Genomic DNA, 71,469 nt, shown 5'->3' on the forward strand with positions numbered 1-71,469 from the left:
ATTCCAGTTGGCAAAGGAAAAGCTGCAAGAGCAAGATAGAACTTCTTCACCTTTTTCTCCTGGAAAAATAATTGCACAAGTACTCCTCAATAACATGAAAAATGCAATACCAGATACAATTAATTTTTATTTTCACTTGGTGAAGAAGGCACTCTTTCATACAGCAGAACACCATCTAATGACGAAGGTCAAATAGCTCATTTCTCATAGGAGTGTGACTTTTCAAGTAGTAGGTTATTCTGGCATAAGATATGAAATGGCATCATAGACATACCCTGATTTTGCCATGAAAGACGGAGCAATACTCTTTAGTCCTAGCCAATACCACACTGCATGTAATAACATTCTGTCACAATCTATAACAGTCAGAATGACAAGGAGCAACAATTATTTTTAACTATGTAATACCAGCCTTCAGTGCAATTATCAATTTGATGGGTAGTCATCAAAGGGGTTGTCATTCCCAAGGCACGAGTTGCAAAGGTTGCACAACTTTCTTCAATGTTGTCAGTAGTCCCACCTACCTAAAAAAGATTTTCAAAAAATTGCAGAGAAACCCTAAGCAATTAATTAATTAATCGTGTAAACATATCAACAAGTTTAAAGACACATCAAAAAGAAACTAGAGTTATTTAATTGAGTCTCTATATTAGTAATGTAAGGTATAACCCATTCAAGGCCAGCATAGAACCTAACTTAAATAAACATACTCCACCCTAAAGCAGACCCTGAATAGTGAATACATAACAATAACCAATTAGCCTTGTCTAAGTAACAATTTTCACTCGCTAGATGTAGAACAGATGACCATTGCCAATAAAATTTACAGCACTCTGCACTATCTAGCATAAAAATTGCAGAAACAATCCTATTGGGCACATATACGAGCATTAATAAATTTTTGATTTCGTACTGTGGGATTGATTACATACTGATGTACCAGCAGGTTTATCCAAAACTACGTAGGATTCCGCCACAGTTATGATCCTTGATCTCCAATCAATCTCATAGCACCTAAAAAGGGCTTTAAAAAGTCAAAAATATCTTGCCTCCATAACCTAAAAGTTAAAAATTCAAATTCAAACAAACATTTTGACTGTACCTAGGAGAGCGTTTCGGGTGCACATGCACTCGCAAATAAGTCCCTGGCTCAACAAATTGATCCACGTGAGTTACGCGGAAAGTTTTCTGTGCCTCTCGCACAGTTTTGCCTTTGATGGAAGCTCTTTTACGCAACACCGAAGGTTCCGTTACTTCTTTGAATACCCTAATTTGCTCTTCGGTGGCATTCGGAGGAGGCTGGGGACAAACAAGAGCGTAGTACACAGCTCCAAATTGAATCAGATCTGAAACGTACCTTCACAAAATGAAACCTAGCATTTAATCCAACGCAGACAAAACGAGAAATTAATCAATAACATGATACGCAGAGGCATAGACAAACACGCTTACAAAGGAGGAAGATCCAGAGCCTTGCAAATATGTTCCAACACAGGTCCTCCTTCTGATACAACTAAGTGTTCAATTCTCGGTGGAGTTTTGTGCGATGGACATGGAAGCAACCGGTCATACTTCCGGAAACTTAAATAGAAACAAGTTCAGTATCAAGCAACATGCGAAGGTAGTAGAAAGGAAGAAAGTAACTATTTGAGAATCAACGCGAAGGTACCTATCGGAAGAAGAGGTGGCGTTTAAGATACCGGCGTCGGTTGTTAAGAATTCAGCTTCACCGGCGAGTGCAGTGTTACTGTTGTGTGAACTCCGACAGCACCAACTTGGAGGGTGCTTGTTACGGTTATTGACGAGCGCTGCTCGCGAGATGCGAACTGCGCGCGCCGCCGCGGGCATGGCGAGGCTCCGGCAGCTACCAGAGAACAACATTGACGCCACCGTCATCGCCACCGAGGTCATGCTTACTTACACTCCTGTGACGTGTCTTCGACTCCGAGCTTCCTCTTCTTCTTCACAATTATCAGGTTGGGGCGGGTTTTGATTTGAAAAAATGTCGGCCCGTTATTAGAGGGCTCAATCTTGGTGCCACATGAAGTTAGTAATAAATGTATCTTGAAACGCATTTCCAGATGAAAAAAAACACAAAATATTGTATAATAATGATGAAAACATAGTATTATATAATGAATATGTAATGATGATAGTTTAAAATTAGGATTTAAAGAATAATAAAGATAAAATAAAAATAAGATTTTAGATAGGATTTAAAGAATATTAATGATAGGATGAAAATAAAACTAACAAATATGTATATAAGATAAACATTTATCATCTTTTTTTTTATTTCTTATTAGTCATCTTAATTCTTAAGTGATATTTTTTAAAATTAGTGTTTAAATACTAATAAAGATAATATGAAAATAAGATTTTAGATATGATTTAAAGAACATTAATGATAAGATGAAAATAAGACTAATAAACATAAGTATAAGATAAATGTTTATCATCTTTTTTTTTTATTTCTAATCAACCATCTTAATTCTTAAATGATATTTTTATTAAAAAATATATACCTATTTCGGAAGTATATCTCCAAAATTATAAATCATAGTTCCGAAGATACATTTTATAAATACGTATATGTAGTTCCATAAAGACATTTTTGGAAAGCAAAAAAGGATGCACTTCTTTAAGAAAAAAATGTATAATGGGTAAATGAGAGGTAGAGAGGAGAATATAGGGATGTAATTAGTAAAAATGAGGATGTAAATAACAAGAGCCTATTTATTTTAGATTTAAAATGAATATAAGGATATTTCAATTAACGACAAGTTTTTTAAATAAAATTATTGATATTTAATTTAAAAAATAAAGATGAAAGATAGTAGATTGAAATAAATAAATAGTTTTTGGAAGATCTTCACTTGATTTGTAGGCAAAAATATTATTGTTACGTGAACTCAGCTCAATATATTTCTTCATTATCCTAGAAATGATTCTACTCAGCATACCCATCACCAATTAATCATGTATGTAAATATAATTAATTTTGTGTCCTAAATGAATAATGAATAAATGTAATAACTCTTGTGTTTTTTATTATTATCATATGTAAAAAAAAAATTGGTCTAACAATAATTACAAATTAGGAATGGAATTAATTCGTGACTGAGTGATTTGAACACCTATTGTATCTAAATCACGACAAAAAATATACAATAATCACTAATGGTTAAAATTATCTGACAGTAATTTATTTTGTCACACAAGTGTCTAAAAATAAATAAATGTGTATATATACAATTATCAGTCTACACTTATGACGCAAAAAATTAAATATGTCTCACTCACAGATAATTAACAGTGTCATGAGATTCTTAAAAGTAATTACTGTATATATCAGACTGGATGTAGTTTTCGGCTATACATTCTTCGTTTTCCTTTGGTTTATAGCAAATGATAAGACCAGTGATAAGAGCATGCACGATATATATTACAGTGGTCTTCCTGCGTGTAATCATGTTTTTTCAATCCAAAGTGTAAGTTGCGTATATCATACTAAATGGACCACAAACAACGTAAACAAAGAGGTCAGCTCAAGAACTTTAATGCCAAATATATTGTGGTTGCCAATCTAGCAGAAAAATGCTGATTAATGTGCATTGCATTGTTGTCAGCTATAGCCTTGCCATGTTAATGCAGTAGCAAAAAGTGATAACTGACGCTTCATATAAATTATGCTCCCTATTCGAATGCACTATTGTTCATGTACAACATTAAAATGTTGACTAATTATAGTTGTTTTGGGCCATAAATTCCATGTTGCCATTTTGTTCACAAAATATACATGTGCGGTACACCTTGGATGATGTCTTCTGCTATGTTTACCTGTGAAGCTCAACATTGAATTTTGGACCTGGGTACAAGAATTCAATGGCAGCAGCAAGGGAAACTTTGAGTTATATAAATATCCTTCAACTAAAATTTAAGTGCTGGAGTTAGGTTTTTGGCGACTTAAAAATATAAAAAATTAACGATATAAGGATTCAATTAAAATATATTTTAATTTAAAAGATCTAATATTTAATTTTATACTTCAATTACTTTTTTATTAGTTAAACATTGTGCTGAATTTTTCTAAAATTTATTTATTTAGTTGTACCGATTGGGAAGGGAGAGTGTTGAGTGAATAACCAATTAACAAGCCTCCATTTTAAGAGGTATTTAATTAAGTGAAAGCTGGTATTGAAACACTCCTTTTCCGAAGTGAGTATCAGCTAAAAAAAAACTAGCAAGATTTCTATGTTCCTAATTTAAGTCTGTTTTGGTGCTTATCTCTTTTGGTGACATTTGGAACTTCACCCTCCTCCAACATCATCCTCATCATCGCATTATGTGCACTCCATTACTTATTGAACTACTCAAACCAGCATCCAACCAAATTTGTCCCCCGCAACTTGAATCTCTAATCTGTCACTGCTCAAGAATCGTTGCTTTTGAAAGTATATGTAGTGGGGATAAATAGCCAGCTAATGTCAAACAAATTAAAAGAAGAAAAAATAAAGTGTTATATGATCTAATGGGTTGAGGAACACCTTGATCTCTGATTCAGAAAAAAAAAATACTTTAAGAAAATAAATAAAATAAAAACAGGGAGTATGATGAATAAGAAGGGAGTGAAAAAAAAATAGCACCCCCGTTTATTGTGTGTCTTTATCAATTTTGGTCTAGGTTTCGTATTTGTGTTGGGCTACCGTGTCATGGATTTAGATTGGTCTGCAATTCTGTAGAGCGCAAATTCATTTGAAAAGAAGTAATATACCGAAAATGTAAAATAATTAGAATACTTGAAACACATGTTGCTAATCCTTTTCATCAAGAGTCTAGATCGACTTAGCTGTTACACACTTCTCGATCTGCTGCGAAATGGTCCCATCTCTCTCTACTCTCAGTTCTTTGTAGGGTAAGCTATTTACTAGGTACGCAAGAGTGAGTAAAAAGCTTATTCAAATGGAATATCGAAATACGATGCTGAACAAATTATAAAACTACTAGTATAAAACAGAAAATAAATAAAAGAAAACAGAAGATGCTTCTAATTCATCACATGCATTATCTTAATTTCAGTTTGTCAATCGTGATAAACTTGTGAGATCGTTATTTGACTCTGAATTCCGAACATATAACCTATACATGAATATAATTTTATGTCAAATTTTGCACATATATAAATATTTATTTTCATAACTCAAATGATTTATAGCACGATCGAATATTAAAAATATAACCATTCACTCTATAATTTAAATATTTAGACGATTTCATGTAGACTTTTTATTTACAACATAACATGTTAAATTCAGATTTTAAACTTGTTTGAAAATAAGAAATTTAAGCCTAACTCGTTTAATTCATTTATGGTTTAATTATTTTTAAATTTAACATATACCTTCATATTATAAAGTTAATAGTAATAACATATAACTTTATACTCATAAATATTATAAAATAAAAGGTAAAATCTTTGATGAAAAAAATAATTACTTATTTCAATAAATTTATGATCAACAATTTAAAACTAATCCTAAAAATTAAAATTAATTAAATGATGTATATAAGATAATAATAAAAATTACATTTTCAAATAAATATAATACATAAATTTACAACAATCTAAGTCACACACAACATGTACATATATGACCTATTTGCAAGTTATTGTTTTTTTTTAAGTTTGCAAGTTGTTATTGGTTTTAATCTTATAAAATTTGAGTTTGGCTCATTTAAACAATCAAATTTATATTTAAGTTTGTACCTATTTATTTAACTAAATTAAATAAGCTTAATTAATTATTTAATAATTTCAGTAAATTTACAAAATAGCTCAATTCGTTATAGCTTCACTTATTTTCATACAATTCTTAAATATTTTACAATTTGTTTTTATCCTGTTTTAAAGACTATGAATGGTCCTCAATCAAATAGGTCAAAGACTAATTATACTTGTGATGTGTGATTGTTATTAGTTCAAGAAAAATTTTACACGCGCTAGAAATCGAAGGTAAATTCTCCCATTAAATAAATCATTTGTAAATCCAACAAAGTTTTGTATCACTGCACCAACCTATGCAAAATATTTTACAGCCATCATAAACAAAATAAAAATGATAATAAAAATTATGTGAAGAAGTTAAAATTATTTAATGTAAAAATGATATTAATTTCATTTAGCAATGTATTATAATTTAAAATGAACAAATAAAAAGAACTAAGTAAGATAGTAAATTCTTTTTTTTTTACAAAATCTTTTTATTTATAAATTTCAATCCTTTCATTTGCATATGTAATATGTGTTTTTGGTTTAATTTATGTTTAAAAATAAGAATTAATCATTTTAGTCATTTTTTAATAAAATTATTTATTTTATAATATACTTTTTATTTTACATTTTAAAAACAATAATGGATCATAAATACAGTAGGATAAGATGTATTTCTTTTTAAATTATTATGTTATTAGTGTAAAATATCAATTATTTTTTATCCATAACTAATTTATTTTAAAAGAATATGATTAACCATTTTCAGTAAAAAAAATTATCTAAATCATAATTTTTTCATAAAAACTTTTACATTATTACTATAAATAAAATTACATTATTTAAGAGATGTGAACTCAATTTCTCTTGATACTACGATGTTAGATAAAAAAAATAAAAAAAAATAGAATTTCTTCTACTACCATGGCTTCCAAGATTTTACGTCTTGTCGTTTCCGTCCAGAATTAATAATTTAGATCCCCTGATGATGCAAGAGACCAAGGAATCTTCTTAGATTTTTTTTATACGTTTATTAGCATTTCAAAAATAGAGAGAGAAACAGAAATGTTGAAGACAATGATATTGTTTTTTTTTTTTTTCATTTTTTAACACTTCTGAACACATGTTGCAAGTCTTAACTATCGAAAATGCATCTTCCTTCCATATGCACGAACGATAAAGCATTTATCTTTTGTATTTTGAGTCAATTGCAATCTGAGAAGCCACTTGAAATTATGAGATTAATTTTTCTTTTATTTTCTTAAATTTTTATTCTTTTTCGTGTTCTTTTTGTTATCGAATACTTGTCTTTAAATTATACTATTTTCTTTGGGCTCATTTATAATTGAGATGTAGTCTTTCATATCAATGTATGTCTTTTTTTTCTTTTATTTCTGCGCCAACCACTATTTTTTTTTTCAATTTTTTCATGTTTTATTTTTCCAAATTTTAACCTTTGAACTTTTCTGATTTTGTTTTAATGAAAAAAAATGTTATCTAAAATACTTGAAGGACAAAAAATAAAATAAAAAAACATAATTTGTAATAATTAAAAATAAAAAAAAATATACTAAAAAATACTAAATTAGCAAGATTAAAAAAATATTTAAATTTTTTTAAATGGTTTGAATCATCCTGTCTTTAATTTTTGTGAAATGTAATCAACTGGTGAGAACCTGGTTTGTCTCAATCGAAGCCGAATCCAAGGCAAGATCTTGAGCATTCATGTCTTACGCGTACGAAGTTTGACAGAACATACTGCGCTATCCATCTCTATGAAGCATCCAACTTAATGTCTTGTGTTTTCACTCCATCGATCGTCAAAACTTCATCTTTCTAGATGCCCTCTTCTCTTGGGTAAGTTCATCTAGATGCCCTAATACAATAACATTATTCATTTTTACACTAAAAAAACTAAATTATATAGTAAATCCTGATTCTAGATATTAAGATTGTGAAGGATTGTCGGTAATCCCTAAAATTAAAAGAATAATAAATAAATTTATAAAATTAAATTCTGTCAATCAAGTTTATGTTTAGTACACCAAAAAAAAAAAAAAACTTCATCTTATAATTAGTTATAACATCCAACATATGAATCAACTAAGAGATGTTTAACCAAAGATTTTATATTCAAGTCTTAAATATTCATTCATGTTAAATATTTAAAGGAAAAATTTTATTATTTATTATGATCATACTCAAAAGTTAATATGAGATTGTTTTAGTTTAATAAAAAAATTTAAATTCATATTAAATATTTAGAGAAAGAATTTTGTTATCCATATTGATCATATTCAACTCAAGTTACATTACTTTTAGTAAAAAAATACTTGTGATATAAAGAAAAAAAGTTACAACTAATCATCTAATAATTATATTAAAAAATAAAAAAATGTAAACATTATCTAACGACTATTTTGTCACGAATAGTCAATAAATACAATAACTAATGCTAATAATCATAGCTTCTATATTTTTTTTACCGGAATCATAACATTTTACAATAATTTTTAATAACCGAAATATTTTATTTTCAAAAATCAAAATCACTAATTCAATGTTTAATTCAAGAACTAAAATAACATTAATTATCTAGCAATAGTGATTTACTCTCTATTTTTTTCCTATTGCACTTCCTCCCTTCCTCTCTCTGCCCATGAGATGGAGAAAAAAATAAAAAGTGTATAGATGATGGATACCAAAAATAATTTTTCTCATGTGAATTTTTCATACAAAACAATTTTTTATGTTTATCTCCTTTTTATTAAATATACACAAATTAATTTTAACATTAAAATGAGAATTTTGTTGCCTATATGTTGGACTTGAGCAAAATTACTTTTAGTAAAAAGTATTTATAGTCTCTAAAAAAATGTATAGAAATTTTAATATGATCTCACTTATTTTATTTAAATTTCCACGTGATATGGTTATGTGAAAATTTGTCAGGAAAGCATCATTCCCAAAAATACTCATCACTCTTATAAACTAAATAGAATAGATTTTTTAATAAAAAAAGAAAAATTTTCCTTCATTTTATTAGATAAAACCTTTATATAAACTTCACGTTATTTTATAGATGGAATCGTGAGCAAATTATCTTTACACAATATCATTGATTTGGTGCTAAGTTCAAATTTAGACTATTATAATTTGAGAAGATATTTGGAAACTAAATAACTATAAGGGGAATTGGCCCTTATGAGTGCACTTCTTTGGTTGGGGGATGAAAGAAACTTGTGAAGAAAGAATAAAGATATGTGGCCCTACCCAAAATAATTTGTTCCCACAAGAGACAAGATTTTGGTGAGAAGTGAGAAAATATGCTCTCTGTTTTCACTTCCCATCCAATACTCCTCTTGGCTTATCTTTCGTCTGCCTCCTTTTCGGCTTTTCTCTTTCGCGGCCCACGTAGATCCAATATAATAAATGGTAGAACCAAAACCAGAAGAAACATTAATGCACAAATTCTGAGTGATAATCGGAATAAATAAAGGTCATTTTAAGAAAATTAGGACAACATAGTAGTTCAGGACAAATAAATATAAGTGATAATAGTATTACTTAATATTTATTTTATTTTATTTATAAGAATTAATTTCACACGTTGTCAAATATACTATAGATATTAAAACAAACATTTAATTATGAATGCCATTCAAAATAACTATTTTTTCCCCAACCTTTTTGTAAGGACATAAATATCTTTATATAATTTTCTTTTTTCCTAATCAAATAAATATCAATACAAAATACTGAAAAAATTATCTATTTTTTCCTTTTTTTTCTTTTTTATCCTAACACAACTCCAAACCATTTAAATAATTTGGATCTATAATATATTTTACTCAATTTAACACGAGGCTCAAACTTAATATCATTGTTTAAGTTAATATAATCTTATATCAATTTATTCATATTAAAGAGAACTCAATTTTGGTACAAAAGACACGGAAATAATATTCAAACTTTCTTTGCAAAATAAGTTTAGGAAAACCTAACGACGAAGAAGGAACACATTGGTGGAAGGAGTGGACATTGACTGTAGGAAACAAACAAACATGAATCGATTGAATTGAAAGGCTTGGAAAATCTCCAAACTAGCGTAGCATGATAAAAGTGGCAATCAATAATGAAGCAATTGAATTGAAAAATTGAGAGAAAAAGACTAAAGCTTGAGCAACTTACAATTCACTGCAAAATGAAAAGTGAAAGGTTAAAAAAAAGTCTAAATGTTTGAATTGAAAAACAACGATTTTGGAATATATACAATACAAGTAGTTGAAGAGTAATTAGCAATGGATGTAAAATCATGGATTAAAAATAGAAAAAATAAATTAGTTATTGTTAAAGAGTAATTATCAACCATCAATAACTGTAAACTATGACAAAAAATAAAAATAAATAAATTTAAATGGAGATAAATATCTCTGAAATAATCTTAAACACACAGAGAGAATATACATGCAACATATGCGAGAGCACAACTTTTATATATGATCGAGAGTGAAAAAAAGTAAATTTGGGTCATGTAATGGTCAAGTTTAACATCATATAAAAAGTTATGTGATTTTATTAAATATTGTCTTTAACATTTTTGATATTGATTATTTATAATGATATCTAATTTTTAATATTTATTCTTTCCACTCTCACGTAATTTTCATTATTTCAGTACCTAATTTTCTCGTGTGAAACGTGGAGAGAGAAGAAGATTTTACTTTTATATGTGATAATTGTTTTAGTTTCCAGACACGCTTAACAACGGTACCGAGGAGAAGATCTTTTACTAATTAAATCTTCTGAAAAATCCTAATAATTAATGAGAAAGATATGTCTGAAATAATGAGAAGAATATTTTAACTTTTTAGTGGAAAAAAGTATCTCTAAAATTATCATCTGATGAAATAATGAGAATTTTAAGTGGAGAAAAATATCTAAAAAATACTCCTAATTCTTACATTAATATAAAAAGATTTTTTTTACTATTGAGTGTCAATTGAAAGTAACATAAGAGCTATTTTTTAAAGTCCATTTTCTGTTGGCCATGCCCATGGGGGTATTTATTCAAGAGCAACATAAAGTAAAATTATTTTTATTAGTATTATCCTGATAAATTTTATTTTATCGACATATTTTTTAACAGAAAATATTAAAACATAAATCATAGTATAGATTTCTTTTATTATTAAACTTGAGTTTCTGATATATTTTTTTTTCCAATTAACTTAGCTTTGTAAATTTTAAATTTAACATACATTTACTCTGCTCAATAACTGTTTTTATATATTAAGTTTAAATGGTCAATCATTAAATTAAAATTTTTTATTGAATAAAATAAGTCTAAATTTTTTCATATGATTTTAAATTTATTTATATTTATTAAATAAATATAATATATTTAACGGTTGAATCATTGAAATTTAATATATATATATATATATATATATATATATATATATATATAGTATAACATGACGAATCATTCTCTTTATTAATTTTAACTAATATAATTTAATTACTGCATTTTTTTCTTGTATTTTGGATGATTTAAATTCCATGAGAAATAATTTATGACTTCGCGTCAACGCCATCACATAAAGCATTAGGGGCACATTGATTCAATTAACATATATACATTATTAGAGATATAACTTGTGTTAGAAGGTTAAAGGAAAAGAAAATGGAGAAAAGATTCTAGGTTTAATTTTTTCTACTAACAAAACTAACATTTTAACAATTAATATATGGGTAAAAAAATAAATATATACAAAATTCTTTTATTTGACCATCACACTTGCTATTTTTATGCAATCACACTTTGCATCCAGACCTTTTTTAATTTTGATCTAAAAATAAGAGTTTAATACTTATACATTTGATTACAATGTTATTTAATTATAAATCATCATTTGAATTATTTTAATATAATTATTTTAAAAATAAACATACATTATCAATTATAATTAAATGATTATATAAAAAATTTTACACTATCATTAAATAACATTTTTTCTCTAAAAAAATTCAGATCTTTAAAAATGTGATGAATTATTCTCTTAATTAATCATGACATTTTTTTGGTGACCCTTAATTAATCATGACTATTATCATTTAATTCATGCTTAGAACATTTATTATGTGTGATTATTTAAATAAATTATTTATGTTAAATTTGTGAATCATATAATGTCATATAAATTTAAAAACTTTACAAAAAAAATATTTAAAAATTAAAGTTAGAGTAAATTCTTAACTTAAAGTCACATTAAATTTTATAATTAAAAAATAATTATTTAATTAATAAGAATGAATTAAGAAACAATCACTTAAGCAACACGTTGTCAAGTATTTTTCATGATAAGAACTTGTTAAGTAATATTTCTTAATTTTAAACAACTCATAAAACATCCACATCCACCTTAAAGATACTCTCATATTTCATACTTTGGTGATTTAAATTTGATGTGAAATAATTTACTACTACGTGTTAGGACCATCACATAAAAGCGTTAGTATGGAAGAAAAAAAAAAGAAAAAATATTTAAATTAAAGTAGAGAAAAATAAGTGTGAGGTCCACACTATTTTTTTAAAATTTTGTCCTTAAATAGTAACCTCTTCCCCACAATCAAACCAACACTACTTAAAGGACACGTTGATTCTATTCACATATCGTTTTCTTCTACCTTTACAATTGGCAAGTTATTTTTTTCTTTCACTCTTATTTTTTACTTTTGTTTTAAATATAATTTTAGTCTAAGAAAATTTTTAATTGTTTAGTAAAATTATATGGTTTTAGTCTTTAGAAAGTAAACCAAATGAAAGAACTAAAATTAAATATTTTTTTAAGAAAAAATAAATAAATAATTTTTGTATGGAAATCAAAATAAAATATTGTGATTGTTTTAGAGATTAGATTGTTATCGAATTGTTTTCTTTCTATTTTACTTTTCTCTATTTTTTTTTTCTTCTATTAATATTAATACTAGAAAACATAAGATTAATTTTTGGAAATATGTGGACGAGATGTAATGGAGAAAAGGTGAGGTGCATGAAATATTCTCGGTGTACATATTATCCAATAAAGAAATGGAAAGTAGTGGTTTTTTTTTATCTTGATATTTTTTATTTTAATTTTTTCATTAGTATTTTTAAAATACTCATTTGTGTTCATATTTAAATTAGTTCATAGTTTTAAAATTTCCGATAAAAATATATTTGTTTTTTTTGTCAGTTGTCACTTTTTTTCTTTTTTCAAATGTCAAACGTTTTTATGAATAGACATAAACTAAATACAAATAGCATACTTAATTTAGACGAAATAAAAGTGGGTGGATCTGTCGAGTTCTTTTTCATCACAAAGGAAGTTGTACATATAAAATATGTTGATAAAAAAATATAAAAATAATAGTCCCATAACTAACGGTCGCGTAAAAGGTAAATAAATGAAATATTTGGTAAAATTTAATTAATACTCAATTATTTATGATAAAAATTATAAAAATTAATTGAGCAAATTATAATAACACTTTATAAAAGATTTTTTGAATTACACTCAATACTTGTTGTTTGATGTCTTTGTAGGAAGTGTAATATATAGAAGGTATTAATATAATATTTTTATACAAAAGAGGGTCAGTATAATATTTTTAAATGTTAAAGGGATTATTATAGGAATAAAAAAGTAACATTATATGTAATTTCAAAAAAGCTAAGAAAGTGTGGTTGTAATTTCTTCTTATTAATTTATTTAAGTATTTTTCTTGTTGTAAATAATTTATAACTGCTAAATAAAACTAAACATTGGCAATAAGAAAACGAAATAAAACTACCAAAACAGAGAGAGAGGATACGTGGAATAATTTGCAAAGAGTACAACACATGCTGGGGTCAAATCCATTTATGGACAGACCACATGCACCCATAAGAAAACATAAAGAAGATTCAATGTATACAAAATGAAAAATGGTGTTGTAAAATCACTTTAGTGCACTTCAACCTGTAATATTGACATTTGACAATATCTTTAATTCTCTATCGAGAGAAGCTATGTCACATCCACAAGTCATTCCTAGAAAGCTAGAGAAAATTGGTTCCACATTTTGATTCGTTAGACAAATGTTTGATACGACTTATTTTTGGTAAATTGCTAAATACTAATAAATTATATAGAATGATACGTATGGTTTATAATATTTTTCAGATAAACAGATACATTTTTATTTTGTGAACTTTTTATTGAAAATATTATTAGCGCAAAGTTTCTTTTCTGGCTTCGTTTTACAGAAATCTAATACACCTACAAGTAATTAGTGCAAAATCATATATTTAAAAAATTAATGGGTCTTCAAAAAAAAATTAATGGATTGAATTAACATGCAAAGGTTATAATTTTGTAAAAATCTCTTATAGTTAACTTAATTGGGCTTATAACACACTTCAAAATCATCATATCACTGTTTGTACATCTAATTGCATGTCCGTGATTAATTTTTTATAATGATAATTAGAAACAACATCCAATTGAAAAAAATGAAAGTTAAGAATTCAATTAAAAATAAAATTCAGAGATCTAATTAAAAATTTAGAGACCTGCTTATTAATTTAACATAGTGTAGATACACGGTTGTCAAGTTTCAGTTGACAACTCCTTAAAAATAAATCAGTTCAAAATTGACTCAAAAATACACTTAGGGTGAGAAGAGAAATAGATAGAAAATAGAATGAATATGATTGAAGAGAAATAAGAAGAATATAAGAGGACTATTTAAATTAAAGTTAATTGGTAAGTAAGAAAAAAAGAAAATTTAATATTAGATTAAAATATTATCATATTATAAAAAAGTAGAAAATATTAGGAAAAAAAGAAGGCTTAAATATATTGAAAATTCTTGAAATATACTCGAATTTCACAATTGATCCCTGAAAAAAATATTGTTTCTCATTGGGTCCCTAAAACTTTCAAAGTTTTGTGGAAGATTCCTAGCATTAGTCTTCATCCAAAACGTGATGACATGTTTGTTAGTTGGACACATCAACAATAGATGTATGAAGCCACGTAAGAGGGTGGTATACATTATCTGATGATGTCATCCAAACGTGCATGTCGAAGGTGTCGTAGAGGTCGGCGACAACCTCCTTGCAGCGTTGGGCGCCAGTCTCCTCAGGTTTTTCCTCCAAGACATCTTTCTTGCGGATTTGGTTGTGCATGTCCTACTTGTTCTTGGCAGCGAGCTTCTTCTACTCGTGACGGTCCATGCCGGTGTGGAACCCGTGGCCAAAGAGAAGCTGGGCCTTGTGGGGGTTATAGTAAAGGGAGTTTCGCCAATCGGGCACGTTCGCGGGTCGGAGGAAATCCTCCCTCTCCAACTCATCCAATCCCTCTTGATGTAACTAATTGTGTTCTCCGGTTGTGACTTCACAATATTCTCTTGAGTGTTAACCATATGATTTGTGGTCTTGATGACCTCATATAGAGTCAGAAATGATGTTTGTAGGGACACGAGTTCGATAAGCACCTCGATTCATGGTCATTTTTCGTGGCATCGACGTCGGCGGTGTAGTCAAATTTCGGGAGCTTCATGTCGGCAACATTATCCTAACATGAACAAATGTGGAGGGAGTCCTTTTTCACATTCTTGAGGACGACATACTTGGCCTTGGTGAGTGTGAATGACGACGCTTTCATGATGTCTCCCATGGATTCTTATGTAGAGACGATCTTTTCTAGGATTTGGTGGAACTCCATCTTGAGCGTGTTGCTCTTCTTCTTCAGGAGTGTGTGGCAAGTCACTTTAATTTTTTTTAATAAAATAGTTTATTAAATTAAATATAAAAAATCTAGGTGATACGTCATGTCATTGATACCTCTGGCGTGGCTCCGCACGTATATCACTAACATGTCCAACTAACGGACACGTCATCCTATTTTGAACGGAGATTGACGACAAGGATCTTTCACAAAAGTTTCGAAGTTTCAAGGACCCAACGAGAAATAAAATTTTTCTAGGGATCATTTGCGAAATTTAAGTATATTTTAGAAATCTCCAGCATAATTAAGCCAAAAAAGAAAGACACTAAGCCTTTACCTATGTGGTCTCAACAATAAAAGATTGTTCGTATCTCAATATCCTTTCAATTTTGTGCTATTCCACCCTTCCCTCCCCTTCGCTCCAACCAAACAAATGCTTAAAAATCAAGTCAAAGCATACAATAATTGAAGAAGTTAATGTATATTTTCTTAGTTTCAAATAAATTATGATAGATAAAAGATAGTAAAATAATTTTTCTTTATTTTAGAGTTAGTTAAATTATATTATTTTCATTTAAAAATATATTTTCTTTGGAGTGTTTAATATATGCTATAAATTAATTTATTTTAGGAAAAATATTCATTTTGGTCCTTAAGTATCAAAAACGAACTGTTTGGACCCTCAAAGATGAAAATTTTGAATTTAATCCCTGGATATGCAAAAAGTACAACAAATTAATCTTATTATTAACTCTTCTCCGTTAACTTTAGTGTTTTTGCCTATATGGTAGCTCACGTGTACATATAGGATACTATGTCATTAATGAGTGTACTAGCCTAATATGTCATGTTTATCATAGACTAAATTGTCGGTATTAAAAGTTTTATTTTTCTTTCTTTTATAATATCAAAGTGCTAACAAATTAGTTCCTGAATATTACAATTTACTATCAATTTAGTCCTTCAAAGATATAATTTATTAACTAATTAATTCACAAAAGATAAAACACCTAATTAAATAAAGTGAGACACAACACACTTGCATGCATACAAATTGAAATTACTACTATAAAATGGAAAGCTCGACTCTAGTTGTCATCAACCTAGCCTATTTCAAAATCTTAAACATATTCTTTTTATTTATGTGTAGACCATAGTCTTCGTTTTTATGTTCATGTGTCTGAACATGAGTTAAATTTGAATGATCTCTTAACTTATCGTCAACTTTTATGCAACCCATTCCATAATAGCTTGCTTGTTTTTTAAGACCTTACCACAACCATGTTCCACCACAAAGGTTTTAATTTGAAATCTTTTTGTAACTTTGGTTCATGCACAATAACTCTTCAAAGGGAGTTCATAGTTCGGTTTGGTTTTATTTTTAGATGAAAAATTATTCAAAACAAACATAAAATAAATATGCAATTTGATTTAAATATAACATTATTTTTAATCTATTATTATGATGTAAAATCTAATGACTAAACTTACACAATTATTATGCTATATTATTTTAAAAATAAATTTTATTTTTCATTAAAATTTGTTTAACATATTTTTGTTGGAAATTATTACTTTTTACTTCTATTTGGCACTATTAAAAAATAGCATAACCAACACTTTTTGTAACATGATAATAAATTGTGCATCACTTGATATTTAATATTATTTTTAAGAATATTGCTACATTCTTTTTTAACAAATGAAAGTATAATATGTACCTTGATTATAAAGTAAATGAATGTAATAAATTATCTAATACTTATTATTAATTATCAAAACAAAAATAAATATTAAAAAAAACTTATTATAGATAGAAGTACACTTAAATCACATACTTTAATCATTAAAAATTTAAAACAATATTAGCTACATAATGCAAAACATACATTACTAAAATTAATATAATTATAATATGTGATTTGATTCGATTTTATGATAATAACCAAACATTAAATCAAACCACAAAAAAGTATATGATTTCTTAAGTTTTTTATTTTTGCAAGTTTTTATTTAATTAATTTTTTGGGATCAATTTGACGATTTGCAGACAATTTGATTTAGTTTAATTTGAACACCTAAAAAAATCTCATGGACACCCTTTTATTTGCAAATTGCTGTACCTTTAATGTGATTTTTTTTCCACTTAATATCTCATCCATGAAATATGGTGTAGTCTCTTATAACATCAATAAACATTCTAACAATGGCAAATTCCATCCCTACCTCCAAGTGCACATGTCTAAAATAGTTTTTTGCATTGTATTATATTTCTTGTTTGATAGTTGTCATTTCAGTTTACATTCATGCAAGTATGTTGTGCATGAGATTATCTAATTAGGTATTTTATTTTTCATAGATTAATTTGTCAACAAATTATATCTTTGAAGGACTAAAATGACAATAAATTATAATATTTATGAACTAATTTGTCAACAGTTTTTTTTTTTAATGGAGGGAGGGTGTTGTAATTGAAACAAAACATTCAATACTAAGCATTTAGTCCATGATAAACATATTAACATAGTCTAATACAATCATCAATTGTGTGACATCCTATATATACAGGTGGTCTTCCATGTAGGGAGGTCACATGTTACAAATATTAACGTCAGCGGATAAGAGTTAATAGTAAAACTAATTTGTCACACTTTTTGTGTATTCATGAGCTAAATTCAATTTTTTTATCTTCTAAGGACCAAATTGTTAACACTTGACATTTATAGGAATCAAAATGGGTATTTATCCTTTATTTTAATATGAATAAGTTTTACAAAGGCTTCTTTTTCTCTCTTTTTGGTTCCCCTACTTTTCCAAATTTATAATTTTGGTCCTCCTAATTTTTAATTGTAACATTTAGTCACCTAATTTTATAAATTAATGATTTTAATTCATTAGATTATTAACTAATGATTGCAATTAGTAAAGTTAATGGATTGATTATAAACTTTTTTTTTTACCAAAGTTAATTATAAATAATTTTTTTCTGAATGTATTATAAATGAATTAAAAACCATTAATTATAAAAAAATGAAATTTATTATTACTTAATAACTCTACTAATTATAAATATTTGCTAATAATTTAATAGATGAACCAAAATCGATAATTTATAAAATCAGAGGAACCAAATATTAGAATTAAAAATTAGGGTATCCAAAATCATAGATTTTCAAAATTAAAAAGATCAAAAAATACATTTAGCCAATTATTTTTTTTATCTATATAGTGAATATTTTATATGAAATTCCAAAACTGATAATATGAATAATTTTAAAGTGTTATTTAATCAAATAAAATTTAAAAATTGATGATGTAATATTTAGAATTAGTTACAGATAACCTTATTATATTTTGTTTGATTTATGAAAGAAAGTAAAAGAAAAGAAAGGGAAGAAATGGAGTGGAAAGAGAGATTATTTAGTAAAAAATAATGAAAATAATGAAACTTAATTTTTTTATTGTGAAAAAAGGAAAAAGTATGTACATAAAATAGTATAAATATTTTTTATAAAAAAATTAAATATAGTATAAAACAAGACTATTTTAGGCTTTCAATACCCCAAAACTTTTTTTTTAATTGGAGAGAAAACAAAATGTATAGACCCCGTATATATTTTATTGTTTCCTTTCATATTATAAAGAAACCAAAGTTGAGAAGGTTATCTTTCCCACTCCTCTTTATTTCTTCCTCCTTTTTCATTTCTTCTAAGAAACCATAAACGTCCAAAGAAAAAGAAAGTATTTTTTAGAAGTTGGTTCACATGTTCACCGCAAAAAGTATATATATACTTATTTATGTTAAAATAGATAAAAGTGTAACATATATTAATCTTTTAAATACAAATCTAATTTTCAAAATAATAAGAATCAACAATACATACTATAAAAAATGAATAGTTAAAAGCAACGATATAGCTTTTTTTTGGATCAGCTCCAAGAATTTGTTAGTTGAAAACTAAAAATTAATCTCACAAAGTATTAAATTCTATTTAAAAATTAATTTCTTTTATGAAATGATTTTTTGTACATACAAATTTGAAGATCAAAACTCTGATCACAACTTAATTAAAATGTATAGTTATTTATCAATCATATTACATTATATTGGTATATAATTTTAATAATATTTTAACATCAAGATTATTAAAGATATCAACCGAAGAATTATAAATAAATTATTTTACTGAAAATTATGATAAAATATACTATTAATATTAAATATTAAAATTAATTTTATTCCTTAATTAATATCTTTAAAATATTTGTTATCTTCCTTCTTTTTATTTTAAAAGTAATAAATAAGTAACACCTAATTAAATTTTTATTAAAATTTATCATTAATCATCCGGATAAATTTACACGTAAGAATTGTCTTATCTAATGGTTTTGATTTTAAATTCTAGGCGCATAATTACGTTAAATATTCTTACGAGAAAATATATTTGTAAAATAAATAATACATGCATCGTGCATGCCTTTTATAATAATTGTAATTGCAATTACTGCATGCATGGCTTTTATAGAAGGAGTAAAACATGCATGCCTTCTATAGAATAAATAATACATGCACGTTTTTCAGTTTTCATAATACAATCAATTATAAATGACACGTAAGTTAAGTTTCATTAACTTTTATAATAATTCTTTTAAAAGTTACATTTAAAATAATGTTTTATTGGTTAATTACACATAATCGTGCAGCCTATATATTAAACTCATGTCTCTGAGGCTTTCAAAAGCAGTGCTCAGTTTGGTGTGGTTTTGGATCTCACGACTCTCCCTTCTGCTTGCAAATCTGCTTCTTCTGCCACCAACTGCGGATGTGAGTAAATTCTGCTTATTATCTCATTTGGGGTCTTTAATGTCTCCTTTGTTAATTTTTAGAAAAATATTTCATGGATACCTATTATGTTATAAGACACTTAGTGTGAAAAAAATATAAATATAAAATTTATAATATGATAGGAAGAAAAATATAAAAATAAATGAGAGGTATAGATGAATTGTTTAAAATAAATGAGTGTTTGTGTATCATTGTTTTAATTTTTATGTTTTTCATTTTTTTAGTGGATTTTAATTTTTATGTCTGAATTTATTTATTTTTGGTGAATTATGGTGTTTTAGACTGTTGTGTTGATGGAAGATTTCATTTTTATGCATATATGAGATGGATCGGCCATGATCACTGAACAATTTTGTTACAAGTGAGAAATATACTAGAATAATAATTACTAACAATAGGATTCAACATTATTTTTTATGTCTATTAATTTTACTTTTGTGTTTATTTTTCTTAACGTCGCCCTATACTAAGTAAATAGATGAGAAGATCATGGTCGTACGTGAGATGCCCTGAGTTTTTCTGTCTGTACATTTGATTTTGAACATTGATCTTAATTTTACAAACACCTTTTTACTTTAGGAGTTTCCCCACTTATCAGTAACCGTGTCTTTGTTTTTTAAGTAATGATATATAAATATTTTATTATTTTAAACATTTTTTTTCTATCTCTCTTTTTATTATATTATAAATCTTTTTATATGTATAATTTTTTCTTTCTTTTTCTTTAGATGTCATATAGTACATTGGATGTTGATGTAACATTTTTCTTGATTTTTTTACAATAGTGTCTGTCGCCTAGTATGTTTCTCACTTACCATACTCCTTTTCTACGTTATGCCATTTACAAAGTCTTAGTCTTGATAAGTAGTTTCATGTTGAATTTCCTTTCAAATCACAAAGGGGGCACATGCTTTGTTTTTTTTTTTTTCTGTCCCTTGATTAAGCTTAAATAAATAAGAACCATATTTGATCTTGTGGTCAGTTTCTTCTCTTGCTGTGGATAATTTAAATTGAATAATAATTATATTATAGTTGTGATCTTGTGGTAGTGTTTCTTCTTAGGCAATGGACAATTATAAAGATAAACTTATTATTAAAATTTTCTAATTTAATTTTGAAAAAATATTAACATGTTACAATGTTTGGTCTTTTTTTATAACAAGAAACAAGTTCTTTTCTCTAAAAGAAAACAAGCAATAATGTTGTGTTCTGCATTATAACTTGTTTTTTATAAAAAAAAAAAACTCTAGTTAGTATTTGTTTTATATTCTTAAAACAGCTAAACAATCAGCTATAATTTTTTCTTTTCTTCTAATTTTTAACTGTGAATAAATATCCTAGTTAAGAAGTTAACAATTAAAAAGTTTTATATTAAAAATTAAATGTATATTGAAAATTAAAGTATGGTATATTAATAATATTTCATTATCAAAATTTTAAATGTGTTAAAATAAATTATTTTACAGAAATTGTGATAAAAAAAATATATTATTATATTTTCTTATAATTTTTTATTTCTTAATTAATATCTTCAAATTATTTGCTAAATTGATTATTATTTTTAAGTAATAACCAAGTAACTAATAAATGTTTTTCATAATACTTATAATAATTATTTTGAAAGTTATATTAAAATATTTTTTATCAATTAACAATCTGCAGGCGTATTAAACTCATAATCATAACATTAATTAATGTTTTTTTTACAGAAATAATGGTATATCTACTAATTTTTTTTTATTCGTAGCTTATTTATGTTTTATTTATTAATAAAGAAAATTATTTTTTTCATATTTTTAATTCTTAAATTATCGTTTAATACATATAATTTGTTTTTATTTATTTCATCAACCTTTAAAATATAAATGTTATCATTATTTTCTTCAACTTCTTTTTCTTTTTATTTTAGAAAAATATATATAGCAGCACAAAAGTGTCTTTCTTTTGTATTAAAGTTAATATTGAATCTTTAAGATCTTAATCGAATTTGATATTTGATGAAAATAATTATTGGTCAGACTTTAATTATCTTTCAATCGACTGAATTAGTTAAAATAATTTTCTTCTAACAAATAAGAGGATCTTTTAATATTTATAGTAAGTGGATGTTTGGCTCACATCACATAATTAAGTTTATAATTAATTTTGAATATATTTTTATATATTTGATTTTATGTTTAAAAAAATTCAAAATTAATTATGAATTGGAGTAATTTTTTGGTTAAATCATGTAACTATACAAAAATATCCACTTAGAGTTTTCTCATTTCAACTAATTTATTTTCATCCAAAAGACTAAAATTTTGAGATATTACTTAAAAAAATTGAACCCATCACTACTTAAACCAATGACTTAATTAAAATATCTTCTACCTTAAATCTAAAATTTTATATTCAATTTTATAATAAAAAAATATAAATATAGAATAGATTACTTTAAAATTAATCTTATTCAAAATTAATTTTACTAATCCAAACATAAAATAACAGTAGTATTAGAGAGAGAAAAAATAGAGATGGGACATTGGGAATCAAAAGTCCTGCGGGAGGGGCGCTATTGGTTTGCGTGAGCCATATACATAAGCAACCAAACTCATCGTTTGTCATTCAGTTGCATTCGTTCATTCACTCCCTAACATAGCAATTACTACCATTTACCAAAGTAAACCCAGAGATGGAGTGGTGTGTGTCAATGCCAAAGATTGAGCTGCATGCTCACCTCAATGGATCCATCCGAGACTCCACACTTCTGTAACTTCCTCTTCTTTTATCTATCTCTACCTTTAATTTCTATTTCTTTTTTCTCTGTCTTCAGGATGCAGTCAGAACTTGATGATTATTGTTGTTGTTGTTGTTTTTTCTTTCAGTGAACTCACTAAGGCTTTGATTGGAAAGGGTGTCATGAATTTCTCCGAAGTGGAGCATATCATCCTCAAATGTATGTATGCCTCTCTCATTTGTTTATTTTTCATGTTTGGTTGCTTCAAAAGACAAGACCGCCAACAAACATGTCCCTCTCTTTGTGTTTTTCTATGCTTATTTATCCAACCTCTCTCTTTTTCAATGTACTCCATTTTCCTCCCTTCTTTTCCATTTTCAAATTTATCTTGACATTTTCCTCCTATGGTTTCTGTTCCTAACAAGACCACAAATTTCATCCAAGGATAAACATACTCACACAACCATCCATGAATTATCGTTTTAATGAAAGAAAAAAAAATCACACAACTATCTACTCGGTTCTTTTGCATAACTGTTGCTGGATTTTGCTTTTTATTCTAATTCCTTTATGCCTAATTCCCTTTTGTTTATTCATATTTACCTTTGTTCGTGCTTACACTGATGTTAATTATGTTGTTGAAAATACAGATAACCGTTCCCTAAAAGAAGTTTTCAAGCTGTTCGACCTAATCCACATTCTCACCACTGATCACAACACTGTTACAAGAATTACCAGAGAAGTATGGTTGCTACATAAATTTTTGTTTTTGCCTAATTTATTGCCTTTTCATTGTGCAAGTAATAATAATACTTAAAAGCAGGTTATTGAGGATTTTGCATCAGAGAATGTTGTCTATCTGGAGTTGAGGACCACTCCAAAGGTAACTGAATTTTGGAGCTTGGTAATTCAGGGTGTTTTTGTTGTTTTGCATTAATGACATTTGATTTTGATGAAGAAAATGTTTTATTTTTCTATTCAGAAAAATGATTCTGTGGGAATGAGCAAACACTCTTATGTTGAAGCTGTACTGAAAGGTCTAAGATCAATCACTTCAGTTGATGTGGATTTCATTCCACATTGTGAAGATTCAAAGACTCTTTTTACTCCTGCACCGGTTATTAATGGACATGTGAGAAAAAAAATCTTTGTTAGGCTTCTCTTGAGCATTGACAGAAGGGAGACAACAGAAGCTGCAATGGAAACTGTAAGATGAAATGTGCAATTAATTTGAGAAACTCACATTTTGTTGGGTGCTGGTTTTGAATGTTACAATTTATTGCTGCAGGTCAAGCTTGCATTGGAAATGAGGCCTTATGGGGTAGTTGGAATTGACCTCTCTGGAAATCCAAGTATTGGTGATTGGTACATCAACCTGATCCAGGACTCGAGTGTTGTAATGCATTTTCAATTTTGAGAATTGATGCTTGTTCTAACCCATTTTCAACTTTTGTAGGACCACATATTTGCCAGCATTGAAATTTGCTCGAGAACAAGGTCTTTATGTAACACTTCATTGTGGCGAGGTGGGCTAATTTAAAGCTCTCACTTGTTTTTTTTTGGAGTTTCCCTGACTTGGTCTATTTTTCTGACCTAGTGTTTTTAGTTACCTAATTCAAAGGAGATAAAAAATATGCTTGACTTCCGTCCCCAAAGGATTGGACATGCTTGTTTCTTTGAGGATGAACACTGGAGACAGCTGAAGTCGTCGAACATTCCGGTCAGGCTTTTTTGCCAACCTTATAGTTAAAGTAAACTAGTAAAAGTAAATAATGGTTGAAGTTAAAAGGAAAATTTCAAGTGTGAATTTGATTATCACATCTGAGAAGTTCCTCAAAGATAATCAATCAAAAAGGTTATGTATACTCCTCATAGATAAAAAGGTTATGCTTTTACGGATCAACACTTCAGGGCTTCTGATCGTTGCTAAGTTTTAATGCTTTATATAATATCACTTTGCAATTTATAGCCAGCTATTTACATATTATTTATTTCATCTTAACTATTTTCAGGTTGAAATTTGCTTGACATCAAACGTTAGGACAATGACTGTTCCATCTATAGATGTTCACCACTTTGGTAGGTGCTTTGTTATTTATAGTTGAAGTTGATGATCATAAATATAGAATCAATGGGGGAACTGTTTAACTTCACAAGCAAGAGGATTATAAATCCAGTGTCAAGGCATTTTAGGCTACTTAGCTAGAAGTCTATAATACTCTCGGACATGGTTCATGCATAAATTCTAACACTTCTAAAGTCATTTCAGAGTTATGTAAAACGTTTATCAGAGAATCTGGTTCAAAAAATATCCTCTCTTAACCTCATGCTCTTGCGGATGCAGCTCATTTGTACAACGCAAAACATCCTTTAGCCCTGTGTACTGATGACTCGGGAGTCTTCTCTACCTGTCTCTCCAAGGAATACAAAATTGCTGCTGATTCATTTGGTATGTTTCACTTTACTTTTGCAGCTAGTAATTGAAATTTGAAACTAAGTATGTTCAAAAGAGTGTGTTATGTGTTAGCATTTCTCTTTAAACTAATTGACTATGTTTTGCTGACTACAAGCGTGATTGATTATTATATAGGGCTGGGAAGGAGGGAAATGTTTGAGCTATCAAGGAATGCTGTTGAGCATATATTCGCAGATAGCAAAGTAAAGGAGGATTTAAGAAAAATTTTCAATTCAGTGGCAAAAAAATATGGAAGTGTAACCACAGTTTCATCTTTAGAGAATATCTGCATTTAGATATAATTAATATTAGAGCTTTGTTGATAAAAAAAACAAAATATTAGAGCTTAGCTAACGATCATGCTGGGGATTGCCCCTTATCCTAGTTTGAAGTTGGTAATCGAGTCCTTCACGTGCAAAAAAAAGAATGTGTATAAGTGATAAAATAAGGGTGTAGGATTCACATTTGATTTAATGAGTATTTAAATTCAAATCAGCAGCAATGTTGTCCTTATTATAATTTTATATCCATGCAAATGGTCCTTGATGGAAATTACTCAATCAAGTGATTATTCATCTGGGAGGTTTCGGTTGATGAACCATACGGCATACGCCATTGCAATGGTCAATGGTCACGTCATTGGATATATGCTGACTAGTGGCAATCTTGGCTAATAATGCTGCAGTTACCACTTTCTTTTTTGGTGCCTTGCAATTACCACTTTGAAAATCTGACCATGACAAATTGAAAATGAACTTTTCCATTATGCCATACGCGGGTGAACATAGTGGATTCGGTACATGTTGGCTAAACACGAGTTTAATTATCAAGATAATTATTATAAATTTTAATAAACTTATTTTTGGAGATCAAACATATTGTATTTCAACAAAACAAGTGAATAGATACAATATGATATATTTTATGGTATATGATAATTTTGTAATTGAATGATAATATAAAAAAAATACTTATATTGTTAGTATATTTTTAATGAACTTTAAAAATGGAAGTTAAAGTAATTACTTTTAGTAATGTTGGATTGAGATTTTCTTTAAAATTCAACACGAATCAATCTACTAATTATTTAATTGCCTTTCGGTTCGATGGTTAAGTTAACTCTTAATTTTTTGTGTAAATTTAAAGTCATGTTTTCTGTTACTTTTATTAAATTAAAATATTGTCTATATTTGAATAAAAAATATGGATATTAAATATTTTGAAAAAAAATAGTAAATTGATTGGCTTGGGTTTAGGATTTAATTAAAAGAATTTGATAAACTGATTGGGGTTGTGTTAGTCTGAATTACACAAAAAATAACTTAGACCAAAAGATTAAATTAGTGGTAATTGAATAACTTTATAAGGATTGCCGAAAAAGAATAATTTTATCAACAGACAAGTGCAAAATCATCAAAAGAAGAATAAAGAAAAGATGAACAATATGGGGGGACTAGGTCAAAATCCAGAGAAAGCTAGGTGAACCTATAATTAGGGAGCGCTTGTATATTCTTAAAGAATTTACTCCTAACAAAAAACGGGGTGTTATCCCACCAACAAAAAGAAACCCAGTAAATAAATATGTGGTTGACAAACAAATGCACACAAGTGTTATCCAGCCTATAAAAAGAGTTTTTATGCATTTGATGTTAATATTGACGAAAACTTAACGATTTTACTTTGATTAAAACTAGAGGAGGTTCAGTGACATAAAAAATAATTGACATTAGTTTTGATAAATAAAAAAAATGTAAACAGTTTCATATTAGTCTACTCTAGAATAAATGAAGTTGAATGACACAAAAAGCTTAAGAGAAATAAGCTAGGAAAGTGCTGAGCTAAACTATAATTTACCCAGTTACCCTCATTTATATTTATATATAAAAGTAAAATTCTTGAAGTGAAATTACCAAAAAAACAACTTGAAAAAAAACAAGGTTTTTTTTTTGGGGAGATTGAGAGAAAATACGGGGACGGGATTTATCAACCATATCTGAAAGTTTACAATGTTTTGCTTCGTTATTCCTTGAAAGGGTGGGTAATTTGGACGGGAAAATATGACAAATGAAAATTTACAATGTTTTGCTTCGTTATTCCTTGAGTATTATATTATTGCTTCAAAGTTTTTTTTTTTAAAAAAAAAATAGTTTATCTTCATTCATGTCGTGGCCTAAAATATATATGCATCTTCTATGCCATTGCCAGTTGTTAAACGTATTGATTGAAAGTGACAACAGTCCTTTTATTTTTCTAATGAATTTTAACCTTTAGTTAGGCGTCATGGGACAGCTACTACTCTGTAAATGAGTTTTATGATGCCTTGATGCTATGCTAGTAATAGTATCATGACAATAAGAAAGGCAAAGATTTGACCATCTTCCACCACACAGTGCTGATACATCAGTTGAGTTCACACGAGGTTGTTTTTATAATAACAAATTTGATCATCTAGTTTTTTAAAAATTTATTTATATATTTGTATACTTTAGAAACCGAGTTTATTTACATAACTCAGCTCACTTCTAGAATTGTAATATTACCCGATAACGTGTTTTTCCGTCGTTTAGACAAATTAAATGGACGGTAGTCTGGAAATATAATTTGATCTTTGAAATCATCACAGTCAAACTCAAACTTGTTTTTGTATGCCGAACAGAATCTATTTGCATCACAGTGATGTCGTCATGAGATCTTGAGTATAATATGCGAATCGAGAAAATGATACGTTATAATTATTTCAATATTATTTTCTTTTGTATTATTTGTTACAAAACTACAAATGCTCTCTATTCAAAATTAAGGTTATTTAAAAAATATTTTCTTTAGGAATAAGAGTAGTATATTACAAATTTATTTGTGTTCTAAATGATAGTATAAATTGGAAGGTTTCAACTCAACAGCTATAATTTCCACAATTGTTGTCTATATTTAATTATGGGTCCAAAAAAGTTGAGAGAAATAGAAGAAAAGAAAAAGTCTAAAAAAAAGTGTAAACATTAATTTAAATAGATAGTTACGTGTAAATATATTTAAATTAAGTGTATTTTGTATGTTAAAATACAATCTACAATATCTAACATATCCCAGCACGAAAGTGGGAGATTAGAAGGAATGAAGGGTTATTGTGAACAAAGATTATGGGAATGCTTACTGCATCGATTATTCTATTCCAAATCACTTGACCAGCTCCCACCTGCTTGAGCGGCGAAGAAGCACGTCAGGCATAGAAACAATGAGCAGAGACAGCTGGATTGTGGGCTGGCCCACACACAACAAAATTTTAGGGTTTGGGTCAAAAACAGCCCACTCTCTATGGCAAAAACAAACAAACTGTGGGCATTTGAATCCTGCACCTCTCATTTTGTATCCTGCACCTCTCAGAAATGTTTGAAAGACTAAAACATCTTAACACCTCCCTCAGACTAATCTCAGTCCTAACACATGTGACAACACCTCCCTCAGACTAATCTCCGTTTATGGTGTAAGATTAACATTTGTAATCATTCATCATTTTCATGTACACCCACTAGCCAGTACCCACAAGCTATTCACGAGCAGCCAAACATACAAAACTCGAGTTTGGTTCCTTCATATAATGAAGTCCAAGTCAAGTTGCTCATTTCATAAAACCTTTTTTTATGGCATTTTTTCTTAAATTACTTTTTCATTTTGAAAATTTAGTATTTATAAATATTTTAATATTAGACGATAATTTACAAATAAAAATATATGATCAACGTGTGATATGTAGAATTAAAAAACCACCGGACTATTACATTTTTGAAATCCAGTCAATAAAAAAATAATTTCTTGATTACTAAAAAAAGTAAAACTTCAAAATTAATTTTGAGGCTCTTAACAAAAAAAATTCATATTTCATAATAAATATATAAATAACAAAGGTTGGTAAAATTCTCATAATCAATTTATATAAATGAGTTATTTACGAGTCGTTAATATGAATTTGTAAAGTTTTAGTTCAACTCATTCAAATAATTGAGCTTATTTTCAAGCTTAAATTTATTTATTTGATTAAATAAACAAATTTAAATAATTGATATATAAATAATTCAATTCATTTTCAACTCTAGTCATGAGAGATAAAATTTATGTCCCGCTACAAAATTAATAATTTATCTGATTCAAGGAAATGTCCTCTTGTGTTTTTTATTAATAGAAAAATGACTTGAAAATTCCTTTTAAAATATTTCAACATTAGGTAGGGTAGGAAATCCAATATTTTATTTAAATTTATCTTTTTAATTTGATCAATTGGAGATATCAACTGCACTGGACAACACAACAATAAGCCAACAAAAAACAATAGAACCCATCCCCAAAAAGGACCCTCACAAAAAAAAAAAAAAAATTGCTTCTCTTTCCATTAGCCAAGGCATGGAAGGCGGAGAATAACTTTGACCTGACAAAAGAAAAAAAGTGAACCATTGAGAGCCGAGGGAAATTAAAGTTTGTATATTTTTTATGCGTAGCAAATGCAGAGGAATTTTATTTCAAGGTTAAAAAAACCCCCATTTCATATGATAAGTTACCCTACCAAGGGGTCTCTGTTTGTTATATGTAAATATTATAAATTAATATTTTCTTTGATTTTGTAAATATTATAAATTAATATTTTCTTTAATTTTTACGAATAAAAAAAATAATAAGTACCCTCATCCAAAAAGTAACATGTACCATTACCAATAAAATTCCTGGCTACAGTAATGTTCAACACACTGTTCAATAATGCACATGTGTTTGGGATGTTAAACGCTAAAATTGCACCAATCTCTCTAGACTCTTCCACATATGTTAAATATGTAACATAATACCCTAAAAATTTCTCAAAAATATGATCATCATGTCAAAAGTGCACAGTATGATGTCCGGAAAAACAAGATAGTTTTTATCAGGACACCCGGAGATCATGATAATTTCAACTTTTTAAAGTTTCAATTATGGGAAATTTCATGCTTTTGCTTTTCATAAAGCAATTCAGTATCTACCATTTAATAAAAGACCAAAAGATAGATGCTCTAATTTGAAAATTAAGAACCATGACACAACAATGTTCTTCATGTGGAAGCCTCACTCACATTAACAGTAAATTTATGCACTATATATAAAGAGTAGTGCCATAACAACTAGTGCAGTTGAAATGGCTGCTCCTATTGCTGTAAGGAGAAGGGGCACTATTGGATCTCTAGTCAGGAAGGAAATTGAATACTTCACCAAGTTTGACTTGGAGTGAAGAGCAAGTTCACAAATACCTCAGCAACATTTTGTGGACAATGACATGGTTTCTGGCAGAATCTATTCCTTGCCAAGGCATAGTTTCTGGGAGTTGCTAACAACATGGAAGAGGAAGAAGAGAAGAGGCACAAGTGGGTTTCTTCCAAAAATCTGTTAAGTTTCAGAAGTAGCCGAGAGTAATCACTTAAATAAGACTCCTGGTTACAGCTACATGATCCTCAGGAATGATATCAACAACTTTCATCTCTAAGTTACTCTCTTGTGTTAGTCTGCACTTGTCTTTTGAAGGGAACCAAAACTTGCAATATATTCATTTTATGCTTCATTGTGTCATATCCTGTGTTTCATGCGCCTTACTACTGTGGCTTTTCAGATCTCAGATTCAGTTTAAAATTAGTGTTCTACATACATTTAGCAGATAGAATATTTTTTACTGAGGAATATGCATTAATGTTTATCAGACAAAACAAAACTTAGATCCAATTCTTTATGTACTTTTTGCGATATGTTTGGTTCAGTTAGGAGGTCTCCAACGTATTCAAAAAATAAAACTGAAAAGACTTCTTATTTGATTTTCAGGTGAATCTGATTATAAACTGAGTTTTGTCTCAATTTTATCTTGAAACTCTTTTTGAAATGAAAGGAAAAGGAGGGTTGTTTTTGCAAACTCCAGTTGCAAAATAAAGTTCATTCAAACTTAAGTTTGCAAACTTTAATCTAAACATGTACTTGTTCTTCGATCAGATTTCAGTTTAAGCTCATTAACCTATGCTAATCTTTAGTGAAAACCTTAATTTTGTTGAGAAATAACACCAAAAACACTTAATTTGTGTATCTAAGTTTTGTCTTTTCAGATCTTAGTGTCAGATGTTCAAAGATGAAATGAAATAGAAACTCGATATAATTGAGGAGCATACGTTAATGTTGATCGGACAAAACTTAGATGCGGTTCTTCAGATACTTTTGATATTCCTCATTAACCATTTATTATGCAGATTACTGAAGTGAAATTCTGATTATGACTGTAGAATAACATCAAAACATTTAAGCAAATATATAAAAGTTTTGTTGTTTTGGATCTTAGTGTCAAAAGTTCAAAGATGAAATGAAATAGAAAGGGAAAATTGATATAACTTAATAAAAAAGAAAAAAACAGATGAATTAAAGGCATCCCATTTCAGTCCTAGGGAAGAATTACAGCCTAAAATTTAACTGCAGGATGTTACACCTACAGAATTACAAGTAAGCACTTCAATCTTTCTACAACAATTTTTTTTTGTGTGTGTGCTTTTCAATTTTGCAGTAATCCTAGTCTGTGGTCTGGTCAATGAAGCTACGCCCTCTCAGATCCAGCTGAACTTATAGCTTTAAAATATTCAACATGCCCGGCACATTTTACAGATTCACCAGCTGTGTCTTTTTCTTCAACTCTTTGCACTGCTAGATGTGCAAGAGCCGTCACAACATCATCCATGTAAGGTCGTGTGTCAGCTTCCTCTTGGAGACACATTGCTGCCACTGCAAGGGCTTGAAATAGACCCTTCACAGGGAACTGACCTTTAAGCAAAGGGTCAGCCATTAGAGTGAACTTCGTTCTGTCCTTAAACAAAGGTTGTGCCTGCCAAATGAAAAACATGGACAACCATAAATTCCATTGTCCAAGATTAATTGTAATTGACATCAATGCTTCTCAAACTTATTAATTATTGTATGGCTACTTGTCTATGGTCTCAGTCAATCTCCTCATGACATGTAACTGAATCTTTCAATTTACAATAAAGAGTTAATAAAACTAGGTTATTTGTCACAAGGAGATCAGAACCATGGACACGTGTTGGTCACGAACTATATAATAATTTCTCCCTTAAAATCACATAAATCATTTAAGGAAAATAAAGATAAAAACAAAAAGTAGGTTATGAAACATACCCACTCAATCAAGTTTTGCTCTTCTGTAGCTCTTGAAGCGTCAAATACCCTCCTACCTGTGATTATTTCCAAAAACACAACCCCAAAACTATAAATATCTGATTTTGTGCTAAGCTGACCCGAAGCAGCATACTCTGGTGCACAATAACCAAAAGTCCCCATCACCCTAGTTGACACATGGTCCTGACCATCTTTTGGACCAATCTTAGCAAGTCCAAAATCAGAGAGCTTTGGATTAAAATTTTCATCTAATAGTATATTAGATGATTTAAAATCACGGTATATAATAGCTGGTTCTGCACTGTTATGCAAATATTCAAGTCCTCTAGCTGCTCCCTCAGCTATTTTCATTCTGTTTTTCCAATCCAAAGGCTCCTTATATGCACCTATGTCTGAGATAAATGAACTCTAGTCAGTGTTGCATGTCCTACATGTGTTTCAGTAAAATTTAAATCCACAACTAGAATGTTTTTGGCCATCATACCTAGAAGGTGATTTTCCAAACTCCCATTGGCCATGAATTCATAAACCAAAATCCTATGATGGTCTTCTGCACAATAACCAATGAGCTTCACGAGATTTGGGTGTTGCACCATGCTCAACATCAAAATTTCTGCGAAAAATTCATGTGTTCCTTGCACTCCTTCCCTGTTCAGTACCTTCACAGCTACAGTCTGAACACCAAATATTTAACGTGAGATTTTCATAACCTTGTAAAACGCTAAATATTAGATTATAAAATATGGGTGTGTTTGAGAGGGTATTAAGAGACATACTTGATCAACACTTTTTAAGAATCCTTTGTAGACATTCCCGAATCCACCTTTGCCCACCAGGCAATCAGGATTGTAGTTGTTTGTAGCTTCAGCAAGTTGTGCATATGTGAATACTTTGACATCGTTTTTTGCAGATCCATATTTTCTTATCTCTGCATCTATTCGTCTTTGCCTGCTGCTACCTGCAATCAGAGATCACCTAGTTATTATACCAATGATCCATTCACATTTACATTTGAAGCCTTGGATTCAAATATGAAATTTCATGCATGTTGCTCATGTAATAAGGAAATTCATTGCTATCAAGGAAGAATTTAACACTATTAAAGTATTAATTGTTCATGAACCATCTTTATATAAAGAACAATGTTGGGCAGGGAGGCCTAATATCCTAAGCCAGATCACATTCAAGAGCATGACAGAAATTGATATAAAAATTAAACTGCTACAAACGCTCTCTCAATCATATTAAAAATGATAAAAAAAATGGATTTGTTTTCAAGGTATAATGAGGAGGGAATCATCATGTAACATTTTGATAGAATTAGAAAAGACTAATTAATGTCTGTTATTATCAATAAACCATACCACATACCTGTTTTATGTGACATAGCTGAAGCCAAAGATTTGAATGTTCTCCTTCCTTTGGAAATTTTGCCGGAGGATGCAGTTGAAGAGGATGATTCAGCTTTTGACTTGCAGCATGGAAGGCAACCCATTTTCTCAAGCCTTGGTGGGGGTGGTGCCTGGTTAGGCCCTCTATTACAAATCCTTCAAGAGATTTGTAATTGGGCACCAACACAGTAATCTCCACAACAATTTGCATGCAAAAAAGATTGTCGAAAAAACAGAATTGATGGTTGGTTCGACGTGGCTTAATTTTTGGAACTGAAAATGTAAGTTGTTATTCGGGTTCAATACTAGAAGAATATGTTTATATTTGTGTGTGACGAGAATAAGATTACTTAATTTAGTTTTGGGCATCAAAATGGATTTACTTTTAACATAGTTAATCTTAGCTGGTTTTCTTTAACACGAAAGAAAAGGAACTCGGGTCATCTTTTGCAAGGTAATTATGACAAGGATAACAACTTGTTCTTACCTTGTTTTGCAAACTCTTTTTTTCACTTGGAAGTTGGAATAACAAAAAAAAGAAAAAAAAAGACGTAGACAACATTTTTCACTTCTTTCTTTGACTTAAATCTTCGTTTTTGTAATTGGCCTTATAGATTAGAAAATTTAGTAAAGTAGAAAATAAGAACGAGTTAGATGCAAATAAGGTAAATTCATTCTATTCTTAAAACTTGGGAGGACGAGAATAGATTATTTATTTATTTTAGTTGCTACGAGATGTATCCCTATACTTTTGTAGATAAGATTAATCCAAGTTTGAGGTGGCATTATTCTTACAAATGTTTTTTCTTCTTTTTTCTTTTAATTTTATTTGACTTTCTTTTTTTAAGTATCTGTATTTAGTAGGTACCTAGGCTAGGCCTGCGGCAAAAACTCCTATCAACTTGAGGTATTATTTGAGAGTTTATATTTATGATTAGAATAAGATTATTTTTGTTGGCGGTTACGCGTAGTATTTTCGGTTTCTACTAACTCGAATTCAAATATGCATGTATTTTTTACATGGCATGTACATACACGAAACCTTAAACAAGTTATTTAATGAAATTCACAAACACTTCAAATTTCTACATTCACTTATTCAACTGAATAATAAAATCACTAATTGCATATTTGGTTCATCATGGGAATTACTAGAATCGGCCTAATGGTGAGAACTTAAGTTAAGTTCAATCCTTATTGTCAGCTTTGTGGATAAAATAAAACAGTACATAAAATAAAATATTTCCTTCATCGTCAATATGACAAAAAAGTGCAAGATAAACGTATATATTTAAAGCCAATAAGAAACTTCCATGTTAAATGAAGGGTAAATACTTACTTTGGTCTTTAAAAGTGTAGTTACTACAATTTGATTACTGAAAGATTGAAAATTCTGATTTAGTATTTGGAAGTGAAAAAAGTGCAATATTTTCATCCTGCCGTTAACATGTTTTCATTTGACTATCGTATTAGGTCATGGCTACAGTTAAAGACAAGGACTCGTGTATATGCATAATTAATATTTGAACTGCGTTGGAATACATACTCATCACATGTTAACTAAGTTCAACCCAAAGTCCTTCTGCGTGATAATTTATGCTTATCCACAATCTTTTTGTTACCTATTGTGACTGTGCAGGGTGCTGTTAGTATGTAAACTACAACCTCCTTTCCTTTAAATAAGAAAAAATATAGTAAATTATAACTTGTTTCTTATATATAAAAAAAAAAAAAAAAACAGAGGTAGTATATGTTAATAATCCGTTTGCTTTTTAATTGTCATGACAAGGCAGTCAATTTAATATATACACTAAAATTTGTTTTACCAATGCCCACGCAGAGTAGAACAAGTGGCTTAAAAATTTTCATCCATTCATTTAGGTGCAAGTAAAAGATTTCTATAAAAATTCAAAGTCTGTGTAATGTCTAATTAAACACCGATATGAGCGATATGTGCACCAAGGAGTGTGTGAGTTGTTATAAATCCCCTAATACTTGTTTTCTATTCTCACCGATTAAAAAAAACACCACTATGTGAACTACTTTTTTCTCTTTAGCACGAGATCTTTCATTGTTCTCGGCTGACAATCAAGTGCACAAATGTTACGTTTTCCTTAATGATTTCAGTGACTTCATATATAGCATTTAAAGGGTAAATGACCATTTTGGTCCTTCAATGTGTAAATGCATGCTCCCAATGCATTTTAAATCATTTGATTCATTTTCAATAGCCAAGAGGAAGGGCAGAACCATTACATTAAGAGTGAAATGATAAAAACTCAAACACACCATTTGGCTTGCGTTCTGAGGAAAATGGTTTGGAACGCATGCTATTAAGTGAAAATATTGTAACGGGGCTAAATGAGGCAGTGTATAATAGAGTTTGTAAGCTAAACTGCATGGTCACGAGACTTGAAGGTGGTGATTAAGTGTTTAACATTTCTATCTACTATAAAAAATGCTTGAGCTTGCATTAAAATGCAGAGACATACAATACGGATAAGTGAACAAAAACAATGAGGATCTACTATTGACTCTACATTACCTACACAACTTATAATAGCATCGTACAACACGCAGTGCCCCAAGAAGTTAACTGTATTCAAACAATTATTGTATTCGATTAACATTTAAAATTAATAGACCTATTATATCAACAACAGCTACTGGTCTTTAGCAAACTATGGAGGACGAGCAGAACAAGAAACCAAAACAGAAAGTAATAAACTAATACAGAAATGAAATATACAGGTCCATAAGAGCTCCCATGCAGTGTATGATCATTCTCCCTTCGGAAAAAAAGGGGGTAATACAATTTTAAAGAGGCAAAACAGATGGAAACAAACAGAAAACTGTCTGCAAAACCATTTCCAAATCTATTTATTACTCAATCAAGGAAAACAAAGCATGCCTAACAACAGCGAACATGTTAAACTAACCTGGCAAAATTACCAGTCACCGATGAATTCATTCGAGCAAGCAAAAAGGCCAATGGCTAGAAGAAATGGCAAAACAAAATAAAGCTATTCCAAAGCTGATATTCCATAGTTAATTCAATTTTCAGTGCTCCCCTCCAATTGATCAAAGAATTGTACAATACAAAGGAGACCACACTCTTTCTCACTGAGGCAACCCAGCTTCAATCTCATCCCACTTATCCCCACTCTCAGCAAACTTCTCCTTAATCTGCTTAATAACCTCCTTCGCCTCATCCACCTTCAATGCACCAGCGAGCCCATTCACGAGACTCTTCATGGTAGTAAAATTCGGAACCCAACCTTTCCCCATACACTCCTTAGCAACCTCCAACGCGGCCTCAAACTCACCACCGCAACACAGAAAATGCACGAGCGTAAAATAACACTCCCCATCAGGCAAGTAACCTCTCCTCTTCATGTCCCTGAACAACCTCTTGGCCTCCTCAAGGTCCCCCTCTTTACAAAACCCATGGATCAAACACGCGTAGCTAACTGAATTCGGCTTCCTCCCGTTACAAACCATCCCCTCGAGCAACGCCTTCGCCTCCGAAGACCTCTTCAGCTTACACAAACTCTGAATCCTAACATTGTAAGTACTAATAGAAGGAAAAACACTATACTTCTCCATTAATTTCAACACCTTCCCTACATCATCAAACTTCTTCTCGCGGTAAAAGCCAGAGAGCGAGTTATTCAGAGTGGTGACATTAGGTGCAATGTTATTCTTATCCATTTCAGCGAGAACGGAATAAACGGAGCTGGTTGAACCGGATTCGGCAAAGGCCTTGATTACGGTGTTGTATGTGTCTAGGTTTGGTTGAATTGAATAAGTTTTGGGGAATTCGAGGTAGATTCGAGTGAGCTCTTTGTAGTTCTTGGCGAGGAGGGCAGCAAAGAGGAGGGAATTTAGGGTTTTGACGGAGCGAGGGGAGGGGAGGTCTTCGGTGAAGGTGCGGATGGCGTGATCGAGCATATTGGCCTGGCCGTAGAGGACGATGGCGTGGGAGAGGAATTTTTCGTTGCGGAGGTCGGGGCGGGTTTTGAGATCGTCGAGGAAGGTGCGGATGCCGGCGAAGTGGTGGGCGGCGGCGAGCTTGGAGACGGCAAGGGAGAAGGCACGGCGGTCGATGTGAGAGTCAGGGGTGAGGGCGGCGGCACGGCAGATGTCGAGGATGCGCTCCGGGTTGGTCTCCGATTTGAGGAGGTGGATGGCGCTGCGGGTTTTTTGCTTTGAGGTTAGGGGGGTGGATGAGTTCGGGGAGAGGATGGAGGTGGTGGAGTAGTGGCGGAGGCGAGAGAAGATTGACATGTCTAGGGTTAGGGTTAGGGTTTTTCAGCGGAGGAGAAGACGGACACTCGACTAGCGAGTGAGGTTTAAAAGAAAAGTTGAAGCAGAAGAGTAGGGGTTTAGGGTGTGAAGACTGCAGTGTGAACAGTGATTGCTACAAAGTTTCGGAAACAGAAGAAAAAAAACCACTTATCCCTAAAATAAAATAATAAAAAAAAACTTGAACCTGACGTGAATCGAACACGCAACCTTCTGATCTGGAGTCAGACGCGCTACCATTGCGCCACAGATCCAATTAATAATATAACTGTCTACTCTTTTAAATGTTATTATTCCTATATATAATATTATATATAAGTGCAAAATTTATTAACTTATATAATTATTTGTTTAGTATGAGTATATTAATAAGTTATAATTAAATATTTTCTTAAAATACATTAATGATACTTCTTAATATACTTTTATATTTTATATATATATATATATATATATATCATTGATCGATTTAAAATTATGAGAACTAAACTAAAAATATACCAAAAACATATTTTATCCTAAAATTTAATCAACAAGCAACTTATTAGAGCTCGTTTGCAGGCCATACGAGAGAATTAATAAAATGCAAATGATTAGAATATTTTCAAGACTTTTGAGAATTATTCTCTAACACAGTTCTCAATGTAATTTTTACACTTTCATTCTATTAATCAAGTTCTTTAATCATCTTCAATTTTTATTAGGAAATAAATTATAAAAAAAATTTCAATGACTGAACAGCCTAGGAGTTTATCGACAGAAAAGGTCAAGATAATTTGTCTCTGTAAACTCTTGTCATAAACATAATAAGTAGGCGCAGGAGAGCATCTTTTAAACAGAAGAACAAAATAAAATGAAAAAAAAAAGATTTAATTGCATTTTAGTCTTTTTAATATTTCAAAATATTTTCAAGTTAACAAGGTCTCAATTTTAAAATTAAGCAAATTTAATGTCTGTAACAATTTTCGACTGTTTAATTACAACTCAAATTTTTATTTTTCTACTCAAATTCTTCATTTGAATTATTTAAAAAATAAATCTTCTGACTCACTACCCAAAACATCATTTTTTTGCAAAAAATTCTCATACTTTATCTTCCAATCCTTATTTCACATCTTACAAAATACTTCAATATTTATCAAATTTCCACTAATTTTTTTTACCTTTAAACTTATAAAATTATTTTAGATCTCAAAATCATCATAAAATCTCAAATATTTGGATTAAAAAAAGAGAGAGGATTACAGAGTTTTAAATAGAAGAACCAAATTTGCTGACTTAATTAGCTTAAAAAAACTTTGTGGAATACAAGAGTATATAAATATCTACAAGGTAGTGTCTGACAAATTACGATGAGAAAAGAGGATCTCATTCAGTTAAAACTCTGAACATTCGACATAGTTGCCCCTTAAATCCTAATAATTAACAAATGCACGCGAAAAAAGATGTTTAAAATCTATATATTACACGGTCAACCGCTTTGCTGTTCTGTTGCTAATCCTCTAAACATTTTGATTGCCATTCATTCAATCTTGGTGAAGTTCTTCAGCAGGTGGGGGAGCAAATCTGACATTAGCAGGCCGTGCCACAACAACTGGGTCATCTGCAAATAGTGCTTTGATGAATGATGGTGTTTTTAGCGGCCTACGACCCGTCATCCGAGGATAAACATCTTCAAGAAAATAATATGCATGACCAGCAATCATCCCCTGAAAAATGTGGTCAAGATTCACATTAATTAAGCTGTTGTTTACAAAATGTATAGATAGTAATCAGGTGTGAATGTTAATTAACAGAGGCATTACCAGTAGATCCACCCAAGCACTAGCACCAACGAGTACAGAGAACCCCAAGAGAACCTACAAGCAAAAACTTGAAGGTTAGGTTGCCTTGATGATAAGTATGAACTTAAGCAAAAGACAAAACCAAAGATCAATTAAGTATAAACCCAATTAGATGTTACCCTATCCTATAGAGCTTACGCACCCATGGAAGGTAGGCAGCAGTGAAAGTAAAGAGACCCAGGAAGCTCATGTGAATGAAGGGATTTTGTTTGCTCCACACGTAAACCTGAAAAATGAAAAATTAAGCTTTAATGTTCGTGAATTATTGGAAAAAATCCAAATCTCACATCGATTAAAATTAAGGCCAAAATAAAATATATAAGTGGGGGACAACCCTCACTTCATAAGCTAGTTTTTGAAGTTGAGTTAAGCTCAAACACATCATAAGATGGTATTAAAACCTATCTTGATTCATTAAATGAGTCATCCACCATATCATTCACACACCAAGTCCAAAAGTGTTGTACTTGAGGAGGTGTATTAGGAAAAACTCAAGTCTCACGTCGGTTAGAAATATGATCAAGATAGAATATATAATTGGAAGACAATTCTCACATCATGAGCTAGCTTTTGATGTTGAGTTAGACCTAACGAGGAGTGAAAAATACAAATATATAAAAATGTGACTTACCATCATAAATGTCAATGAGTTGCTAAGGAATATTATTTTTGCAAACGACTCTGATAAATAAGGTATCATGCCCCCAAGAAGAACAATTCCAGTCAATACAGTGGCACCAAATAAGAGCATGTAAAAGAAATCAGCAGTCCTCCCCCTGAACGAGTTCTCCTCAAGAAGCTTGCAGTAACGGGCAAGAAAAAACATATGAAACAGGAAATCCAAGTCTGCCCATTCAATAAGAAAATACCATGTCAAATTTAGAAGATGCACAATTTTCTAATTAAACATCAAACGATGATGAAACAAAGAGAGCAAAGAGAATATGGAAGGTGTGATTGTAATTCAGGAAAATCATAGGGGGAATGTCAAGAACTAAAGAGAGTAAATGGCCATAATAATAAATAAATCATATCAGGATGCGCTGAAGGTTTGAATACAGATATGCATCTGATAATCTAGTCCACAGACATGAGAGCCACAAAAGAAAATAAGGGGTGTAAGGGATGAAGCAACCATTTTATACAATAGACAGCCATTTGAATCAAGAGATTAGTAACTTGTTAACTAATACACATCAAACCATCACTGCAAACTTCAGTCTCCCTCTTATTTTACTTCTAAGAGGATAGGTTGCAATCTGGATTGCATACCACTGCAAAACCACCTCAGAAATGCATGATCTAATTTCCAATACATAAGGGGGTGAGGCAAAGTTGGTAACCACATTTTCATTGCTTCAGATAAGCCCACAAACTGACAAAAGCTCATATCTTTAATCAAATAGTTTAGTTCTGGGAACTATCATGTCCATAGTCATATCTCTTATGATTATGTCAGGGGCAATCGGATTGACCCCTTTTTCCAAAATGTAGGTATACCACCCATCTATAGCAATAGCCTTTCTTCACTAGTGCTCCCTCTGAAAACAGTTACAATTTATTAATGAAATTGCTCTCGTAATGTGATTTACTGATTTTCATCATGTAAGGATTAAATTCATGATGCTTAAAAATGTCCACACTCCCCATTTACCAACGATCAATATTCATTATCACATACATATGTAAGTGTAACTACCCAAGAGCGGGGGACTTTAGTACATGATCTACCTAAACTAAAAATAAAATGAGTTCCTCACAGGTGGCATCAGCAAAAGAATGCCCCAAACATGTGAGCATAAAAAAAAATCGAGACTTTTTCTACATTAAAACTGAAATTGAAATACCCGTATCTGATGAATAACAATTCACTAAATGGTGAACGGCAGAAATTTTACCCATTTTACGAAAGTACAAGAAATTAGTAACCAGACGCCAAAACTGATATTGCTTCACCACCAATCTAGGGTTCAAGTACAAATGATACGGAGAAATTATCTGCAACACCACAAAAATGAGCATCAATCAACAAAGAAACAGTCACCTACAGTTCAAAAATCAGCGCGATCAAAACGAAATTAATCCTTCAAAATACAAAATTTCCAAGGAAAAATAAAACAATAAAACACGACAACTTTTCAACAGACCAAGCTAACAATAAACGCGATCCAACCACAGCTTCATTATAAACTCCTTAAAGTTAACGATAAATACCCACACAACCGCATTCACGATTTGATTTCAAATCGAGATATTAAAAAAGAATAAACCCAAATCAGACGCACCGAATTCATAAAAAAATAAAATTGGAAACCCTAAAAGTGAGAGTGCGAAGAAAGGGGATTACATCAAGGGAACATCCGATGGTGGTGACAACAGCAGCGGTGAGATAAGAGCGCGTGATGACAGGCATCTGCTTATACCATTCTTCAACCGCTTGAGCCATTGTTGCGTTCCCTAATTTCTGCTTATTGAGAATAGGTTAAAGGGCTCAAAGGATTTTTTAGCTGCGATTGGGAAAATGAGAAACTGAGAAGCGGTATGAGAATGCTTGATGTGACAGAAGCAGATGAAGATAGCTGATGAAGGAAGAGGCGATGCAAAGAGGAAGAAGAAGAAGAAGGGGCACAAGAAGATCAGAACACGACGAATGACAAAGACAACACGAATCACGAAGCGCGTGCTTGTTACGAACCAATCGCGTTCTTCTTGCTTTGTTTGCCCTGCTTTTGGTCACACAATGGATTAATTTTAGGGAGAAAAAAAAACATATAAATAAGTTTTGCATTTAATTTAAGGATAAAAAATCATTTAATTAATTAAAATATATTCTTTTACAATTTCATTTAAGGCTGAAATATAAGAATAATTTATTTATTAAATTCATCCACATAAAAAATTATTATAGAAATGAACTAATGTAAAAAAAAAGTCATAAATGTGTCATTAAATAAATAAGAATTATTTTTAAACTTTTAAAAATTAAGAAAATTAGAAACAACAATATGACAAGAGACCATGCTTATATTTTAGCTTTCACTTAATTATAAATTAAAGTTATTATAGAAAATGTTATTATTTTTATAATAGTTATTAAGAATTTGATTAAAATATACCCCTTCTAATAATTTATATAGGAAAAATAACTATTTTATTAAGACAAATGAAGGTAGTTAAGCTAATTAATTTTAATTAATCCTCATATAAAAGGTTATGACGGCGGACACAACAAACGTCATGGTTCAAGGAGAATAATGTTATAAATTGAAATTTTTTAAGATATGATAATTGATATTTTTTCATTTTTGTTACATTAATCTTTTAATTATAAGAGATTTTGATTTAAATTGATAGATATTTAAATCTAAGTCTTCATTTTAATATAACGATTGATATTAATATTTTTTATTTTTAATTAGATATTCTCATAATAGTTATTTTTTTATCATAATGTTCTGTTTTATCAGGATAAAAGAATAATGATTAATTTAAAATTTAATTAAAAAATAAGTAAAGTTTGATAAAAAAATTATTTCTATCAATAATCAAATCCGGATACTATATTTCCAATATATTTATATATATCTAAGTTTATATGCTTCTTCATGCGTCAACTCTTCCCACCATTGTTCATCATATTCACTCATTAACTCTCATTTGAATATTTTCAACTCATGAGACATGTAATGGTAAAGTGAGAACTCCTTATGTTGCACCTTTTTTATTCTCATACATGGATTTGGTTTTCGTATAATGAATAGTATGACAATATGTAACTGAATATTTAAAACTAATTTTAAATATGTGCCTAACATGTATTTAATATATCATCTTATAATTTTAATATTAATGAGATTATTTAAGTTAACTTTTTATCTCTTTCAATCAATTAGTTTTAACAACTTCAGTTCTAAATTGAATTTGAAAGTTTTTAAAAAGAAATTATCAATAATTAAAAATAACAACATATCACTACATAAATTATTTATTATAAACATAGAATCTAACTTGTGTTAAAAAATTGATATTTATTGTAGGTTTTAATTATAATATAATTTATATATTTAGAAATATTTATTTATTATAAATTAAGCTTTTACACTATTTGTGCATAATATTTTTTCTCTAATAATTTTTTATTATATATAATAAATATTTTAATTTGTTCAATGCACATGTTAAAATACTAGCAATATGATAAATTTAAATTTATTTCAAAAAATACTCAAAATTAAATGAATGATGTTTAAGAATAACAACAAATAAGTGACTTATTAAACTAATTTTACAAAAATATTCTTATTATCCATAAATGTATTATTTGTAACTATTGAGTAACTAATGATGGTGGTTGAAAAGTCCATAAGCATGGTACTAAAAAATAATTAGACAAATAGAATTTATTTGGGGTAAATTTTGAATAAAAGTTTAAATATTTTATAGAAAACTAAAAACATTACTCAATGAAGAATTATTTTCAATGCTAAAATATTAGTCATTTTGAAATAGAGGGAGTATTGATTATATTTAATGATACTACACATAATTTAAGGGATAACGTTTTTCACTAATGAATCTAACTTATATTGTCAATAGACAAATAAATTCACCCACTTGCATGGAGAATGAGTGATATTAATAATTTTGTTGCGATTTTGACAACTAGTATCAAATGGCTTAAGTAAAATAATAGTTAGTTGTAAAATATTGTCTCCACAAGAACTTGTGTGATAAGTGGGTAATTAATAATATAATTTATATAGATTACAAAATGTAACCAAAATTAAAGACAAGTACTTAAAAATCAAGAGTTAAAAGGAAGAAACTTAATTTGAGAATTTTAACAAACACTTGGTATGTGTATAAAACGAAATTTGTATCAATGGTGAAAATTGTCGGAATTTGACTTCATTGAATCAAACCTAACATGTATTAGTAATCATTCATATTCAATTAAACCAAAGTTATTATCAACCCACAATTTATTGAAGTAAAGAACTTAAATCCCTTAATCACACTATTAATCCCTTGACTAGTATAATTATTTGACATGTATTAAGAATGAGAGTTCTAACAATGACCAATAACTTCTACCAATCCCTTGACTTAAAGTTCATTGTTTATTCACTTCAATTAGCAATTCAATTGAATTTTTCAATCACAAACAAATAAAAAAGAATCATGCACTCCGGTGACATAAAAAAATAATATGTATGAAAGAGAAACAATAATAATACTTTATTGAATAAAAATTAAGGTACAACATTTTGTGAACTGATAATTTCTTTGGTGGCCCATATTAGCAAGCAAATCCACACAACAATTTGCCTCTATATACACATGAAAAAGGGAAGTATTCCAATCATGCAAACATGCAAATGTAAGCTCCATTGGATGTCTGGATGTTGAAGCATGCGGGAAATTTAAATGACCCTTCAATTATAAAATACTCATTTTGTGTGTGCTTATGATCTTTAACAAATATTAATTATCACTTTTAACCAGACTACTTGGTACTGATATAAGAAAAAAAAAGTATTCAATGAAGAAAACTTATCTGATTATGTAAATGATTCACATTTGTTCCTTTAGAGTGAGGAGGTAAGTTGGTAGTAACATGCAGCTGGATAGTACGGAGTATTATTTATCTCTATTCTCTATTACGGAGTATGTTACTGTTAAGGCAAGTTGTACTTAAATGATCCAAGTTGTTTTTGGTTTTGGTTGGACGATCGATATGATCACGTGAATGTGTTGCATTTCTAAGTGGGAGTGGACAAGGAAGTCCATGGATTTTTTTCCATTCAAAGTTGCCCTTGAATAGAACTTGAAAAGCCAAAATATCGATTACGCTACCCAAAAATATCTGGCCTCCACGACCTGTTTGATGGGGAGATTTTTCCCTTATTGGCATTTTTATACAGGAAACAATTGACCAACAACTCCTACAAAAATATTCGATATTTCCGAACGGACCAAATTATTCAGAGACGTGTAAATCATATTGATTTCCAAAAGGCCATGAAACAACACTGAGGACATTAAGTGATGATATATACTAATACAAGTACTTCTCCGTATATCAATTAACAACTTATTAAAAATATAATAGCATTTAGTGTCTACCTTGTCTACTTCCATAAAAGTTAGGTAAAGTTATGAACGTGTGGCAAATTTGATATAAAAGTTAGCTAAATATCTGCGAGTTGAAATCTTGGATGTCACTTCTGAAGATATAATTGAAAACAATGAGACCACAATTCATAATAATTTTGTACACAAGAATCACTAAGATAAGAAGAACATGGCCCAAATCACGCAAAGACACCATAACCAATGTTTCATTAATTAATTCCCTTAGAATCTGGAAGAATCAATCACAATCAGTAAATGGTAGTTCCTACCTAAAACAAGGACCATTCATTCATTAATTCATTCAAGCAGCTCTTGCAAGAACTTCCAAATTTTCAGGAACATCAGCAGGGTCAATGTAGAAACCTCTCCTAAGTGATCTTGGAACTGTAATAGTTAAAACTCCATCTTCATACCCTGCAGAGATGCCATCAAGATCAACCCTCCCAGGCAGCCTAAACTTCCTCTCAAACTTCCTCGCTGGTTCTGTGGATTCATCCACTGCTTGAGTTCTGATTATGAGGTACCTTGAGTCCTCAACCTCAACTCTCAGCTCCTCTTTCCTCACACCTACCACAAGCAATCACCAATGAAATAAATAAAGACACCAAGTTCAAAAGACCCTAATAAAAATTATGAGGAAAATAAAAAAGAATTTAATTTGTATACACTATAGAGTAAAATAATATCAATCAATCATAAATCATCGATGATAAGATTTTTAAAATAATTATTATAAAAAACAACAAATTTATAGTCAAACTGAAAACAAAAGACTATTATTATTTTCCAACATGGCTAATTAAGGTGCTCACCAGGGATGTCAGCTGAGAATATGTGAGAGTCAGGGGTTTCTGTCCAATGAACATAGTTTTCAGGGATGGAATTGTAGGGAAAGAGAAGGTGAGAAGGGATGCGGTATTGCCAGGGAAGGGAGTGTGGGAACTCCATTGTTTGGTGGTTATGTGAGGGAATTTGGAGTTTCCTTGTTGAGTTGGTTTCTATGTATGGTGTTAGTGGAAAAGGACATATAGGTAAGTTGGTTTTATTTTTTTTAATAGACAAGTGGGCAAGTTGGGGTGATGAACTCATCAGAGTCTTCTGACCACTGCTTTTCTTTTTTGGTTGGTAAAGAGTTGGATACTTGGACCTCATTGTTTTCTCTCTTCTCCCATCGGAAGCTCAACTTTTAATCACCTCTAATAAAAGTATAAAACTCTCTTCTTTATTGAGTTTATAAGGGGAAAAGGGAAAAAATAAGAGTAATGTACTACTCATATATCCTTATAAATATTAATAGATAAAAAGGGAGGGGGAGTTAAAGAAAATAAAATCTCAATAATTTACTTAACACAATATAAATAATATAATTATTTTTCTTTTCTCTAAATATGAAATATCAGCAGGGAAAAAATGAGGGAGATTTAAATTTCGTCTATCTTTTTCCTCCCTTTCGAACTAAATAAGAGAAAACTATAAAAATATTATATTTATTTTATTTTAATTCATTTGCCCGCAACCAAAGGGTGTAAAAAAATGTCTTTTTAATGTTAAAATGATAATATATATCATTATGTAGTGCTAATAAAATTGATACAATCACTTTAAGTAAGTCCTTGAGTATATTGATTAGAGTTTGATTCTTATTTATATGTATGAAAATGTTTATAAAAATATATATAATTTAATATTTTCAATGTATTATTATATTTCTTTAATATTTTTTATTTATTAAATTTCTAATCAGTATTTTTGAGACACTAGTTAACAACATCCATTGATAAATTGTATATATTACGAAGCATGTGGGTCATTCATTGATTGGAAATATCAAGGCTTCATCTTTTAATTTACTCTGAAGTCTGAACAATAGAATGGATTTGAATTCTCAGTAATCTATATAAAACAAAAATATATTTATTTTTAATTCAAATTAAAATAATTCATAAATTTAATTCATGTTAAACTAATTAGGAATATTCTCTTACTTTTCCATTTTAAAAAAGTTAAATCTAAATTAAAAAAAGGTGACATCAATAGAAAATAAATATTTTCTTATAATTCTACTTTTTTTCCTTTATTATTTTCTAAAAAATTCAAATGTCTAAGGCAGATGCAAAACAAACCATTTTGATGTTTTTTTTTTAGATTTTAGTGATCTCTAGAAATTACTTTCTGTACTCTGTACCCTTTGTCTTTAAAAAGCCATGGCATAAACACAAAACAGCTCCGATGATGGAAACAAGACGTAAGTTGCTGTACATTTTCAGTTCTATTACAAAAGGCATTCATCAAAGAAACTTTTCTCACGATCCCCAATTTCAAATCAACGACAAAATGGCCATTTGAGTTGGTAATTGCAAATATGGATACCTAGTTATATATCTATAGGTAAAACTATAGTTGAGAACAGCAGTCATATATACTTGATGCAATGTAAGCATGAACTTCATTGGATAACTTTTAACATTGGTTTATTTCTCTCCAAAACAATTGGGCCACTACGGGTTGAGCAGAATGGTATTGATTTACCACAACAACTGACATTTGATTTCAACTTATACAGACAAGGTTCTGAGGATTCTGAACAAGATTTTAGGAGAGATAAGTGACATAAACAGATAAACTTCAATGTGATAAGGGGAAAACAACCAAAGAACTCAGCCCACTGGAGGCTCTACATAGAAAATTATATAAAAACCACAGGGTCCATAATTCAGAGACTTTAACAAGAGCTCTGGCCAAACAGAATCAATATACATAATTCAACGAGACATACAAGGATTTTCGTAGTTTGCTGTGACTGTGGTGTTCAGCAAATTGCACAACAACCGAGACAAGTTGAAGTTGGCTGCAATTTGAGAATGCATGACAGTAGACAGACTTGTTTTTGGATTTTCTTGGACTGCATTCAAGTATTCACCCCAAAGACAAAACCATTGCTGTATGAAGGAAGATTGCTAGAAGCTGTGAGATTTTTCACAGGTGACCGGAAAGGATTTGGAGTTACTGGATGTGTGATGTGCAGTCCAGCATTCCGAAGAACTTGTTTAGCATTTACACACGAAACTTCGGATTGATCAGTGAAGAAGGCAGGCACCCCAATTGATTTGATTACATCAAGAGCTCCACCCCAACTAGAATAGATTGCTAATCTAGAATTCAGAGCAATGACGACATGTGGAGTAGGTAGGTAGGAGGCTTCCACCTGATAAACACCCCTTACAAGATTCACTCTAACTCTGCTACCAATTCCTGAGGTTGTACCTGACAAATTTGTTGGAACTTCTGGTCCCACCATCACTATTTGTACATTGCCTAATCCATTAAGCAAGTGTCCTACTTCTGCGAATGCTGGCATCCAATCTAACTCTCCTTCAGGTCCAAGGTAGTGGACAATCACCTCTTTCCCTTTCAGTATAAGGTTCTTTGAACTTATATTAAGGGTGGTAAGAATGTGATACACGGTCAATGGATGTGAAAGAATGTCGGCTACAGGACTTGACAATGGAAGTGAGCGAAGGTTGTAGTACTCAGACCAACCAGAGAGAAGAAATGGGCTTGAGATGAAATGGTTATTAAATGGAGAATCATGAGGGTATTCAAATTCATCAATTCCACCCCATAGTTCCTGCAGCCCACCTTTCACAGGAAGGAGACCAAAAGGGCAGTGTGAATAGCAACTGCACTTTCTCCTCCACATACCCTTCTGGTGGACACCTAATGATTCAAGCCACTTACAAGGCTGGTCAGCAGAACATGGGAACATGAAAATCATTATAGCCAGCTCTTCTTCCCTCTCCATCATGGCCTTGTAAAGTCCACACATGCTTTTATGTGTGTCATTCCAGTGTTGTTTCTGGCAGATTGAACTGCAATAAACAACTGCTCTACACCGGCCACAACAAAGAGACTGTTCTCCATTCACTTCTTTCTCACATATTGCACACTGTCTCAAGCCAGTACTTGAGTATGCTTTTGTGTCATTGAATATGTCCTCCCTAGGTGGTTCTACATACTTGGTGGGGGTCGAGCCAGCACTCGCACTATTAGATTTTTCATCATATGCCTGACCGGGTGGGTGGGAAACAGTAACAGCAACAAGGTCATAACCTCCCTTGGCTACTTCTGGAGGCCACTGAACATCAACAGTCTCTATAAAAGGTTCAAAACACACCACTGTTGAATACTTTGGACCACTTTCCCTGTCAACCTGAAGTAAGGAGTGCACCAGGGAAATGGCCTTCATGAATGCATAGACAAATCTAAGCTCTTCAAGGTTTGGATTTCTAAATCGAAGATCACCAGATGGCGTGCATCGTGCAACATCAATAACTGGAAACCGATCTGAGCCTGATGCTTCCAATGACAAAGACTTGATCATCTTCCGGTTAGAAGGGAACATCAAAGACTCCACTTCATATGTGACCCTCAGAAGCTCAACATTTGGAACATGAATGGTCTCTCTAGACCCTGTCATTTTCTTAGCATCATTCTCTGATCTAAACATGTAAAATCCAACATCTCCTCCATCCCCTCCAATGAACTGAACACATGGAAAAGGTTGTTTCTTGCCAGGCCAATCCGAATCTTTCCCAACCCGGACGCCAAACAAGTGCCCTGGACGCAGCCTCTTCCACGGCTCAGCTCTATACAAAGCTGCAGAAGCTTTGTATATAGATTTAATGAAATTTGGAGCAATGCCATCCACTTTCATCATACATGTCCCAGATCCAGGGCCAAGACCAGGACCAGACCCAAATTGCTCCAGAAATCTGTTAAACAAACTCTTCAAATGCAAATCCATTGTCTTTGTCTCCCCAATTCCTCAGATTCCTTTTCTTTTTATGCTCACTATTTACTCCAGTTAAACTAAATCTGTCAACTTCCACACTTGAAATTATGCAATAACTCTGATCTCACAAATTCTCATAACACTGCTCAACTTCAACAACCCAAATTGCCACTATGAACTTTAGCACTAGACTTATCAAAGCAAAAAGCCAAAAAGCATTTGGGTACATGAGTCACATACAGCTTATGAAATCAGCACCCATTCTGTTTCATGCAACAGACAATAAAAACAAAAACTGATAGGACCATAAGATCAATTGTGTCAAATGTTCAATAGAAAGCAAAAGAAAAAAAGATCAAAGCTTTTGTTTTGTACCAGCCCGCAAAAACAGTGACCGAGTTGAGCTCCAAGACCCAATTCCGGATCGTTTCATTTTCGGACAAATGGAATGAATTGACGGGTAAAGTCATAACATGCGGGCATTCGTATTTGTGATCTGTGGGTTCGGAATTCCCATCAGGAAATTGAAGTGAAGTAATCAACGGTCAGAAAACGCTTTGCTAAAAAATAATCAAAGGTCATAAACTTATTGCAAGAGTTTTTCTTTTTCTTTTTTTGAATTGAAACTGCAAAAGTTTATTTACGACTTATTTAAACTTATTTTTCCAAAAATATTTCTGTAAGTATTTGAAAAATATATAAAAATAACTTTCAATTTATATGAAAAAGTTTAGTTCTAAATTTATTTGATTTTAAAAATAATTTTTATATAAATATTAAATAAATTTTATTCAATAAATTTTTTTAATTAATCTCACTAAGTTTAAAATTGATTAAACTGAATATAAAAAATAGAAAATTTTGTTTATTTAGAACAATTTAATTAACTAATATAATTCAAAATCAATTTTGTTTATATGTATAATTTTAAAGTTGATATCACTTTCGTTAATATATATGTCTTATCCTAATTAAATCTATTAAATATTTAATTTAGTTTTTTCTTTTTATTTTTTCAAGTCTATCTTTTAATTTTGATTTTAAATTTAATTTAATAATTACCTCAATTTTTTTCTCCAATTATCTTAGACAACTCTCATTTGATGATTATCTGTATATTTAATTTTTAATTATTTATCTATCATTTTATCTTTATTTTTAGACTAAAATAAAATTTTGATCCTCCTATTTTTTGTAATCTTTAATTTTATTTTCTTTATTTTAAAATTGAGACATTTAATCTCCCAATTTTAAATAATCAGTAATTTTAGTTCCTCGGTCCATTAAAAGATTGATTATTAAGAATTAGTGTTGATTCTCATTACTTGGGAAGCGAATTACTCTTATTCACACGAAAGTCATCTGAAACACCAATCACAACTGAACCTGTCTGGCAAAGTCATTTTCATCATAGTCATCATCTCCAAGCATTTTCTCGATACTCAAACTACCTCCTTCCATAAAAATGCTATGTGGACTCTTAACTGATCCACAATCATCAACTTCCTCCTCCTCTTTCACTGTCGAATACGAGCACTCTCCAATAGTCATCAACATTTCATAACCTTAATTTCAAACCTTGGAGGTTTTTAGTTCAACCTTGCAAGCCCAAAATCGTCAATTCTCTACAAGAAATTGCATGAGATATTAGGGGTTTTATTTTTTTTTGGGTTGAACATCAAAATCAAGTTTGGAGTTTATTCGCATGGTTTTATGTGATTTAAGGTGTAGAAGTGTGGTTCTAATTGGACTTACATTATGCACGTTGTTAGGGAAAGGGGGTTCGTAAGATTATTTAAAAAAAAAAAAACTTCTGACATTTGTTGCCCTTTCCATGTGTAATCTTTTATTTGGCTCCTTTCAAAATCTTATGTAATAGTCACAATTCTAATCATAGACTTGGTATCGAGAAATAGATTGATGTGTGTTTGTTAGAGCTTCAAAAATAGGATAAAATGGTAGTGACGAGGATACTTCAACAAGATTGCAAATCATCACTCGTGAAAATTATGCATTTGTAATGGATAAGTGTGTTAATAAGAATGTGAATAAGAGTGTTGGAGTACTAGTATGAGGTCAAATTTCATATCGTATAAGAATCTGAAGGTTGAACATCATATAAGTGAAGACAAAACTCATAAACATGAACCTTAAGATTTGTGATTAAAGTTTTGTTTCAAATTCACTTAGATGAGTAAGATGACGATGATGGATCCTAGACCTAGGAATCCCTTATATTGAAAGTAAACCTTGCGGTAGGTCTAGGCGGCGTGTCCTGTGGGTGGATTGTTGAAGTACAAGTGTGAGGTAAAGTCTCACATTGTGTAAGAATGATAATTGAACATTATATAAGTGAAGACAATACCCATAATCTCGAGTGTTAAGTTTTGGGATTAAAATATGGTGTTAAGTTCAGGCATGTAGTTACTTATGATCCATTGATGTAAATCTTCATAATATTTATTCCATTAGTTATACAACAAAAAAGAAATGAGACATCATGTACTTCGATTAAAAGTCTAATAGGTCTTTGACAAAGTAATTTTTAGAAAGTCAAAGAGAGAAAGGTATGAAGAATATTTATTAATGAAAAAAACATTAAAGAATAATTTTTCTCATGTAACTAGAATCAACCTTAATCCTTGACCATTAACCTTTTAAATTTGTATCAAGAAACTAAAATCACTATTTTTTTGAAATTGAAAATCAAATAATTTAATTTTTAAATAAAAAAATAAAAATTATGAATTATATAAAATAAGATATCAAAATTATAATGTTATTTTTAAATTAAAATTTGAGATTCTAATCTCTCAATTTTTTTGACAGCAATCAAATCAAATAAGTATTCCTCAAAAAAAAATCAAACTCGAAATACGTCTGCGTTGAGGAAGAGGACGTCAATCTCAGACACGCGTCGTTTTGCACCACTAGCCAATCAGAATCTCCCACCTAATCCCCAAACGATAAAAATCCAATCAATCTTTTAATTAATCATTAACATAAAAAAATAAAAAAATTTAGTGCCCATCACTCGCCACGTACCATACCTTGTTAGGGTTAGGACTAGGTTAGGGTTGGAGTCTTCCTTTAAAGGGGCATCCAGACCTAATTTCATTTCCTCTGTCTTTCTTTGCCCTCTCCTTTTCTCTCTCTAGAATTCTCAGATTTGCGGGGCGAGATGATGCAGCAGCCAGGACCCGGCATGGCACCTCCCACCATGGGCCAGCAGCCGCAGCAACAGTACCAGCAGCAGCCTCCGCCGCAGCAGCAACAACCCTACGTCATGATGCCGCCGCAGCATCAGGCGCCGCAGCCTATGTGGGCCCCATCCGCCCAGCCTCCGCTGCCGCAGCAGCCTGCTAGCGCCGACGAGGTCCGAACCCTCTGGATCGGGGATCTGCAGTACTGGATGGACGAGAACTATCTCTACACCTGCTTTGCTCATACCGGCGAGGTATAATAATAATAATCAATAACCCTTCTGTTTCCTTTTTTGATGCTGATTTTGTTTTGATTAGGCTCTTTTCTTTTCACAGAATTGAATAGACCTTTTGTTTTCTACGTGAATTTTTATTCACTTTTAGGTTTTTTAAAATGTTTGTGCTTTTAGTTTGAATAGGGATTTCTCCTGTGTTAATCGTGGTTTGAATTTGATATTGATTTAGACGTGTGGCTGTTCTGTTGTCGTGATACTGAAGTGTAGGTTTTTGGTGGATTGAAGGTTGAATTATTGTATTGATTTTGTGTTAGCTGTTTTTGGCTAAAGTGATTAGGGTTTTCTGTAGCATGAATTTAGGTCCTTTCTAGATTTTGTTTTAAATACCTGTACTTGTTGATTTATGCTTTTAGGTGTAAGACTGTTCTGTTATGATACTAAAGTGTGGATTTTGTTTTAGGTTGGATTTCGTATTCATTCAGTGTTATTTGTGCTCGACTGAGTTGAATTTGGTTGTTTGTCCGATCTAGTTTTGCATTGAGCTAGACGATCTGTTGTGATATTAAATGTGTTCGACAAAGTTGAATATGGTTTTCGTATTGTCTGTTTTAGGTTTTTTAAACACGTGTACTTGTTAGTTTGAATTTTGTATTTAGTTAGACGCATGAATGCTCTGCTGTGATAGTAAATGTGTTCGACAAAGTTGAATATGGTTTTCTGTTTGTCTGTTCTAGGTTCTTTAAACACGTACTTGTTAGTTTGAATTTTGTATTGAGTTAGATGCACGGATGTTCTGTCGTGATACTAAACTGTGAGTCTGTTTGATTGTAGGTTTCGTCAGTTAAAGTGATTCGGAACAAGCAAACTAGTCAATCTGAAGGTTATGGGTTTATTGAGTTTAATAGTCGTGCTGGAGCTGAGAGAATTCTCCAAACATATAATGGGGCTATTATGCCGAATGGGGGGCAGAGTTTCAGGTTGAATTGGGCAACTTTTAGTGCCGGTGAGAGGTCGCGTCAAGATGATTCTCCTGATTACACCATATTTGTTGGTGACTTGGCTGCAGATGTTACTGATTATCTTCTTCAGGAGACATTCAGGGCTCGTTACAACTCGGTGAAGGGTGCAAAAGTTGTCATTGATAGGCTAACTGGCCGTACCAAGGGGTATGGCTTTGTAAGGTTTTCAGAAGAGAGTGAGCAAATGAGAGCTATGACTGAGATGCAAGGGGTTCTTTGCTCAACAAGACCCATGAGGATTGGACCAGCCTCTAATAAAACCCCTGCCACTCAGTCCCAGCCAAAAGGTATGTCTCTTTCTTAATGTTGTTTGTTCTTTTTGCTGCAAATATCTCTTTCATATGCCGCATAAGGGAAAATTGAGCTGTCTTCGTTAGATGAGTGATACTGGCTGAATATAATGCTGTATGTCTCAGAATATTGTTTTTGGTGTATGCTAAGTGTTATTAAGTTATGATTCTTTTCAGTTACGCACTTGAAGATTTGCAGTCCAAACATTTCTTCCTGCAATTTCCTTTAAAAATTTGGGCTAAATAAATTATATATAATAATAAAATCTTATAGAACTCATGTTGTCTCGAAGCAGGGTGTCAAGAGGCTCTGTCATCCCGGAGCCTGGAACTGATTTCAGCTGAAATGGTTACCATTTTAGTGCATGTCCTTGCTTAGGTCAGTTATCCGTTTATGTTTTGCCCGTTATTTTTTGTGGCATTTTCTTTTTCGCCTACAATTTCAAGTTCTTTTCATTCCAGTTGTTGGTTGAGTTTTTACTCAAATTACATTTGCAACTTCTCTCGTTAATTATTTTTTCAGTCCTCCATTCTTAATCTTTGCTCCTTTAAAATTTACTCCTATTAGTTTGTCATAAGAACTACATCTTTGACTTTCTTTGTTAGCGTTCCCTTGTACCAAAGAAGACCTTATTTATGTTTTAGTAATTTCTTCTGTTCTTCTATCAAATGCCTATTAATTTCAGTTTCCAATCTCTAGTCCACGAGGAAAAAATGTTTAGTGCCTGTGTTTATTACTTTGATTTTCCAGAAACTACACTTTTGCTGGCTGGTTATGTTTGTGTTGTCGTGTGGTTTCATATTTTCATGATGATTAGGTTCTATTCCCATTCAGTTGTTCCCAATTTCTAATCGCAATGCCATTCAATTGACATAGTAATTTACTTTATATTGCTCATTCCTTTCAGTTAGCATGATCTTTAGAACTTGCTGTTGATATCTTTTTTTCTCAAGTGCTAGAAAATTTTAGATATAGGATTGCCGATATGATCAAGTCCAAGGCTGTATCTATAGGCTTTGCTTGTGTATGGTATTTTTTTTCATTCTTCTTCTATTCTGTCTTCACTTCTTTCCTTTTGCTTGCCATTTTAGATTTTAGATATTTTCTGCTTGCATGGACCAGTAATATTATCTTACTTGTGCTTGTGATTTTAGATTAGATATTTGTGGCTTATCAGTTACCATGACTATATTTATCTTTAGTTGTAATTGTGCCTCTATTCTGCCACTGTCACTATATAACAATTATCTTGTTGAATTTACTCTAATTTTATCTAAATGCGCATTCAGACTTTTCTACTGATTTCATTTATATTGGTGAATAGTGTGTAACTACTTATCTAAAGGTTTGTGATGCAAGTTGTTATGTATATATGCTCATGTTAACTGATGGATTTATTGATATATTGTTTACTTATAACATTACTTCTATCGTTGCGTATATGTATCTTTTCTTATTTGAAGATCTGTGGTGCCTGGAAAATTAAGGCACTGGCTAATTTTGTTCCTGAGATTGCACACTAAATATTTGCATTGTATAAATTTCACCTTCAAAGAATATTTTGGTTCTTTTATCAATAAGTTTCATCTTTAACTTGGTATATGTTTCCTCTTTTTTTGTTATACTTTTTGTTCTTGGTGTTTTTTCCATGAATTGCTTCCATCCTTGTTTTACATAATTCATCATTTCACTTCACTTCTATTTTGAACATGCAGCTTCATATCTGAATTCTCAACCTCAAGGCTCACAGAATGAGAATGATCCAAATAATACGACTGTGCGTGCTTCTTTCAATATAAAGACTTCTTTCTTTCCAGCTTGTTTGTGACTTTGAATCTTAATTGCAGATTTTTGTTGGCAATTTGGATCCTAATGTAACCGATGATCATCTGAGGCAAGTTTTCAGCCAGTATGGAGAATTAGTTCATGTGAAGATTCCAGCAGGCAAGCGATGTGGGTTTGTCCAATTTGCAGACAGGTAATGTAACCTCTCCTATATTGAACATTCACACATTGTGTGGTAGCATTAGTCTAGGCAGCTCTCTGACTATGTCTTGATTTTTCATGCATCAGGAGCTGTGCTGAAGAGGCCCTTCGGGTGTTGAATGGGACGCTGTTGGGTGGACAAAATGTGCGTCTTTCATGGGGTCGCAGTCCTTCAAACAAACAGGTAGTTATATAGTGTTGCATCTCTGTACTTGGCTTCAATATGTTCCTGATTCTTTTTAATGACCTTGAAATTTGAATGCTTTGTTTCTCAGGCTCAGGCAGATCCAAACCAGTGGAATGGTGCTGCTGGTGCTGGTTCTGGTGGTGGATATTATGGGTATGCTGCTCAAGGATATGAAAATTATGGTTATGCTCCTGCTGGACAGGATCCCAACATGTATGGCAGTTATCCGGGATATCCTGGTTACCAAGCTCCTCAACAACAGCAGCAAATAGGATATAGTTGAGAAGAGTCTGTTCCTTTTCTTCTGTAATCTTTTATGATACTTATCGACTTGCGTATCTCTTATCTCGTGGAAAACCCACTCTGCTACTTTTTTCCTTTGTTTGCTTAGTAACATTAAATTTTATCGGAGCCGTCTTTTGTATCCATAAATTGCTTGCTGAATACTTATTTATGAATTGATCTCTATTATGCATTATGGTTTTACGATGCTCGTTCTTTCATATTCAGATTGTCTGTCAGTATATTTTTGAAGATTAGATTGTGTAGTTTTGAATGCTAAAAAACCTGTTTAATAGTTATTTTGACTTTAGAATCAGTTTCTTTTGATGGATCAGATATTAAAGTAATATCTAGCATTCATGGTTATACGAGTTTTGGATTTTTCAGATGGGATTGCCATTTTGTTAGGATTGTTTTACATTATATTTTTAGGTGTGTTATTGACATAACAAACATTTATGTTTTCATTGCATTATTAATATTTATACATTTTACTAGAAAATTATGACATTCATCAAAACCTATTCTAAAAAATAAACTATCAAAATTTGTATAAAACAGACTCAAAACATAAATCTTAAATTTAAATCTGGAATAAATGATAAGATAAAATTGTAGAAAATCTAATCCAAACTAAAATTTGAATTTAACCTTCTGTACTACGTAATTTCCTCCATGAATCACCACCATATTGCTTGACCCCTAGTTTTTGAATCATCCCATGTTTCATTGCATTTATTCGAGCGAATAATGAGAATTTTAGTAGAACCTGAATAAAGCTATCTTCATGTACTTAAGTTGTTCATTCTCGTATCATAAGATATAAAAAATCGAATTGAACACCTGAATTTTGTTGTCATCCTCGAAAAAATAAGGATAGTCTTGATTGAACACAATAAAACATTTATATTATTCAAAAAGTTGATTGAATATGAAATTTTTTTGATTGAACACCATAAAATATTTACATTTTTCAAAAACTTGATCGAATACGACAACTTTTAAATGAAAAATATAAAAAAATTCTGAAATCTTTATCCAATACGCCCATCATTGAACATTTTTTACTACTGGTCGGGACCTAAGAGTGCGAGAAGGAAAGCCCTGTAGTGGCCGGATGTTACTGAGTGAACTGCACCGTCAAGCGGCTTCTTGTAATTGTTTAAATATTCAGCTTTGATATACTGTAAATCAATCTCAGCCCTTGTTACTATCACCCTCATTGCCTTGCGTAAGACCTGTAAGTGCCAAAAGGGCAAAAGTTTAGAAGGACTAAAATTTATTTAACCCACAAATATTTTAACAATAAGTCTAACACAGTCATGTTATCTTGAACCACTTATTAATTGTTTCTTACAAGAACATTGTGACAAGTATAATGACATTACAAGAAGCAATTACATTAAATTGAAGCCAAGGGAAATACCTTTGCGAAATACTTTGCAGGATTCTCTGCACATTGAACTATTGTCAGAAGTGCATGAGCATAATTTCCTGATGTTTCATTCTTTACTGCCTGATATAAATTCAGCTAGGATAAGCACCGATAAAGGACCTTAGGAGAGACTACATACAAAGGAAATAAAAGTGATAAAGATACCTTTTCCAACGAGCGTCCATACATGGTATTGAAACTTTGAATATCTTGGAAGACGTGATTAGTGTAGAGACTAAAAAGAATGAGGCAGAATTTTTACATCCATCAGAAATCTAAAACAACCAACTGAACAAGGTTTCCCTCAAGAGACATATGCATGAAACAGAATAAATGGATAGACCTCCTGGAAGTTTCTTTTTATCAGCAGATAGACCAAAAACTTAGTCAACATCCAATCCATAGTTGATTTTAGATTGAAATCTTGCAACTGCCAACAGGCATTCAATCTTTTTGTAAGTATCCAAAATCATTTTGTTGGCCTTGTAGCTATATTCTTAACGGAGTAACTAGAGACAGTTGCCTCAAATGATTTGGTAGAAGTCATTCATCAATAAATTTATGAGCAGAATACAGAGACCACAAGCAATGGCTTTATTGGAAATATCCACCAAACATTTCAGAAATATCTTAATATAACTTTGATGAACATCTGGAGTCTTGTTGTGGTTTTAATTTTTTTGCCATTCCTGATACTTCAAATAAACAACCGAAAGTGCCTCACTAATGCCGTGCTCTTTAACAGGCCAGCATATAGAAACCTTAATGTGACTAATTCGTGATAGCAAGGATGTCTTTCATGGAAGCTAAACACAGAGAAGAATCACCTTTTTATGATCCCCGGAGGTGCATTTTGCAATGTCATCCTCAAGATCAACACCAAATTTAAAATGGTACATCTGCCTTAAACCTTGCAGCTGGGATGAAGATTGCCAACATCATGACTTCAGTAGCTGCGTCAAGATTTTTGGCCCCACATAGAGACTCCTTAAGGATTATTGCATCACGTTCGGCAGGGTCATGCATCCAGAGCAGAACTCCAGTCTAATCACCGGAAAAATATAAAGCCAAACCAGGTATAAATTGTTAGGAAATGGAACATATCCGCTTCACTTGTCTAAATTCTGAGTTACATACAGTTTGGTTAATTGGCTAGTTTCGTAAAAAAATTCGATGAATAAATTACTAATTTGATCCCTCTTTTAATAAAAGGTCCAATATAATTTCTTATTTAAAAAAAATGCTTCAATGTTACTTTTTCATCCAATTAAGAATGATGCATTGAAGTATTTTTTGAAAAATAAGAGACTAAATTGTGTACAAAGAGGGTCATTTTGAAAAATAAGGAATTGAATTGACCTTTTATTAAAAGAGAGACTAAATTGAATAAAATAAATTAATAATTCCGTGAGATGAATGGGTGTATAATATAACTCATGAAGTAGAATGGAGTCCATACCAAACAAAGTTGATATAAGTATTAAGTACCTTCAACTTGCCAGAAAGCTCTTTCAACAAGGTCCCTGGAATATGTTTTTTGTATGCCTCTTGGGTATAGGCACGCTGTGTAGCATCTGGATCAGCAAGTAATTTGATGACAGCGCTAGTATCACATCCTAATCCTGTAAAAACCATTGAGTTGGCACAAAAAAAATGGTTCAACAGGGGCCTTCTTATTAAGTCTAAGAAGAATATCAATAAACTCTTCCACGACAATTTTCAATTTTGCCAAACTTCAATGCGTAAGAAATGTATGTTTCTATCGATAGGCATGCATAATAATAATAAAATCGTAGAGTAATGATACAATTAATGATAGAATTTATACCATCATGCATTCATGCTGTTTTTTAATGATAAAATTGTCCCATCTGATCCCACAAAACATAAAAATGGTAAAATCAAAGGGCAATGAGGAAAAGAGAAGAGCTTGGTAGAGTAGTTTGGCATCGTCTATGGGGGAAAGAGGAACATCCAGGGTGGCCATCCAAAGTCCAAACACATCAGATGCCAATTAAATCAATTTATAGACTTACCAAAGATATCCACATTTCCTGTCCTTACTACCCTAAGCTGACAAGTGTGCTCACGGAGTGAAGTTTAGTCCCTCCCTCCTAATTATAATTATAATTATAATCATAATGACCTTTAACTAATTTACACCCTTTAACAAAAAGTAATTAATTTAATTATTTATATTAAATTTATCAATTATTTATACTATTATTTTTAAAATTATCTTTTTATTTTTTATTTACTTAATTGTTTTTCATTAATATTTATAGAAAGAATAATTACATAAAGATATATAGAAAAAATAATTAATATATCTAAAAATTTAAAAATAATCTAATAAAAAGAGTAATTTTTTTTGAAAAAGATCTTATAATTTGAAATATATGAAATATATATTAAGAAAAACTTTTTTTTCTTCAAAAAATTGGCTTAAATATTTTTTTCTTGTAATTTAGTATTTTTTTACTTTTAGTTCTAGTAATTTTTTTTAGTTGTTATGACATTTTGGTTAATATTTTTTTTTAACCGTTAAAAATATTTATTTTCCTTTTTTCACAAATTATTTGGAAGAGCTAAAAATATTTTTTTTTATAAGGATGAAAAGCAAAAAGCGCTAAATCGACAGAATCAAAATTTTATTTAAACCAAAAAATTTGACAACTCCTGCAGGAACGCAACACTTCTCCATTTTATGTTACTGGTGCTATGTTCTCCTTAACGGGAAAACGTCTTCTATACTTGATTAATAAGATATCTCCCTTCTTCCTTTATACAAAATATAAAGAAAAAAAAACTTAAATACAATTTTGGTTTTTTTATTTTATTTAATTTATAATTTTAGTCTTTTATTTTAAAATAGAAATATTTATTGTCTTATTTAAAAAAAATTGTAAACAAATTCATAATCATGATTTTGAAAAGTACAAGTGTTTTGAAATTGAGATAAAAATTATTTTAGCTCCATTTTAGTTAAATATATTTTTGAAAATTATATTTAAAAATAAAAATTTAAAATTCGCCATCATACCAAACGAGCCCTTAATAATCATATGCAAGTGTTCATAACTTGTTATAGTAATTAAATTTGAATTCATGGATACTCACTTTGACGTAACTTGTCTTATACTAGTAAAATTCGCTTATCGATATTGGGTTTGAATTTGAATTTTTCTTGTTTTGTAGAAGTCGGGTAGTATTTTTTTAAACTATTTTATAGTTATTGCATGTATAAATATTTTATTATAAAAAATTAAATTTAATAATTAAATAATAAAAATTGAAATGATATAATTAATTATAAATAATTTAGATCTTAATTTATTTTCGCTTAATAGTTCTTAAATTTCTTATTTTGTGAATGAGTCAATTCATCACATAATTGAATGAGGTGCTTTTTTTTGGGTGATATCCATCGGTTGGAAGCTCAAGACTAATTTAAGTATTAATATCCATTTGAAAGGGTAAGTTCTCCCAGGTCCAAATAGATGTTTTTTTCATTCTTTTCATATACATATACTTGCCATTGAACTTCTGACCATATATTTAAAAAATAAAATGATCTATTAATTATGTCACATTATATTTATTTATAAATTTTAAATGTTTAATATAATGTTTGACATATGATTGTTTCTTACGAAGGGTGTACGTGAAGTAGAAAAATCATTTTGTAAAACATACAAAAAATATTTTTATTGATTTATTTTTTTACAGGAGATTAAGCTTTATAAGTATGTAAATATGATAATAATTCATTAAGTGCTTAAGAGTACAGCAAGTCAGCAACGCACAAGTGTGAAATCTTTCTATTCTGTTAGAGACTTAGAAATTAGAATACATATAACGTATTTAGTTGTATTTAGGATTTGCTATTATACTTTTAAAGTTAGAAACAAGTAAATTATAAGGATTTGAGTTTATAAAGATCATTTACAATTCTTGTAAATATTTAAGGATTCATATTTATACTTTATAGGTAGAAATGCATGTGTAAATTATAATATTTTAAAATTGTGCATGAGCTAACAATCAAGGATTTATTGTTGTTTTTCCCTCATAAAATGTATACGGATATCTCAGGTTAAGATGTGCAAACAGTAAAATTTAGGGAGAGTTTTGCCTATGCATAACAGAGAATATTATTCAAAAGAAACTTATCAAACTTATCTTCCGTTTGAGTTTGTGGTGTCAACGTTGGTTATAGTTTCAGTGATAAGCTTGGTTTTAGCATCTTCTTGTGTATCTGTTTCTGGAAAGCCCAACTTATCAAGCCCAACTTCAGATGGCACGGATTCATGCTCAGCAGATACAGGGATTTGGTTGAATTCAATAACTGAGCACTTTGGTTGATCAGGACTTGAAGGAGCATTAAATAGATCTCAATGTCTTGAGCGATATTAATCCTTCACTTTTGATCCTTGGTTTAAAAAAAATTGATGATCTAACAACATTCTTACTAGTTCATTGTTGATCATAATGGTCCATAAATACCAAAATATTTGAAAGGCAATAACTATTTACATCTTTCATTTTCGTAAGTGCACCTCATCCCATTTTTATATTTTTCTACCAAATATACTCTTTAAAACTCTTACTTTACACTACCATATTTTTTAGTTTTAAAATCTTATTTTCCCCATATTTTTATTTTTCTTTATACTCTAATTTTGAACTCCATTTTCACTGCATATTCATTATATAATAGTGTGTTTTCCATTAAAATTATATGTAATATTATGCATTTTCCTTCATGTAATACTATGTTTCAAGATACATTAATCACTAACTTCATCTATTATATATATTATAAATTAAACTCCATTTTATTTACATAGTAAAAATAAGATAACAAAAAAAAATATGTTTTCAGCCTCTTAACTCCAAGTCTCTAGCATGCTTCTCAACTCCAAGCCTACAACATTCAAATAAGTGTGCACGACAACGATTAGCGCAACTCGTTAAGCTATGTTTAAATGATTCGAATTTTGTTTTTTACTATGACTACTGGAATGACTTTTTGGAAACAATGTATACCAAGTGTGGAAAGTAATTTCCAGAATTGTGTTATAGTTTTGGAAATTATTTTTCTGAACAGGTATACATTGTTCCAAAAAGTCCTTTTTGATACTATTTTGTTTTGTTTTATCTCATCACAATTTTATTTCTTTTCTAAATTTATTTTTCAAATGCTAACATGAACTATGAACTATTGTGTTAGTAAGATGTCCGAAGAGATGGATATACCAATCGAGGGAGGGAAATAAGATTGTTGATTGGAGAGATAAAACAAGTGCCTATTTGAAATAAATTTATTGAGGGAGGGAAATAAGATTGTTCATTCACAATACAGAAAAAAAGAGGGGTTCCAAGGGGTGTATCGGTGTAAAGGAAAAGGATATAATGATATGTAATTAAAAAATAAAGAGAGGGCTTGGGGGTATACTTAACAACAAGTGCCTATTTGAAATAAATTTATTGGGTCAGTTCATAGCCCAACCCACAAAGCCGCCAGATGAGTGGTTTCACCGCTCTGAATCCGTCTCACTTCCTTCCTCTGCAGAAGTGAACTCTGAAACCGTAAACGTATAAGAGAAAGAAAGAAAATTCATACCTAAAAAAAGAAAGAAAGGAAAGTATCAGTAACAGTAACTAGTAATTTGCATGCAAAATTGCAAAACCAAACCACGTGTGCTGTCTCTTCTTCCTATTAGTATTAGATGTGTTGGAGGGATTGCCTTTGTCATCAATCAACAATGAACTAGTAAGAATGTTGTTAGATCATCATTTTTTTTTAAACCAAGGATCAAAACTGAAGGATTAATATCGCTCAAGACATTGAGATCTATTCAAAGAGTTTTTTTTTTCAATTTTACTAGAGGCATGGACTTGAAATTGAACCTTTGACTTTGTGGTTTGTTGCTGATTTTGGTATCAGATGTTTTTGATTATCAACACTCTTCTCTCACTCTCAACTCTTGAGATTATCTAAAACTCATTTTCTCTCAGATATGTTAGGGTTGCCACGGAGCAATAACGATAACAACGTAGAAGAAGAGCGCAACCAAGACATTAAATAAGAAAATTGTAATGCTTTTTTTTACACCGTCACCAATATTGTAATGCTTCGTAAAAAATTTCTTATTTAAGAAGCATTACAATATTATTGACACTGTAAAACTATAATAATTAGTTTCCCATGTTGTTATTATATACAGTATTTAAATTTATAACATAGGCGAGAACGTGAAAACCAGTAAAATTGGCTCACATCCTGATATATTATAATTAAGGGTGTACATGTTACTTTAGTTCTTTTAGTTATAAATAATTATATGAATAAAATTGAATTAGTTTTAGGCATAATAAGTAAATTTGAACTCATGAATATCAGTCTGATTCCAGCTTGACTTTGATCCAAATTTTTTTTTTCTCCTTAATTCTATGTTTCCCCAGGAAAAAGAGATTCAAATTAATCTGAAGATCAACCAAAAGATAAGTAAAATTATTTTTACCAAGAATTAAATTCAGATATTAAATAATTTAATTTTAACTTTAATACAATAAGCACTTATGTCCAATTAAGATCGATTTTGATTAAGTTTTAATTTTCTTTACATATGTAATTGAACTCGTGTCATAATTATCTAACAATTTAAAACAACAATAACATGTTTTTTCAAGTTCTGTGTGGCACTAGTTATTACTATTTTGATGCTGTTTTTATTTTTAAAAACAAATTGAACATCAATAGTTGAAACATTGTAAACCAATACAGTCATAGATTCATCAAATAATTTTAAATAAAACATCGTTAATATATTTTAAATAATTTGATTGACATAGATTCATCAAATACTACATCTTAAGAAAGAAGAAGAAAATATTAAATAGTAGTGCCAACTGGGAAAGATTATAAAAAAAAACTGTGAAAGGACAATAAATACACAAAAGAAATAAATGAGTAGTTATCGGTAGAGGCTAATTCCCAACCATGTGATGCAAGGAATGCCTTATTTAGTTTCCTTTTGATGTCTGTGGTAGCTACGTACGATACTATTCTTTTAGTAGTGTCCTAAAAAGACACAACTTGTTGTAGTAATCTATTAATAATTGAATATGATTAGTAATCTTCTCTTATAAAACAATCAAATAGTTTCATTGTATTTCTATTATAAAACATGAGGGATACCAAACTGAATTTTAAGATGGGTAGACTTCAACATGACAGTTGATGAAGTATCATAGTCTAACTAATTACAACGATAAGGAAACTAAATGAATAACAGGAGTACTTTTTCTTTAGAAGCAATGAATGCTAATTGAATTTAGTGAAAAGGATTAATTTCCTTACAGATACGAAATAAATTATGTTTAAATTTCTCGAGAGAAACCCACATGCACATTAAGTACCTAACATTTAATACTTAATCGTAGTACCTTAAATAAAATAATGAATTATGTTTTTTTAATAGTACAATACATTTTTACACCAAATATATATAAAAATAGTGAGACCTTTTCTTTGGGCCAGTAAATATATATGCCGAGTTTTGTGTTTTGTATGTGCAAAGTTTTACAATTTTTTTCCTTAATTAACGATAATTTATAGTCTTTTTCAATCAATTTTTTTTTTCGCTTTAAGAAGTCTTGCTAAATAAAGTAGGAATGTACCAATCGAATTCAAAGGCCCCCCCACCCCGGTGGAAATTTGGTCTGTTCTATACTGTGCAACTCATGCTTTTCTCCTTGCTGATCTTTGACTCGAGCTTCTTTGACTTAGAGCTTCCATCAAAAGAAAAAAGAATGCAACTAGGTAGCTAGCGCAGCAATCAATGAATGATTGAATTTCAGAAGAATAATTATAGAGATCCTCTTCAGTGGCAACGTGATGCTTCTCTTCTAGTCGGTGATATTAGAATTAGAAAGGCTATTCACACCACATCTACAAGATACAGCTACCCCCTTAATTAACATGCTATGCCAAATCTTGATCTATTGTAATTTCACTGACAATAGCCTTTGCGAGTAGGTGAAGGACATGCAGTGCCTTATAGTTTATTATATTTTTTAACTAGTATTATTAACTTATTTATAAATAATTTCTTTTTTTTTTTTACTTACAATCTTATCTAAGAATTAAGAGTTATAAAATTGGCTTATTATAAATTGGCTTATATAGTAGTGAAAAAAGAAGGAAGGAGAGGAAGAGATTATAAGCTTGAATCTCTCTACTAACAAAAATTAACAATTAATAAATTAATATTTATCGATAAAAAACTTATAAAAATAATTGATTTCAGGAAATTAACAACACAAATACATAACAATTAATCATTTATTTGTTATATAATTTTTAAATCATTTTTACACAACAACTTGAAATGTAAATATGCAACGTTAAGTTAAGAATATTGTCGACGAATCTCAAATACTTTTTTATTAGTAATATTATTAAATAAATCAAAATAATTTATCAATAAATAACTGACAACTATTGTGGTCAACGTACAATTATTTAATTAGTATTATTGCACATATAACTAAACCTTTGCCCAAGGACGTCAATAAGGTCCCCCCTTTTACTTCTTTGCCACATAAAATTTTAATCCCATGTCACAATGTTCAATTAAAATGATTTAGCAACTTCCCCTTTCCGACTTTTCTTACTACAAACTGAACAATTAAAAAAAAAATAGTGGCTGAGCCCGATTCCCTGAGAGCTGGGATAAATGTTTTAAATTGTGATGACATGTTATAGTTTTGTTAGTAAGAGATTACTAGTTAGTTTGTGGTAATTTGTTAGCCTATACAAAGGCGTGATGTTATCATCTTATACTTATTATTCAGTTTTACTACTTTTCTCCCGTATAGAACTATATTTTCTAAATATGATATCATAACGTTGACACATACTGTAAATATCTCAAAAACTTAGAAATTTTCTAAAATCATATTTCTTAACATGTTACCAGAGTATTTGCACCTATCCTAAAGACAAAAACTTTGATGTTATGGTCGAAATTATAGTTATAGACTAATTTTTAAAACTTTGGCTGAAACTATTGGTTGATATGATGATATTTAAAAAAAAACACACAAATTATGGACACATTTCATGCAGGTTTTTCTTAGTAGCCAAAATACAAACCTAAAAAAGGCAGCATTCATGCAAATTTACACTTGTTGGGGTGGCACTATTTAATGATTAATTAATTATGATTGAATGAAGGTCCTATTTTCTAAGGCAGTTTCTATTTGATGCCAAGGTTTAATTTTGACAAAATGATACTCCTATAGGCCAGTTCAGGCACAGTCATCATGCCCATTATTTTTCAACAAAAAATTTAGTGCACATGATCTGCTTCATCACCATGTATGACATCGTTCCTATGGCCCCACCCGCCATATAGTTTAACAGCACTAGCCAAAACCATACTATAAATATTACTTTCAAACCTTCTATATATGCTTACCATATATTCCTCTTTCTCTTTCACTCTCTCACTCAAGGTTAGACTCTTTTGAAGAAAAAAATGGCTCTGTGTAGAAGGCCTTATGCTTACTCAAAGGTGGACAAGGAGGACCCTGAAGACATAATCCATAGAAGGGCACAGTTTTTGATCCACAAAGTGTTGGAGCAAGCAGATTCACGTAGAAAGCCATCATGCCTTAGAATCAGAATCTCTAAGATGAAGGTGAAGATTGGAAAAAGGTTAAGGAGGCTCAGGAGGAGAATTATGTCCGGTGTGTCTGCTGCTAGACTTGGTTTTCATGGACATGTTATGAGTCAAATCAAAACGTGGAAGAGACTCTTTAGCCGAGGAAGACAATCTCAAACCCTCATAACCCTTCCTCCTCTTATCAAATGATGATGTGTATCTATGTGTAAACATTTTACTAGGAAACTCATGTTTTATGCAATACAATGTCATGTTAATTTCTGTCCTTTTTCTTTTTGTGTTTTCTTCCCAGTTTTCTTTAGTCTATACAAAGAGTGAAACCATAAGCAGTTCTGCCTGAAGATCCATTGAGTTGTTCTTTTTTTTTTTTTTTCAATCTCTCTCTCTCTTGGTACTTTCAGATTCTGAACTCTGATGCAGAAGTAGATGAAACGGCAATTTCTGTCTGTTGTCAATTATGTTTCTTTATTGCACTCACTAGCGGTGGAAATGTCTTTTACTAAAATGAATTGTCAAGTTTGGAAGAGAGAAGGGTAGCAATAAATATTAGAACTAAATATCTATATATATAAAAAAGAAACATGAAATAATAGAAAGGTTTGTACTAGGACATATAGTTACAGTCATATACAACGTGCCATGATTTTAATCAAAGACAACGGACACAACTAAATATCTATAAAGACAATCTTTTGCATTTTAAGCTGTGATTGACATTATTTATGAATAAAGTCATCTATATTATACAAGTAAATTCTTTACTCTTTAGTAATCATCCCTTTATATATCATTTTTCCTTAATTACCTTTTGCCCTGTGAGAATATCTGTAGAAACTTTTACATATATGAAATATGAAAAACTGTGAAATTTGGGGGACCATGACTGCAAAGTCTTCCCATTCCCTCTGACACACTGCAGTCATACCATTCTATAAAAAATTTAAATAAAAATTAAAAACTTAAAATGAAAGTTACCTTTTTCTTCTCTTTTATATGATGGACTTACCCTTTTTCTTCTGTTACATTGAAACGTACACTTTTAATTAAAGAAGTCTTGAAATACTGCAGATGCTGATGTGGCTATACACAAAGTGACAGACACAAATTTGATGAGTAATAATCATGAAAAAGACACGTTATGACATTGGGTGTGGACGGTGCAGTAGTTAAGTTTCTGATATTATCTGCCATCTGCTATTTCATTATGCATTATGTAAAATACTACTAAATAACATCCTAAGCCACATCAAATCTGGAACACGTTGTACCGATACAATAAGGACGTACATGAGGGAAAGACTTTCTAATTCATTGTCCAGTTTATCTCAACTTGTGTCCAATAATATATTAGCAATAGAGACAATCACAAACTTCCCCAAATAAGAACGTTCATTCTGATCAATCAACTCAAAGGATATTATAATCGTGGTTTATTAGGAAAGATGGTGATAATGGGGGACCCTATTAGTAGTTTATTCATTACTCAATTGTAAAAGATAGGAGGTTTTAGCTAATGGGTAGGAAAATCCTCAACTAATTGGTATTTTTCTTTTATTCCGTTACCTAAGAAGGTTAGCTAGGCACTAGCTCAACGAATGGACTTACATTCTATATTACTAACATTAAATTTTTTATATTACTACCATTAAATTAAAAGTGTATCACTTAAGTTATATTATCATCAAGGAATCTAACTTAGTTTATTGAATAAAATATGTGAGTTATTGTAAATTTTTGATAGTATCTTCGATTTCTCCATATTAAAAAGTTATGTTGCCGCTAAGAATTTCTCCTATCTAATTCTGGATAATGTACATAATTTCTTAGATACGTCTGCCTCACTCTCTCTATGGAACATGAACTTGATTAATAGAAGTCTTAATTCTTAATCTGAACCCTTACCCGGTAAACATGCCTGCAAGTTAGGATTCTTTCTTTCTA

The 71,469-nt window shown here is 30.5% G+C and overlaps 9 protein-coding genes, 1 non-coding gene and 1 pseudogene across 11 annotated transcripts in view; 3 read left to right on the forward strand and 8 right to left on the reverse strand.

Annotated features, from left to right (window-relative positions):
• Window positions 1–2,028, reverse strand: part of LOC114388704 (RNA pseudouridine synthase 6, chloroplastic-like) — a 4,209-nt gene extending 2,181 nt beyond the window's left edge. The window contains exons 1-7 of one of the 2 annotated variants that reach the window (XM_028349348.1): window positions 1,670–2,027; window positions 1,453–1,581; window positions 1,103–1,357; window positions 933–1,014; window positions 409–524; window positions 275–329; window positions 1–59 (exon numbers count right to left, since the gene is read on the reverse strand). The exon at window positions 1–59 is cut by the window's left edge and continues 53 nt beyond it. In XM_028349348.1, coding sequence (XP_028205149.1) covers window positions 1–59; window positions 275–329; window positions 409–524; window positions 933–1,014; window positions 1,103–1,357; window positions 1,453–1,581; window positions 1,670–1,911 — 938 coding nt within the window. In that variant the 5' untranslated portion in view covers window positions 1,912–2,027. Of the gene's footprint in view, window positions 60–274; window positions 330–408; window positions 525–932; window positions 1,015–1,102; window positions 1,358–1,452; window positions 1,582–1,669 lie in introns of both variants that reach the window. The other variant, XM_028349349.1, reaches the window with a different exon arrangement.
• An 18,236-nt stretch (window positions 2,029–20,264) lies between these two features.
• On the forward strand, window positions 20,265–26,043 carry LOC114386610 (adenosine deaminase-like protein). Its single transcript, XM_028346641.1, has 12 exons — window positions 20,265–20,350; window positions 22,862–23,122; window positions 23,239–23,309; window positions 23,741–23,832; window positions 23,914–23,973; window positions 24,073–24,297; window positions 24,379–24,455; window positions 24,547–24,616; window positions 24,697–24,810; window positions 25,103–25,169; window positions 25,435–25,539; window positions 25,681–26,043. Exons 2-12 carry the CDS (start codon window positions 23,046–23,048, stop codon window positions 25,839–25,841), a joined length of 1,119 nt encoding a protein of 372 aa, XP_028202442.1. The 5' UTR covers window positions 20,265–20,350; window positions 22,862–23,045; the 3' UTR covers window positions 25,842–26,043.
• Window positions 26,044–31,902: 5,859 nt separating this feature from the next.
• Window positions 31,903–36,605, reverse strand: LOC114388060 (probable serine/threonine-protein kinase PBL23). Its single transcript, XM_028348394.1, has 5 exons — window positions 34,099–36,605; window positions 33,504–33,685; window positions 33,212–33,401; window positions 32,728–33,119; window positions 31,903–32,416 (listed from the first exon to the last, which is right to left on the reverse strand). Exons 1-5 carry the CDS (start codon window positions 34,220–34,222, stop codon window positions 32,132–32,134), a joined length of 1,173 nt encoding a protein of 390 aa, XP_028204195.1. The 5' UTR covers window positions 34,223–36,605; the 3' UTR covers window positions 31,903–32,131.
• Window positions 36,606–36,830: 225 nt separating this feature from the next.
• LOC114388061 (pentatricopeptide repeat-containing protein At1g61870, mitochondrial-like) lies at window positions 36,831–38,544 on the reverse strand. Its single transcript, XM_028348395.1, has one exon. It carries the CDS (start codon window positions 38,403–38,405, stop codon window positions 37,239–37,241), a length of 1,167 nt encoding a protein of 388 aa, XP_028204196.1. The 5' UTR covers window positions 38,406–38,544; the 3' UTR covers window positions 36,831–37,238.
• Window positions 38,545–38,605: 61 nt separating this feature from the next.
• TRNAW-CCA lies at window positions 38,606–38,677 on the reverse strand. The gene has a single exon. It is a non-coding gene; the product is annotated as a tRNA-Trp (tRNA).
• A 1,002-nt stretch (window positions 38,678–39,679) lies between these two features.
• Window positions 39,680–42,915, reverse strand: LOC114388435 (derlin-2.2-like). The gene is made up of 6 exons (XM_028348928.1): window positions 42,615–42,915; window positions 42,166–42,265; window positions 40,899–41,113; window positions 40,410–40,493; window positions 40,229–40,282; window positions 39,680–40,132 (listed from the first exon to the last, which is right to left on the reverse strand). The coding sequence occupies exons 1-6, from the start codon at window positions 42,711–42,713 to the stop codon at window positions 39,950–39,952; spliced, it is 735 nt and encodes a 244-aa protein (XP_028204729.1). The 5' UTR covers window positions 42,714–42,915; the 3' UTR covers window positions 39,680–39,949.
• A 3,552-nt stretch (window positions 42,916–46,467) lies between these two features.
• Window positions 46,468–47,422, reverse strand: LOC114387111 (15.4 kDa class V heat shock protein-like). The gene is made up of 2 exons (XM_028347243.1): window positions 47,215–47,422; window positions 46,468–46,969 (listed from the first exon to the last, which is right to left on the reverse strand). Exons 1-2 carry the CDS (start codon window positions 47,348–47,350, stop codon window positions 46,704–46,706), a joined length of 402 nt encoding a protein of 133 aa, XP_028203044.1. The 5' UTR covers window positions 47,351–47,422; the 3' UTR covers window positions 46,468–46,703.
• A 1,485-nt stretch (window positions 47,423–48,907) lies between these two features.
• Window positions 48,908–51,664, reverse strand: LOC114386560 (zinc finger MYND domain-containing protein 15-like). Its single transcript, XM_028346585.1, has one exon. The coding sequence runs from the start codon at window positions 51,204–51,206 to the stop codon at window positions 49,311–49,313; it is 1,896 nt and encodes a 631-aa protein (XP_028202386.1). The 5' UTR covers window positions 51,207–51,664; the 3' UTR covers window positions 48,908–49,310.
• Window positions 51,665–54,299: 2,635 nt separating this feature from the next.
• Window positions 54,300–58,612, forward strand: LOC114387297 (polyadenylate-binding protein RBP45-like). Its single transcript, XM_028347451.1, has 6 exons — window positions 54,300–54,651; window positions 55,465–55,939; window positions 57,659–57,720; window positions 57,791–57,921; window positions 58,017–58,113; window positions 58,205–58,612. The coding sequence occupies exons 1-6, from the start codon at window positions 54,376–54,378 to the stop codon at window positions 58,397–58,399; spliced, it is 1,236 nt and encodes a 411-aa protein (XP_028203252.1). The 5' UTR covers window positions 54,300–54,375; the 3' UTR covers window positions 58,400–58,612.
• Window positions 58,613–59,465: 853 nt separating this feature from the next.
• LOC114388139 lies at window positions 59,466–61,820 on the reverse strand (annotated as a pseudogene).
• A 7,486-nt stretch (window positions 61,821–69,306) lies between these two features.
• LOC114387549 lies at window positions 69,307–69,875 on the forward strand. Its single transcript, XM_028347749.1, has one exon. It carries the CDS (start codon window positions 69,382–69,384, stop codon window positions 69,715–69,717), a length of 336 nt encoding a protein of 111 aa, XP_028203550.1. The 5' UTR covers window positions 69,307–69,381; the 3' UTR covers window positions 69,718–69,875.
• Window positions 69,876–71,469: the final 1,594 nt, after the last annotated feature.

The sequence above is a fragment of the Glycine soja genome, chromosome 15 (assembly GCF_004193775.1).
Source record: "Glycine soja cultivar W05 chromosome 15, ASM419377v2, whole genome shotgun sequence".
NCBI lineage: Eukaryota > Viridiplantae > Streptophyta > Magnoliopsida > Fabales > Fabaceae > Glycine > Glycine soja.

Excerpts from the sequence above, each read along its gene's own strand:
- LOC114387297 (XM_028347451.1), top strand. The coding sequence starts at position 54,376 with ATGATGCAGCAGCCAGGACCCGGCATGGCACCTCCCACCATGGGCCAG. Across the intron at positions 57,922-58,016 it reads TTTGTCCAATTTGCAGACAG|GAGCTGTGCTGAAGAGGCCC; the intron begins GTAATGTAACCT and ends TTCATGCATCAG. Across the intron at positions 58,114-58,204 it reads GCAGTCCTTCAAACAAACAG|GCTCAGGCAGATCCAAACCA; the intron begins GTAGTTATATAG and ends TTTGTTTCTCAG.
- LOC114386560 (XM_028346585.1), bottom strand. The coding sequence starts at position 51,206 with ATGGATTTGCATTTGAAGAGTTTGTTTAACAGATTTCTGGAGCAATTT.
- LOC114387549 (XM_028347749.1), top strand. The coding sequence starts at position 69,382 with ATGGCTCTGTGTAGAAGGCCTTATGCTTACTCAAAGGTGGACAAGGAG.
- LOC114388060 (XM_028348394.1), bottom strand. The coding sequence starts at position 34,222 with ATGGGTTGCCTTCCATGCTGCAAGTCAAAAGCTGAATCATCCTCTTCA. Across the intron at positions 33,402-33,503 it reads TCTTAAAAAGTGTTGATCAA|ACTGTAGCTGTGAAGGTACT; the intron begins GTATGTCTCTTA and ends TTTGGTGTTCAG. Across the intron at positions 32,417-32,727 it reads AGCAAAACTTGATTGAGTGG|GCACAACCTTTGTTTAAGGA; the intron begins GTATGTTTCATA and ends TTCATTTGGCAG.
- LOC114388435 (XM_028348928.1), bottom strand. The coding sequence starts at position 42,713 with ATGGCTCAAGCGGTTGAAGAATGGTATAAGCAGATGCCTGTCATCACG. Across the intron at positions 42,266-42,614 it reads CCATCGGATGTTCCCTTGAT|ATAATTTCTCCGTATCATTT; the intron begins GTAATCCCCTTT and ends GTGGTGTTGCAG. Across the intron at positions 40,133-40,228 it reads GTGCTTGGGTGGATCTACTG|GGGATGATTGCTGGTCATGC; the intron begins GTAATGCCTCTG and ends CACATTTTTCAG.
- LOC114386610 (XM_028346641.1), top strand. The coding sequence starts at position 23,046 with ATGGAGTGGTGTGTGTCAATGCCAAAGATTGAGCTGCATGCTCACCTC. Across the intron at positions 23,123-23,238 it reads ATCCGAGACTCCACACTTCT|TGAACTCACTAAGGCTTTGA; the intron begins GTAACTTCCTCT and ends TTTTTCTTTCAG. Across the intron at positions 25,540-25,680 it reads AATTGCTGCTGATTCATTTG|GGCTGGGAAGGAGGGAAATG; the intron begins GTATGTTTCACT and ends ATTATTATATAG.
- LOC114387111 (XM_028347243.1), bottom strand. The coding sequence starts at position 47,350 with ATGGAGTTCCCACACTCCCTTCCCTGGCAATACCGCATCCCTTCTCAC. Across the intron at positions 46,970-47,214 it reads ATTCTCAGCTGACATCCCTG|GTGTGAGGAAAGAGGAGCTG; the intron begins GTGAGCACCTTA and ends TGCTTGTGGTAG.
- LOC114388061 (XM_028348395.1), bottom strand. The coding sequence starts at position 38,405 with ATGTCAATCTTCTCTCGCCTCCGCCACTACTCCACCACCTCCATCCTC.